The 70,512-nt window shown below is 32.8% G+C and overlaps 7 protein-coding genes and 1 long non-coding RNA gene across 24 annotated transcripts; 2 read left to right on the top strand and 6 right to left on the bottom strand.

The window, feature by feature from the left end:
• Positions 1-1,135: 1,135 nt before the first annotated feature.
• On the bottom strand, positions 1,136-5,518 carry LOC137818725 (uncharacterized). Its single transcript, XM_068622302.1, has 6 exons — positions 5,148-5,518; positions 4,731-4,875; positions 3,923-4,183; positions 2,940-3,021; positions 1,987-2,183; positions 1,136-1,495 (listed from the first exon to the last, which is right to left on the bottom strand). Exons 1-6 carry the CDS (start codon positions 5,411-5,413, stop codon positions 1,223-1,225), a joined length of 1,224 nt encoding a protein of 407 aa, XP_068478403.1. The 5' UTR covers positions 5,414-5,518; the 3' UTR covers positions 1,136-1,222.
• A 2,277-nt stretch (positions 5,519-7,795) lies between these two features.
• On the bottom strand, positions 7,796-14,492 carry LOC137812662 (YTH domain-containing protein ECT4). 6 transcript variants are annotated; one of them, XM_068614822.1, is made up of 8 exons: positions 14,195-14,492; positions 13,331-13,368; positions 12,907-13,033; positions 12,137-12,213; positions 11,535-12,050; positions 9,740-10,261; positions 9,070-9,282; positions 7,796-8,554 (listed from the first exon to the last, which is right to left on the bottom strand). In XM_068614822.1, the coding sequence occupies exons 1-8, from the start codon at positions 14,235-14,237 to the stop codon at positions 8,186-8,188; spliced, it is 1,905 nt and encodes a 634-aa protein (XP_068470923.1). In that variant the 5' UTR covers positions 14,238-14,492; the 3' UTR covers positions 7,796-8,185. The 6 variants fall into 6 exon arrangements, with proteins under 6 accessions (XP_068470923.1, XP_068470915.1, XP_068470947.1 ...); XM_068614814.1 differs by having other exon boundaries at positions 12,907-13,042; positions 14,195-14,469; XM_068614846.1 differs by having other exon boundaries at positions 13,331-13,381; positions 14,195-14,429.
• A 1,169-nt stretch (positions 14,493-15,661) lies between these two features.
• On the bottom strand, positions 15,662-19,441 carry LOC137818994 (organic cation/carnitine transporter 7). Of its 2 annotated transcripts, none has more exons than XM_068622681.1 (6): positions 19,243-19,441; positions 18,745-19,013; positions 18,172-18,409; positions 17,122-17,647; positions 16,834-17,036; positions 15,662-16,193 (listed from the first exon to the last, which is right to left on the bottom strand). In XM_068622681.1, exons 1-6 carry the CDS (start codon positions 19,243-19,245, stop codon positions 15,969-15,971), a joined length of 1,464 nt encoding a protein of 487 aa, XP_068478782.1. In that variant the 5' UTR covers positions 19,246-19,441; the 3' UTR covers positions 15,662-15,968. The 2 variants fall into 2 exon arrangements, with proteins under 2 accessions (XP_068478782.1, XP_068478783.1); XM_068622682.1 differs by having other exon boundaries at positions 18,745-18,871; positions 19,243-19,393.
• Positions 19,442-21,279: 1,838 nt separating this feature from the next.
• Positions 21,280-24,248, bottom strand: LOC137818504 (pentatricopeptide repeat-containing protein At5g21222-like). 2 transcript variants are annotated; one of them, XM_068621965.1, is made up of 3 exons: positions 23,992-24,248; positions 22,707-23,615; positions 21,280-22,324 (listed from the first exon to the last, which is right to left on the bottom strand). In XM_068621965.1, the coding sequence occupies exons 1-3, from the start codon at positions 24,052-24,054 to the stop codon at positions 21,461-21,463; spliced, it is 1,836 nt and encodes a 611-aa protein (XP_068478066.1). In that variant the 5' UTR covers positions 24,055-24,248; the 3' UTR covers positions 21,280-21,460. The 2 variants fall into 2 exon arrangements, with proteins under 2 accessions (XP_068478066.1, XP_068478067.1); XM_068621966.1 differs by having other exon boundaries at positions 23,998-24,230.
• Positions 24,249-26,251: 2,003 nt separating this feature from the next.
• Positions 26,252-29,125, top strand: LOC137819721 (protein sym-1-like). Its single transcript, XM_068623671.1, has 3 exons — positions 26,252-26,520; positions 27,044-27,135; positions 28,531-29,125. The coding sequence occupies exons 1-3, from the start codon at positions 26,371-26,373 to the stop codon at positions 28,934-28,936; spliced, it is 648 nt and encodes a 215-aa protein (XP_068479772.1). The 5' UTR covers positions 26,252-26,370; the 3' UTR covers positions 28,937-29,125.
• A 2,340-nt stretch (positions 29,126-31,465) lies between these two features.
• On the bottom strand, positions 31,466-38,446 carry LOC137819720 (protein HIGH CHLOROPHYLL FLUORESCENCE PHENOTYPE 173, chloroplastic). 3 transcript variants are annotated; one of them, XR_011082382.1, is made up of 13 exons: positions 37,687-38,317; positions 37,318-37,530; positions 36,894-37,098; positions 36,536-36,611; positions 36,270-36,405; positions 36,053-36,157; positions 35,793-35,873; positions 33,260-33,349; positions 33,090-33,155; positions 32,378-32,430; positions 31,927-32,004; positions 31,803-31,850; positions 31,466-31,720 (listed from the first exon to the last, which is right to left on the bottom strand). XR_011082382.1 is itself a non-coding variant. In XM_068623670.1 (13 exons), the coding sequence occupies exons 1-13, from the start codon at positions 38,212-38,214 to the stop codon at positions 31,649-31,651; spliced, it is 1,755 nt and encodes a 584-aa protein (XP_068479771.1). In that variant the 5' UTR covers positions 38,215-38,446; the 3' UTR covers positions 31,466-31,648. The 3 variants fall into 3 exon arrangements, 1 of the variants encoding a protein (XP_068479771.1); XR_011082383.1 differs by having other exon boundaries at positions 32,378-32,446; XM_068623670.1 differs by having other exon boundaries at positions 32,378-32,434; positions 37,687-38,446.
• Positions 38,447-40,163: 1,717 nt separating this feature from the next.
• On the bottom strand, positions 40,164-44,629 carry LOC137819647 (uncharacterized). Of its 5 annotated transcripts, XR_011082356.1 has the most exons (8): positions 44,155-44,626; positions 43,896-44,037; positions 43,190-43,258; positions 42,408-42,541; positions 41,713-41,827; positions 41,268-41,432; positions 41,038-41,167; positions 40,164-40,333 (listed from the first exon to the last, which is right to left on the bottom strand). It is a non-coding gene; the product is annotated as an uncharacterized lncRNA (long non-coding RNA). The 5 variants fall into 5 exon arrangements; XR_011082358.1 differs by lacking the exon at positions 41,713-41,827 and having other exon boundaries at positions 41,038-41,196; positions 44,155-44,629; XR_011082359.1 differs by lacking the exon at positions 41,713-41,827 and having other exon boundaries at positions 40,164-40,342; positions 44,155-44,625.
• Positions 44,630-53,958: 9,329 nt separating this feature from the next.
• Positions 53,959-67,518, top strand: LOC137819604 (histone acetyltransferase HAC1-like). Of its 4 annotated transcripts, none has more exons than XM_068623500.1 (17): positions 53,959-54,229; positions 54,648-54,916; positions 55,610-55,724; positions 55,887-56,184; positions 56,266-56,751; positions 56,972-58,776; positions 60,093-60,389; positions 60,472-60,750; positions 62,175-62,303; positions 62,387-62,587; positions 62,691-62,833; positions 62,950-63,262; positions 63,479-63,618; positions 64,951-65,029; positions 65,369-65,761; positions 66,598-66,815; positions 66,905-67,518. In XM_068623500.1, the coding sequence occupies exons 2-17, from the start codon at positions 54,720-54,722 to the stop codon at positions 67,017-67,019; spliced, it is 5,208 nt and encodes a 1,735-aa protein (XP_068479601.1). In that variant the 5' UTR covers positions 53,959-54,229; positions 54,648-54,719; the 3' UTR covers positions 67,020-67,518. The 4 variants fall into 4 exon arrangements, with proteins under 4 accessions (XP_068479601.1, XP_068479600.1, XP_068479603.1 ...); XM_068623499.1 differs by having other exon boundaries at positions 54,056-54,229; positions 56,948-58,776; XM_068623502.1 differs by having other exon boundaries at positions 54,056-54,229; positions 54,732-54,916.
• The last annotated feature ends 2,994 nt before the right edge of the window (positions 67,519-70,512 follow it).

Below are 70,512 nucleotides of genomic sequence, written 5' to 3' on the forward strand. Positions count from 1 at the left end.
TTTAACATCTTACTTAAAAATAACTGATTAATTTTAATAGTTTTTTTTATTATAAATATCTAAAAGATCTATAATTTGAACTAGGGACAAAAATTAAGGACAAAAATCAATTAGCAAATTCTTCCTAAACTCAACCTTTTTAACCACCACCCTACATATTTTTAAATTTCCAAAATTTTCTTTCATTCCATAAATAAAAATCCAGAAAAACATATCTAGAAGACATTATTGTGTTCAAAAAATAAAAATTAAAAAAATCTCATTCTAAAAAACAATTCGGTAATTACCAAATCAATTTCTATCACATGAACCAAAATCATATTTAACTCTAACTTTAAAATATAAATTTCTTAGTCCATAAATAGTGCTTCGTATGCAAATTTTAGTTTAAAAAATAATTAGATTTTTTATATAATTGTTTAGTTTACTATGAAAATATTCAAAATTGTTTATAATGAATTACATAAATACAAAATATATAATAACGAATAAGTAAAATTTCAACCATAAGAGGTTATAAATTATTCACAATGAATTAAAAACCATTATAAACACCAAGATAAAAGACACTCTAAATTTAAGTTATATTTGACACATCATTTCAATTAATTTTAAACTTGTTTGTTTCAATAGCTGAAAAACTTGTTTGATCTCCTTCATTCTATCTATAAGACAAAATATTTTAGAAAATTATTACATATTTTTAAAAACTCATCTAACTGTTTTATATTTATTTTATATTTTATCTTTAAAATATTTATTAAGTTCCTTTTAACCTAGATAAGGGCGATTTTATTTATTTTTCTTCAATCACTTATAAAATATATGATTTTATATTTTATCTTCTTTTACACAAAGTGTAATTTTCATATTTTTAATATTATACTAAATAAGAGATTGACTATATGTTTGTGTGTATATAACACTTTTTACATTTTCGAATTTAATAGATTATTTTACTAAATATTTTTAATTTAACAAACTAGCTTAGCTTCAACAGTCAGTTCCGAGCTTTCAACTAATTAATTATGGTTTTATTTGGTCAAAAAAACCCCACCATATTATTAATAAACAAATTAAGATGTAGCAAGAGATTATATACGTATGAATGTCTAAATCATATACAACATAAGGATTATTAACATTATCAAGGTTATATATAATCTTTGATTATTCAATACAAGGAGACTAATATTAAAATAAAATAAAATCAATCTTACATTCAACTTTGTTTGCTTTGGTTTGATTTAGCACCACGCTTACTAAATTTTGTTAAAACGTATGCTATGGCAACTTTAGCACCTAGGCTAGAGTGACCACGAGAAAGACATATTGCAGTAGCACCTCCTAGAAGCAGCAAACTATTGGCTATAAACTTTCTAGATGGCCTTCTCTGGATCATCCGCTTTTGAGATTCAACAGTAACTTGATCATGGAAAACAGCAGGACGTGGTGGAGATACGTTACTCGTAATAGTGTCCAAGCAAGCCGGTACCTGCACACAAGAAGGAAGGGACTACTGGTCACGAACATTTATCTACTTTGAATTCCGTAGCTTAACATAAGAACTATTAAATACAACCCAAATACACCTTAAATGACTGGATAACCATAGAAGAATCAAAAGGCCCAATATAGTTGACAATATAACCACTAATATGACCAGAATAATACGAACAATGCCATCATCCAAAAACTTAATTTAACTCCTGAAGAAACATACCTAGTCATCATCCCAAAAATAAATGTGTGATTTTATAATAGGAGCTGTTTAATAGGATAATGGTGTTATAAATAGACATCAAGAACAAATTCAAAGTCTAAAGCAAATCCACCCCAAGCAGTGTTCTGATGACTATGAAAAGGCAACAGAAATTCAACCAGACTATGAAAAGGCATTAGAAAATCAACCAGACTATGATAAAAGGCATCAGAAATCCAACCAGGAAAGAAGTAAAATGATTATATGTGAAGAGCAGCACTAACCTTCTGCATTAAATTAAGTGAAGTGGTAACTGAACTTGATAAATGATAGTTTGTAACAGAGTATCTTCGAAGTGCATTATCCATCTTGCATACATAGCTCCATATGCCCTTGCGAAAAGCCAGCTTAGCCATCTCCACATTTAAACCAGCATCTTCTTGATGAAACATTGTGATCTCGCAGGCATTGCTACCAGGTACTGTAATTATTTAAATGCCAGTCATAAAACAGTACTTTCATTGCTAGAATGTTGAGGCAATGAAATATATGCTTAAATGGAGAACATGAGTACTACTGGTTGCAAATGAAAAGAAAGATTTTTGACAGACCAAATTCTGAATAAATGTGCAGAGATAGAAATAGGTTGTCATGGCGAAAGATTTCTTGATCTTCTTTCTTGTTCTTATTAGAAGATCGTGATTGGATCCTCATATGTTTGGTAAAAAGAAAGAAAAAATCTTCTTTGAGAATAATAAAAATGAAAGTGTTCAATTGGAACATGAATACGTGAGTACATTATTCAATTGAATAGAAATTTTAGAAAGAAATCACACTAAATATTATATAATCTTTCACGACCTTGAAAGACTAAAAAAGTTCAATTATCAAGAGCCTAAGAATATGTGTAGTTAAGGATGCCAATTAAATTCTACTAACTTTTACAATTATACTCCACAGAATTTAGGAAGCAGAAAATAATTTGGGGTATTTGAGGAAATTGCTTGAGTGAAAAAATACTCAACCTAACAATTTATGTAGACAATAATTACTGATAAAATTAATATACAAAATTAGGCTAATAAATTCTAACTCTATTTCCCAAGTTACAATGAATCTAGGCAACTTAGAAAGTAGAGTGGATTTAATATACTGTACTTTTCAAAAACATTAAAGGAAAAGTTCCCATTTCCAGGTAGAACCGACGGAAAAAACTTAGAATATGTCAAGACACTACCTTCCCTTATTTGCCAGCCAGATCTAAAAAGCTCAACGCGTACATATTTTCTCTGCCGTGGTGCCAAGGGATGCTCACATTCCTAACATGGTTCATGATAAAAAATGAAAAAGTAGTCATTGCATTGAAAAAAAAATACAGTTTCTATAAAAAAAAATAAAAAACAATTATTTGTATGCCTCCTCAATTACATTAGTAATTTAGTAGCAAGAAATCTCACAATTATCACATTCTTTCATAAACAAAGGTTGTATTTTCTAACAATTTTCTATATGCCTTGTTTGTCACTGTATTTCCCTTGGAACTATCATTAAGCAAAGGGATAAGTTCGAGATAGGACCTGCATATGTCTAAATATGCACACACCATCTGTAAGATATCAACAGATACGTTAAAGGATGGAGAATAGGGATGCATCACACATGCTGAACTCTTTGCCCATAGCAACAAGGCATACGAAAGTTTCCCCTAACCAAGTATGAAGGACTTGCAATGGGTAACAACTTCTATTTAATTGTATTTAACGAGAAACCACAATTTTTTATTTTGCAATATGCAAATATACAGTGCACAAATCCCAATAAATAAATCTCCAAATTGGCAGAAGAAGAAAAAAACCCAGAGAAAATATTTATAATTACCAGGGGATAGTTTTACATGTGAACAATAGTGTCTTCAAAGTTATAATCTGGATCTCTAATTTCTTGACCAGTATATTTTCTAAGAACTTGATCATTATTTTTTCCTCATTCCTACATAGCTACATCCTCTTAAATGATAGGGGGAAAAGGTTAATAAACAGAGCAAGGGAGAGACATAGCCGCATCAACATTCATATATTAATGCAATCACAGTACACAAATATATGGGGCATTAACAGTAATCACAATTCACAAATACAATGTTGTTCATTGACACTAATCAGCAGTAAAAAGCAATTATTCACATTACTATTATATTAAAAACCATAATTGGTGCATTACCTTTATAAAACAGTAAAATGTTTTATCACTCCCCTGCCACAACTTCCAAGCTAGTACATATTCTCTAGGCGTCAAAAGAGGGAACTTTTTAATTGTTTGACCAACTTCAGTACCATCAGATTTGTCTACCTGCAGTTGAGTATGCTTAACCACTGTTTTATCCCACTGTTTTCTGTAATCATTGTCCATGTAGAAGTTTCTCAGCATCTCAGATGAAATATCTTTGAAGACAGTCTTGCTCAAATATCTCAGGGGACCATTCTGCAACATCATCAGAGAAACAACTATGTAGTTTATAGATCATTTCCAAAACCATTCTGTTTTCATATGCATATAGTTAATAAATCAGAAGTTATCTAAATTAAGATTACACACTGAAAGAACAGAACAAGAATGTAACCTCCTGACATTACTATTTATCATTTAATAAAAAATGAACAGGGCATGAAAAACTATCAACTAAAATTCTATTTTCCCTTAACTTGGACTCAATTAGTTCCAACTGAACTATAGAAGAATATGCTAATTAGAGGACAAAGTGCACCAGAGGATGGTTTGACTCTGCATTTGTGTCTGTACCTGGGCATTCCAGCACATCATGTGAGAGAGAAAAGGGAAAAATACGGAGATGCTTTATTAACTATATAACCATTAAAGCTACATGAACGTCAGATAACAGGTCCAAAAACAATTATGAAAGCAACATTTTATTATTATTAAAACAAAGAAGTTACGTGTTAACTTTCCCAGAAAATACCATAATCGATTCAAGTCAGCAATCCAGTTAAAAATGAATAAGAGCATAAACCTTAGGATTGAAGCATTTCACATTGTAGCACAAACGATCGTTTCTTCTATCCAGAACATCCTCCCATCTATCATTCTCATTGAGCTTCTCATCCAAAATCTCCATTAAAAATTTCAAATCAGCATCTGTCACAAAATTCGAGGTTCTGCAAGAGTAGACAAAAAATTCCACATCGTCAAATAATCTTATTATACACCTGACTCAACACTGAAGTAACCTAGGTTTATTTTGTTTGTAGCTTAAAAGCAGTCAAAATCAGTTAGAGGTAAATACGAAGAGCTTATGCCAAAGAATTAAAAGTGAAAAATGCAAAGATCAAATTGAAGAAGGCAAAAATAATAAAAAAGAAAAGATAATTGCAGTTGGAATTGAAATAGTGAATTTATTTAACAAAATTGACGGAGGCGGAATAGAGACCTGGGGTTTGAAATGATAGAATCGGTGATGAGAGAAGAAGCGGAGGGAGACGGAGACGGAGACGGAGATGGAGACGGAGATGGAGCGAAGAAGAATCTGTTACGCTGCCAAAGCAATAACATAAGAAGGAGCAGAGCAACAGACGAAAGGATTCCCCACGCGCCATAGGCATAGATGTTGAACACACTACTCGTCGTCGTCACCGTCGTCACCGCCATCATCACCGTCGTCACCGTAATCATCGTCGTCGTCATCGTCATCATCATTTTCCACTCTTTCACTCTTTCACTTCTCCTCTCAATTCTCTCTTACTCTCGTTCATTTGCGTCTACCCGTTTTCCTTCTCATTCCCTCTTACCTCTTATTTTCTTATTATATTTAAAATTAAATAAATAAATAAATAACAGAAAATAGTGCACCACGTTAATTAATAATCACAATTTCCTATCATCACAAAAATTCTTGAATAAAGCCTCACCTTGTTTTCAATTAATTAAATATATTTTTAGGATTTCAAAATTTTAAATTTCCTTAAATTAATTATATACAATTTTGAATATTTAGTACTATCGTTATCTTTCAATTTCTATGGATGCGTTCCATTTAAATTCAAAAATGTTTATATAATGTTTGAAATATTTATTAATATATAATAAAATACTTAAACATTTTTTAGTTTGATTCTTCAAATTTGTATCTATATTACAATTGTTTTTCATTAAATTAGTTCATCATTAATATATTAGTTTGTTTATTTTTTTTACAATAACAATACAATATATTAAACTGTTAATTCTTTTCTTGTCTTAATTTTTCAAATTTTTTAAGACTATACGGTAGTTTGATTATCATTGCTAACATTACCATTTTAAAACGTGAAGACAAAAAAAATGTATGAAAATTGATTGAACTATTTTTTATTTACAACTCTTAGGTAAATTTCCATCATATAAACTTAGGTTGAGTAATTATAAACTAATGGATCGGTACATGAGTATATAGTAAATTATTAAAACATATACATATGTTATAATTTATATATTAAATTACTAATTAAAAATTAAAAATAGTTACAAGAATTAAATTTTAAAAATACACTTTATTTTTTTTACCTTTTAGATTTTTTTAATGTTTTATTAAAGTGGTTCATTAGCCTCACATTAAGTTAGGTTGAACCTAATACAATATAATTTATTAATTTAGACTGAATCCGGTTCATATTTTTTTTTTTTTTTATACTTTGATGTGTTCAACTAAATTAGGAAGTTATTTTCTACACTTTTATATATCTTTCTTTAGAGATATTCTTTCAAATTTTTGAAATTAGAAATATTAAACGCACAATAAATAGAGTAAATCATATTTTCAAAGCAAATATTTTCTAAATATCTTTATAGCAGCGTTGAGTTTAATTACAATAAATATGAAAATCTGAACTGAGTTTGGAAATAAAATATTTAGAAGAGAAGGCATAACGGAATTTGGAACTAATCGAGATGAAAGATATTTGCTTGATAATTTAAAATAGAAAAAAAAACCTTTGATAATTGTAAAAGAATATCTCAAGATAGACTCTCATTTCCAATAAAAAAAGATTATAAAAGTAACTTTTGAGAAAGAATAAGGTATCATGTTTCAATCCGTTTTATCACGTTTGCATCAAGGTTTCATAGTTAAATAACACTTTAGACTTAATTTTATTTTTATTTTGTTTACGTCTTCCTCATGAAAAGCTAAATCTTTTAAATTGATTCTTTTGCAGTTTTCCATTCAGTTGAGATTCTGATCAATAAAAATTTCGATTCTTCAATGATCTTTACTAGTTTATTCTACTCTTTTGATCTTTTGGAAATATGATTTTTGTAAAAGGTTATTCTCAAGTGTAAGTTGAGGATTCAATTATGTTCTCTAATTTGAATTTCTTGGTTAGTTCATATTATTTTAATTAATCTCTTGGACGCATAATTCAATAATTCAAGAAGTAAAAGAAAAACATTTTATAAGTAGATGCATGAATATAAGGAGATATTGAATAGATGCACTTGAATTGCATTAACACATATTTTACATTGGATTAACACATATTTTATAAAGTTTAAGTGGAAAAATTTGAAAGTCACTACTTTTATACTACATCTTCTTGGTACTAATCAGTATAATACTATTATCAGAGTGCTCTTCACTAAAATTGAATTTTTATAAACTTTAAGTGGGAAAATTTGAAAGTCACTACTTTTATACTACATCTTCTTGGTACTAATCAGTATAATTCTATTATCAGAGTGCCTCTTCGCTAAAATTGAATTTTCTTTTAATTTGATCCCAAAATGAGAACTATCAATCATACTAGGACATGTATATAAGATTAATTGACGATTGGGTGGGTGTCAGCAATGGCATAAAAGAAAGAGAACCAAGAGGAAAAATTGTCTCCTGCATTTTTCAGGAAATCTAGTTGGGAAAGTGAAAAGAAAAACAAAGATATTTATCAAATCTGAAGATAGTCTACCACAGCATGCAAATAACATTTTTAAGAAATCAAACACGAAAAACAAAAAGACAAGTTTTCCAATTTCTCTTTCTCTTGCATGAAATGAAGATTATCATGTGGATTGCATTATATACAAAAATAATAATAATAACAATAATTTCAAGGGGATTTGCTGCCTTTATTAAAATGCTTGTAAAGACTGGGAAATTTTACAAATGAAACACGCCTAAAACAATCTTAACACGAAATTATTAAACAAAAGTGGTGATTAAAATCTAACCTATACTCCAATAAACAGAAGTTATTATTATTTGTTTTGAGGGGGAGAGGGGTGGGGATAACTAAAGCAAAACGACACTTCTACATGAAATGAAACCCATTCTCTTAAGTGGACACCTCATTTAGAAACCCCATAGACTCCATGGACTTGAATAACAACAGCATCGCTACCTTGTTTGGAAAAAAAGAAATGAGATAAAGCAAGGATGATTCCAACTTTCAATCACCAAATGTGAAGCAACATTTCTGGCACAACTGCTACGTCTTCCTAACTGGTTTGAGTTGGAGAGGCCGTCACTGACTGACCATCATCAGACTTAACTACGTTTCCAATAGGGCCATGAGAGACTAAACTATCTCTGTCTGCAGCAACTTCATTGTTATTCTCATCTAAGCGGACAACTAGAGCAAAACTCTTCGACATCTGCTTCATAAAATCACCAGTAGTGTTAGCAGAACTCCTATGTTCATTTTCTCCAACTAACCCAGTTGTCATCATGCTGCTTTGCTGCCTTGCTTTCCGTTCTTGCATAGCCTTCTGTCGGTCTTCGTAGAAATCAAAATCATCCAGGATGGAAACATCAGTTTCATAGTTTTTAAAAATGGTCAACATTTCAATACCCTGTGGCAACTTCACCTGTCAAGTTTAAAATCATAAAGGAGCAACAAATCAGTAGCATGCAATCATGCAATTTTTAATAGCACATAATAAACTGATTTTTACAATTAGTTTGGAAGTTTATAGAATAAAGTAATACCTAGGATCTAAGGTTAAATTGACCTAACTGGTCTATCACCACTTTAATTAGAAACAATAATTATGAGAAAAACTAATTAAAGACAAAACAAGTGGCAAAAAGTAAACTTGGTAGATGACCCAAGCAAAGCTATAACAAATGTAATTCCAAACACCAAGGTGAACATACAAATCAGGACAAAAAATAACTTTTAGGTTGCCTACAAGTATGAGAAAGTTTCTCAAGGTAATATGTAACTCGACATTCAATTGTCAGAAGTTTTTTCATTGACACCCTGCAGTAATCATTTCAGTCTTCCTCTCAAATCTGACATGGTATGAAATTAGAGTAAAAACAGTAAAACGTTTAAAGAATGCTCATAAATTCGTAGATAGTGAAAGACCCCTGATTCTACCTCCTGAGTATCTCGACTGTTAGTCACAGGCTTGTTATCATTATTTTCAAGAACAATGTGACGAAACTGACTGTTTGGAACGTCTTTAATTATGTGCCACTTCACGGGAAACTGCCCACTCCACTTATCTTGTTGCCAGAAGTCCACACTCTTATCAAAATTGACAGGTCCAACCATTTCAGCTACCCCACAGAACTGAGCACTAGCATTTACCTGGAAATAGATGAGGCAAAAAAATTTCATGGCAGCCATCTTATATTAGAGAAACACTAGCAAAAACACAAAATTAATTTTAGTACTTCAGTAGTAATTTTAAACCTAATATCAGTCAAGAGATGTCAAATGCCTTACTCCATAACATTATAGCTAAAACAATATAATGCCATGAATACAAGATCAAGAACTAAACCCATTGAATCATTGTTTGGAGATCCTTTTCATGGGAAATAACCACATATTTTTGCAAAAGCTATCTTAGGAAACTGTGAAACAAGGCAGTTATTTCTCAAATACACAATCATATGTTTTTATAACAGAAATTAAGACAATTACAGAAAACTCTGAACCCAGGTTTGCTGCAACACAGGACAAGAAATATATAGTTACAATAGGTTGAAAATGGTAGCACTGATATCTGGACTTAAAATAGTTACAAATACCAGATAATTACCGAGAAAAAGAGAAATATAGGGCAGGCCTCTTGCTTCTCCATTGCTTGGCGATATGCAGCATCTAACTTCCTGTTTCCGTTTGGTGTACTAGCCCAGACACCATATTTAATGCTCTTGTGAACATTATCTTCACTGTAAGATTTGATGACAAAAAATTTGGCATCCTTGTAATCAATGGAAAAATCTGACCGATTGAGTGATTCATTTTGAAACTTGGCAATAGATGCACTATTTTTACTATTATCCACAGAATTTTTTTCAGCCAAAATTTGATTTTTCAGCTTTGAGGCCCTTGGTCCTCGGTTCTGCTCACTAAGGATATCAAGAGTACCATTACAATTGCAAAGAGATGCAGATGGCCGCCCTTGCCTCCTGCTATTTTCAAGAGAAGCACAATTCCTGTCATTAAGATTGGAAATAGAAGTATCTCCAAAGCTGGAGCCCTGGTTAGGCAGGTAGCCTCTACCATAAGAGTTTGAACCAGATCCAAACCCATACAATGTTTGTTGTTGATGAGAGGCCTACACAGAACAGAGTAGTCATCAGTATTTGATAAAATTGACAATGTATAAATGTGTTGTGCTCTGGCAACTTCTACTGTTTCACATTGTTGCCGTGCATAGTAATACTTCATCATGCATGGATGATAAACAAGCAATGGTTAATTTAAGACCAAAATTCAGAATTTATTGGAATACATTAATACCAGCCACTTTTCATTACTTCTATAATATTTGTTGGAGATCCCACATTGACTAGAGTTAAAACCAATTTACAATATGTAAATGGAGGACAACCCTCACCTAATAAACCAATTTTGTGAGGTTGAATTAAGCTTAAACCCACTTCCTAATATGGTATCAGAACCTATCTTAGAGAGGTTTAGGGTGAAAAATTGGTGACGAAAATCATCTACCTCACAATTACAATATCTGATCTTTTTTGTTGTTGTTGTTGATAGCCAATCCATGCAAGATCCTCGCATTGATCACTAAGGAATTGTTATATGCATTATAAGGTATACCAAAAAGCTCCTAGACAAGAATTTTTGTACGAGGATAAGGGAAATAGTCAAGTTTTTTACTGTATGCTAATTGGACATGATATCCTATAGACAAACACTTTACTATTGGTATTATGTATCCATTGGTGGAATTCTTATTTCTTGGAGAAGCAAGAAAAAAAAATGTTGTTGTTCGATAAAGTGCAAAAGCAGAATATCAAGCTATAGTTTTAGTTACATGTGAACTTAGTGGATCAAACAACTTCAATAGTTGAAATTTTGTAAAGTCTAACACATTTAGTTATATTCTGATAATCAAGCAGCCCGTCACATTGCTTCCAATCTAGTGTTTTTGTGAAAAAAATAAACATATTGAAATTGATTATCACTTTATTCAAGAAAAAATCCTATCCAAGGATATTAGTAGTGAGTTCATTAACTTTAGTGATCAACATGCAAATATTTGAACTAAATCCTTCAGAGGAACTAGAATTTAGTTTATATGTTCCAAGCTCGATGCATACAATTTATATTTTTTAGCTTGAGGAAAGGTGAAAATAATGATCATCTTATGTTGTATAGCTTTTATAAAGTTGCTTTTGTAGCATATAGTATGTCCTAGGTTGTAGCCCTTATCTCTAATTTATCAAAGTTGTACCCTTATTATTCAAATTTGCATATATAAATATAAATTAGTGAAGAGCAAGATTAATCACTGATTATCCAAAATCTCAACTAGTTAGTAGAATATGTAATATCTTGCACAATTATGCTTAAGTTATTGAACAAACCATTCCAACACTTGGCCCAAATGAGCCAAGTGAACCCATTGGCCGTGGAGAAACAGATGGCGATAAAGGCATCAAAGATCTTTGTCTTTCTGAGGGTTTTGAGCAATCTGACCATATACCACCAGATCTTGATCCCTCAAATCCTTGTTGGGATTCATGAAAGCCAAAGGAACCAGGTGCTACAGGAAAGCTGCCTCTACCAAAAGATCCCACTGATGGATAGCCCGCTCTTGGTCCAAAAAACATGTTATCAACTTGTTGATCAATACCTACCAGGTTGGTGAGCTCTGGCTGTGAAACTGGAGTAGGTGAATTGAGATATGATAAGCTAGGAGGAATCAGCTGAGGATAATAAGGTGGCCCAGTGTATGGAAATTGCTGCGAGGAGTATAACTGTGTGTCTCCACCTACAGAAGGCAAAGGTGTGGTAACTGGGGAATATGGTCCATAAGGCATTTGTGGGTTGAAGCCATACCCAGAATGGAAAATAAGTGATGGATTTTCATTGTAGACACCCTAAAAAATGTTTAAAAGAACATATATTGTGTTAAGCATTGCAAACAAACACTATGCACAAATAAAAAGAGATGAGAAATTCTCACAGGAGATCCAATTTCTAATCCTTCAGTATTGACATATGAAGAATATTCATCCCATTCACCGTTGCCATTGTCAAAACCTGGAAGTAGAATCACTAAAAATTAGAAAACAGCGATAGCAACAACAGTTACCAAATAAACTTTTCACAATAAAGCACACTGAGCACTATAAGACAACTGGGATAGTCAATGTCCACTTTGCAATTTGAAAATTATCTGGTAGTTACATGTGGTGTATGAAAAAAAAAAATGGACAGAAGTGTCGTTACTAAATTATGTACATTAGAACAAAGTCACTCCATTTACTTCCAAGGCAATAAAATTGATCTTAAATCTCACACTTTTGCAAACTCAAACTGATTATAAAAATAATTAAAATTTAATGCATCAATAGATTTTTTACATTTGTGTGCCATGAAATGCTCACAAAATAGATAACACTGAAAGAATGTGAAGGTGAAAGTGAGTAACCTATGCAGTAGACCGGTAATGCAAGAAGAATGTTGAATAGGATGCAAAAGGATAAAAAACTCAGGCGAGTGTTGCATTACTATATTGTGTTTCGAAAGGATAGTACCATTTCAGTACTTTATTTCAAAATGTCAAGGACAGTAACACATAAACATGAGGAAGTTACAATAGCTTTGCCCACATATATGAAAAACTTAAAAGCCATGTAAATAAAACTGAAATTCCTAGATGGTTGGTCAAATTAATAGTATAGTGATAATTCTTTCAAAAAATGGAAAGGACTTGCAGAAATGAAGATTAACCTCTATAGTAGAAAGCCTGGGCTTGGGGAGCATACACGTTAGGAGGATACAGAGGAACATCTCCACCCGAACCTAAAGATCCTGATTGACTTGTGGTCTCCCTCGAATGACCTATAGTCACTGTACCCTGAGAAGACTTAGAAGATATTGAACTTTCAGGTATTGATGAATGAAGTTAAAAAAATAGGACATATATGTGTGTGTGTGTGTGTGTGTGTGTGAAGAAGGATCAAGTTATAGAGCAACTTTAGGAGACTTACTCACTCCTCATCTTCACCTTTTATTTTTTCTTAATCTTATTAGAATCAATTAGATTAAAATAAAAGATCAGAATGAGGAGTGACTTGATCCCTTCCCTATATGTATTGATCAGGGGCATATCTAGTGAAAGGAATACTTTTTGTACGAGTTAGAGAACCACTACCTGCTCCTTCATGTTATCTGGTTCGGCTGGTATCTCTTCTGCATGCATGATCTATATGCTCAGTGACAGTATGAACTTAGAAACACAAGTAGTAGCAGTACAGATAATTGACCAACCAAAGCTAAATTTGGAGATAGCAAAACCTGAATTAATAACTACATGCACACAGATCCACACATGCAAACCAAAGAGTGTGAATATACTTTAGAATGGACAGCAGGCAAGTGAATTAGGGCGCAGTAAAACAGAATTGCTGGAAAGAAATGGAACCATAAAATGAAGTGTAATAGATCTCATACAAAAATAAATTAATTATCCTTCAGACTGTAGTCTCTCAGTGCCGTTGATAATTGAAACCATAATTACGAAATTTGCAACACAGAGATGTCTGACTTAAAGCGGGACAATTCATCTCCTGAACCCCCCAGCCCCCCAACAAAATCCACCCCAACACATGAGTTGTTTACTAAGACCACGATGATCCCATCAGGGATTACAGCGAGAGTCCACAATTCTTTGTTTTGTTGATAACACCAGGGACGGTGTCATTCATTACACAGAAAATTAAGATACCCAGATCAACATCACTAACGATTGTCTTACCCAGATGCAAGGTTTAAGGCGGAACAGAAAAGAAAGTAATGGGCATCGAACATCAAACATCAATTACAACCAAAACAATATTTTTTTTATTGAATTCATAAACATTTATGAAAAAAAAATCTCAATTTATCATTTACTTCGTCTCAAAAGAAAAATTCAGGAAGGTCAAAATTGGATGAAAATATAATAATGATGATGATGATGATGATGATAAGAATAAGAAGAATAAGAAGAATAAAGGAGTTGATCGCGTTCACATACCGGTTGTACGATCCGGAGCCTGCGGTGGTTGGATTGCCGCCATGAATCTGAAGAGGAAAGATCTTCAAAAGCCGCAGAAGAATCTCACCAAAATGCAAATTATGAACAGTACCTGTCTATTCATCTAGTGGTGTGGTGGAGTACCTCCTACTAATAAATCTAAATTATTTTAGTGTGTTCAATAAAATTGCTTGTAATTAGGGTGGGTTTGCGGATTCTATTGCATAAAGGAAACAACCTTAGTTTCTTAATTAATCTCATTTTTATCCATTTTCATAAACCTAGATCTATTCCAATTAAAAATAAATTCGATCCCATCCTTATCAATTAATTCAATTACTAAAGTTGGAGATTCTAATTACAAAATATATTATAAAGTCTATCCTTAACATAATTGAATTTCATTAAAAATTAGTTAGATTTAGTATATTCCAATAATTATAGCGACATATACACATAATTAGATTTTAAACGGATTCAACTAAATTATAAATTCTTTATTTTTATTTTTAAGTGTTTGTGCATAAATAATATTATTAATTTTAAAATATTTTAAAATATATTAAAATAGAAGAAGATGTTAAGACATACCTCTAATTGGACATGTAATACCTATTTAACATGTATAAATTAAACCACATATAATAAGTAGGAAAATATATAAATATTAAATTTGAGTTTTGTAGTGAGTATTTTGTTAATTGTAAATTATCACTACTACTAATATTTTTTAATTTCTTATTTCATTACAAACTATATCTTCTAAGTTATCATTCTATAATTTCTAAAGAAGGATTTTTATGTTTCAAAATGTATACGTCCAGCATACTTTGCACGTTAAAAATACAATTACAAAATAAAAAACAGTTTTTATTAAAAATTGCATAATAAACAATTACAAAAATTGTATTCTTATATTATATATATATATATATATATAATGATCAAATTACATCGTATAATTTTTATCCAATGTTATTGTAATTGGAAAATTACTTTCACAAAACTTAAATATATAAAACTTTATACTAATATAAATTTATTTGATACTTTGTGTTATATATATTAAAATATATTAAATATGAATTATTTTATTATTACGAGTTAATTTTAACAAAAATTTAACTTCAACAATTATAATTATATAAAATTAATATTTAACTGTTAAATTAATAAAATTCACTTTTTATATAGAATTATTGATAATGTTAGTATTTCTATTTTAGGACCTCTTTCAATTGTTCCATATGCATACCTTATATTACATTATATATTTTGTGGTTGTCACATTTTATGTTGTGCTCTTTCAATGTTAGGGCACACTTATAGGTTTCATCATACTATTTGTCATGTCAACAATGAATAATTTCTCATCAGTTGTTAATCCCCTAACATATATTACAAGTATTTTGTTCTATTGCAAGTTATCATAACAAATATTATCTAACACGTACTAGTTTAGAGTCATTTTATTAAAAAAGTAATATGGTATTTTATTTTACTCTCATCAGTAACAATCCACTTTCCAGTTTACAGAATAATATGCATTTGCATATTGAAAAAGAATAAAAATGCGTGGAAAAGAATAATTAAAATGGTTCAAATATAATGAAATAAAAAGTACTTAGAATGACAGGAGTTTTCAGAAAGCAGAACAGTTTCCCTATAGTTGCTTCTTCTCCTATTTTCTACTGCTGTTCTGCTCCTCTTCTTCAAGTTTGCTTGTATGTTTTCATGATTTAAAAGTTCATGATTTAAAAGCTATTGGTCTGCTTTAGACTTGCACACTATCTCGCAGTTCTTGGCCCATGGTCTCAATCGGTAAGAACATGACACATATTCCTGAAAGAAGAGCTATTACCTCAAACAGAAGGACAGCTGCAGTTTGATGACATCCATGTACTAAACCCACAGCAACCAGAGGGCATATCATTCCACCAATTCTGCCCACCGCACTTGCAATTCCCACACCAGTTGTTCTAACTGATGTTGGGTACATCTGCAGTTCATATAAATCTTCCAAATATTAAATTACAGTAATGTATCAAGAAGTATTCCACCAAAAAATGCTGTTAAACTATCTTTAACTATCTGTCAAACCACATCCAGCGTTTATCTTTGATGATAATAAATATTATACTTAATACAAATGATTTTAATTGGTGGCAGGGAAATTTCTGTCACAGAGAATAATTTTATTTAAGATGCACTCCATATAAAATGTTTTATACAGTTGAAAGAATGAAATTGTTATCATTTGAAAAATGAAGAAGTAATCAAATGATAAACATACAATGCATATCAATCATTTGTTAGAGGAAACTTAAGAAAAATAAACTACAATCCACTCCATATCATTTGTAATTGTATAACTTTCAGTTTCATATTAAGAAGCCAAATTGGTTTAGCAAAGAAATTAGAAGATTAATCTTAAAGTATAGTTTCGTGAACTATAACTAGAAACTGCTGAACTAGTAATTAGCTTTTATAGTCTTTGGTAGTGCTTCCGTGTTGCAAGCATAAAACTTACTAAGGTTCAGTTTGAGGAAGAATATTAAAATGGTAGCATGTAGTTTTCTATTTCATTTAATCTTTGTTTCAACAAGATAATTCAAAATTATTTTGCAGTAATAAATTACCTCTGGTGCATATATATACACAATTGTGAAGGTTGCTGTGATGCAAATGCGAGCTAGAAATAAAAGGCCCGTTGTTAAGCCTTCAGGCAGATAGAATACTAACGGGAGAAGAAAAATACTGCACATGAAGAACATGGATGACATTGATAGTTTACGACCGAGTTTGTCGACTGCCACAGCTGACAAGAGGAGTCCAGGTAGCTCTATGCAAAAAATTAAGTTATGTATCAGTCAAGCCTTTTCCTGCATCGGTCGAGTAAGAAAGCTCGGAAACCACTAGGAAAATACCTGCAAAACTAGCAATAAAAACACTCTTGTAGCTAACATCCTGGGACTTCTCTGTCTGCAATTTATGTGACATGCATTTACTATGTCCGTTCAGCTCAGTTGTCAACAAAACAAGGCCATAATACGAAAAGGCATTACCAAAGAACACAGCCCATAATAGAACTGTTGACCTTGCCAACTTTGGTGAGAGAAGCATCATCAATGATGAGATACCACCTAAATTGGAATCCATTCCTGAAGGATGCTCAATTTCATTTGTTGTCGTTGATAGCAAGTGTGCGTCTTCTGAAGGGTTATCAATTTGTTGTAGCTCAATTTCATGGTCAGAAACAAGGTTACCCGAAGGAAGTTCTCTTCCATTTAGTCTTGCTATTTTTTCCAAAACTTCAATTGCATCAGCTGTTCTTCCTTTCAAGCATAGGTATCTTGGTGATTCAGGAGTCAGTTTGTAGAACAGAAGAAGGAAAGAAGTGGGAAGAGAAGACAGCCCAAGAAGCCATCTCCAACCTAGATTTGGCATCACAATCTGCAAGGAATGTTTTGCTTCAGGTGAAACCGTCTGCTGTATAATTTGCCAAATCATACAACAGGAATAGAAACTACATATCCAACTTAGGAAATTTATCATAACATTAGCAATATTAATCCAAGTTAAGATACATTCATTAAGAATAGGAGGTGAAGTGTTAGCACTTTCCTAGGTGAAATGAAGAAAGTACACATCTCTGGGGTAGTTGTATCTCAGAGAGAACAAAAACTGAGTTCTTGAATCCTGGGTAAATTAAAAAATAGACTTGAAACAAATTGGAATTTTTTGGAGCTCGCAAAGCAAATAAAGAAGTGATAGCAAAATGTTCGAGATGTGATTCATTTAATGTCAATTAAAAGAATATGACATACATATCTAAACCCAAGGACCAATCAGAGGGTGAAATAGATGATCCATGTTCGTGGTTAACTGGAAAGGTCGGGAAGAAAGAGGGAAGAGGCTGATGTATATATTAAGAATTCAAATTTTGTAAACTGTAATTGAAATTAATGAAAAGTTACCCATGCAAGTGAGGCCTCAAAAATGGTACCAACAGTCCAAAATGCTGAAAAGATAACCATCCAGGTACCTCTGTTGGGAGCAGGAACAAACTCTAGAAACCAAGATGATAATACAGGGCCACCTCCCAAACCAACACCGACCAGAGAACGAAGGGCAATTAATAATATATAGTTAGGAGCAAATGCACTAAGAAAACCAGCTATGGCTGTAACTGTCGCTGTGATAAGGAATCCTTTCCTGAGTTTTTGAAGTAAGCCAAAGAAAAAAGATAATAAATGAACCAACAATGCTGAGTGCACTTGAAACAGAAGCACTTAAAATTGAAAGAGAGATTTTATTTATGACAAACAGGAGCACAAAATAACTTAATATTATGGTCGGCATAGTTAAATCTGTTCTAAGCAAATAAGATTATTTTATATGTAAAAAAGCATTGGAAGAATTTAACAGAGGCATGGCTAATCCTAGATTTGGTAAGCATGCCACTACCCTCCCCAGTGAAATAAAATACTTAAAATATGCCAGAAAAACTGACAAATGCAAATATAATGAACTAGTGAAGAGAAACCTGCCTCCTTCCATGTTTATCAGAAACAATGCCCCATGAGTATGCCCCTATTAGCATGCCTGCAAAAACCACACTGGTTATCAAACTTTCTTCATGAGCGGAAAGATTCCATTGAGCTTGAACTGCAGGGCCTACAAAAGAGAGTAGCATCATTTCCATTGCTTCTGAAATCCAACCAACACCAGCATAAACAAGCACCAGAATTTGGAAATTTCCAAAACCCAAAGCCACTAGAGCATCATCTACTGTGTAGCTTGGGCCTTCAGCACCCGTCTATAATGTCAAAATGATTCAAGTTAAGAGCATATTTAGAAATAACCGAACATTGTTTAATAATCAAATAGAAAATAAGAGCAAACAAACAAAGAGACAAATATACAGGTAATACGGTTGCAATCAATATACATGTGATTGTGTATTCAGGTAATAGGGTTGCAATCAATATATGCCAAATCGAAAGCGAGATAAGATAAAATGATAAATGAACACATTTCATTCGTACCATTTTTTGAAAGGAAGGTGTGTTGGAGATGTTCGATCTTGCCTTTTTCCTAACAGATCTTCTCAACGTAATCAAAATTCATATCATTGACGCATACATACTTGGAGCATTTGAAGAAACAGAGCGTTGAATTTGAAACTCGTTCAATTTTGATTATTTTCTAATTCCACTTTCCACCTTCATTCCGTTGACAAAGACTAACATACTGTTCACACCCCATTCTTCCTTTTAACACCCCCAACATTTTTAGTCTTTTGAAGTTCCCACTTTACCCATATGGAAATATACTCTTAACTTTGATGCTAACAAACAGTTTAAATAAAACTAACCCATCAAATCATCTTTTGTCATATTGCTTCTGATTTAGAAAGGACAAAGAGTATTACAAATTGAAGGTAATGGAAATAGGAACAAGATTTTGTCCATGACCAAACATAAGCATGTTAAGGATTATATGGAGAGTTTGGTTAAACACTCTTTTACAAGCACATTATCATAATTGGAAAAGGGCATCTTGTTTGTTTTTGTTAGGTGATGACATAATGACACTTTTTCCTTCCACTTACTTTATGCTTTTAATACAAACTCTCTTTAGGTTTTTAGGAACTACTTTTGATTTTTATCTTTAAATTTCATAATTCAATGTGGTTAATCTTTCTAAATTTATCAATCTAATTGTTGATGAGGTCCTCCCTAAGACCAAGATTTAAAACAAAACCATTTTTATGTTTTGTATATATTTGGTGTACACATTTTCTTACAATTTTACCTCTTTTATGTTTTGTTCATGATCATTTTATAACCACTTGTATTTTCGTAGATTAGTTGTATTAATTGTTTTAACAATTTATGGTATTGATATAGACATGTCATACACTTTGTACGTCGTGTTGATACATGTAGAAGGTGGTAAATGGAACACCAAAATCCATAATCTAAATTCTAAACCCTAAACGCTAAACCTTAATATACTTGGAAGAGTATGAAGGATTACCAAAGAAAAAAAAATACACTTTTGGATTCATCAATTCAAAAGTAAAAAAACTTATATTTAATTATATTAAAGTATTGCATAATTAATTTTATTAAGACTTTAAAAAAACTAAAAAAAATATATTTAATTTTTAATTATATATAATAAAAAAACATTTTCTCGGCCATTCATTAATCATATATAATAATAAAATATTTTTTATTATATATAATAGAAAAAGTGATGCAATCCTAGCTTTCATCTTTATTTGTATACATTGTTTTAATTTGAATATCTTTTATAGATGATGAACACTATCGCGGAAGCAGCATAAAGAATTATACGGTATGCCAACACTTAGTTTTTAGAGTGAGGTTAGGCCAACACTTAGTTTTTAGAGTGAGGTTAGGTCAACACTTAGTTTTTAGAGTGAGGTTAGACTAACACTACTAGGAGGAATCTAGAAATTTGTCTAGCAAGAAGACAACTCTAGAGAGAACTTTAAACAAATAAAAATGTCTCAATTGGATATAATTCAATTACTCAAATCAAAGTTAAAAATCATGTACAAGAAGAGAAAGTCTATGAAAACCTCTCAAATGAGAGTGTGACAAATGTCGTCACCTTATTGATGCAAATCCTCTTTATTGAGAAGATATGTGGAGTTTCATGTCTTCTTTGCCTACATCTCTATTTGCATCCCTCTTTTAGTATTTTAAACTCTATACTTTCTTTTTTATTTACCTTCTTCTCTACTTTGACCCAAAATACACATTTCTCATTTTTTTATTTTTTTTAATTATTCAGATTCTACTTTTTTTAATTAAAAATATATTGCTTAAATACGATTTTATTTGGCGATTTCCCTATAATTAAGTCATATACATTTTCAGAATTTCCTTTTAAAATTACACAACACTGAGATAAAAATCGAGTTTATCTCGTGCGTTTTGACTTGATTGATATGATTCTGTTTCTATAGTTTTCATTGTCTTCCTGAGAACTTACAAGTAATATATTTATATAAAAAAAGATTTCTCAGCAATGTTTAGTGCACACAACAATACAACTAACCAATTTTGTAGCCATATAGCTTACACATTTCATTGGCAGCAGTTCAACAGATGGAAATTACAGCAGCATTTTGTCAAAAGTGAAAGTTTATGCTCTCATTTCTCAACTCCATTAATGATATCTACAGTTTCATCATCAATCACTTTGTGGTCATCACAGAGAAAAGTCACCTCAACAAAGTATTGACACTACTCTGCAATAGTCAAGGAATGGCCTAACAACCTGATTTTGAATCTGCTGTTTACTTACACTATGTGCTTGTACTCCATATGAATTTGTTGTACGAACCAAAAACATGGAAGTGGTAATATGTCGCATGTTGTCAGATACTTTGACAACCCTTTGGCTTCTTATGTTGCCATTAGTTGTTCTTTCTGGATGAGGTACCACTACATCAGGTATTTGAAGCATATTAGAGTGAGATGCACTGAATTTCTGTCTCGTATAAATATTGTCACTATCAAATTTTTTATCTAACTCACTTTCCTCTTCTTCTGAATCATTTAGAATTCTGTTGGCTTCTTTGAGTAAACCAATGGAACGCCAAGCATCAGCAACCAGTTGCACAGTGGATGTTTCAGGGGCAACACCCCTCTCTTCCATAGTTGTAAGTAACTCTTCTGCTTTCCATGGTAGTTTTGCTTCTCCATATCCCCATATTAAGGTTTCATAAGTTTTTAAATTTGGGGGAATTCCCACATCGTGCATTTTCTCATAAAGTCTAATGGCACGATCCATTTTTCCTTCTGCACACCATCCACTGATGATGGTAGTGAGGATCACCACATTTGGTTGTACACCATATTTGGTCATGGAAGTGAGAAGAGCCTCAGCTTTTTGTGACTGTCCAGCACGTGCATATCCTTTTGCAAGGATGCTATATGCGTGGATGTCAGGTTCTATATCGGCCTTCACCATGTTATTGAATATCTCCTCACAATTATCCATAAGCCCTGCAGAACTCCATGCATTCATGATTGTGCTAAATGTCACCACATCTGGTTTGATCCCAAATTCTTCCATCAATGCCAGTGCCTGAACAACTTTCATTTGTAAGTTACTATGATACTATCCTTATCACAATACTCGATACTATTATAAGTGGATTTTAAACCTAACAAACAATCATTAAGCTCGAAATGACTCTAATATTAAAAGAAGAAGTTGATTTTAAATCTAACTCAACCTCAGCTTATAAGGTGAGGTTTGTACTCATTTATAAAAAATGAAATGTCTCAATCTCTAGTTAATGTTCACCAACAAAATATATGCACAAAATAAACAAGCAACAAACAGTTCTTATGTTGGAGTATTAATTTTGCTATTGTGTTAATGCTCCTTCAGTGTCAAAAAAGTGGAGGGAAATGCATGCAAGAAAATATTGATCTCATGAAAAGTATTAGATATCAGAACTCACCTCATCTACTCCATCTGTGTCTTTAATGTCTAGATATCCTTTGATAAGGGAGTTGAAAACTACTGGATTTGGATGCACACCAAGCTCCTTCATTTTTATGTATAGAAACCTCAAGGCTTCTGTCATATTGCCTTCCTTGCAGTAACCACTTATTATGATACCACAAGTTCGTTCATTGGGTTTTACTTTGTTGTACTGCATTTTCAATATTAATCTTTCAGCTTTCTCTGTTTCACCAATCTGAGCATATGCCCTTGCCATCGTGTTATATGTGACCACATCTGGCTGAATACCAGAAGCCACCATTTTATGCATAACATTCCATGCTTCTTCCAGTTTGTTCTTGGTACACCAGGCTTGAATGAGAATGTTATATGTTCTATCATTGGGTTTCACATTTTGATCCTGACCCATAATCTCTGACAATTTCATAGCCTCATAAGGCCTTCCAGCAATGCCAAACCCTTTAATGAGGGTATTATAAGTACTGGTTGTTGGTTTACATCCATACTCCTTCATTTTCTTAAATATTTTCATGGCTTCATCTACCTTGCCAGAATCAGAAAACGCATTGATCATGGCATTGATAAGTATTGAATCAGGCTTCATCCCATTGTCTGCAACTTTAGCAAGAACTGCAGGAATTGACTTCAAACGCTTTTGGCGGGTTAGAGCAGCCACAAGAGTTGTGTATGTTATGAGAGTAGGCTTATGCCCTTCTTCAGTCAAATTGTTGAAGACTGTCTGAGCTTCGTGTGGTTTCCCTTTTCCAATCAAAGTATTCATCAGTTTTGTTCTTGAAAGAACTGTTTGGCAACTGTTTCCCCCCCTACAGATAACACAATGGGATTGATTATGTGTCTCCTCTGGCTTAGGTTGCTTCTTCTTGTACTGCTGCTGTTTCAGAACCTGATGTAAATCTTTATCAATCTTACGGACATTTGTGGTAATGAATTTGAATGGAGGTCACACAAAACACTCATTCAGATCATTAATATGATTCGGTTTACCTCCCTATAAGTTTGGAAAGCCACATAGCATTGTGCATCATAGCTTAAACAGCCATAATATTCAAGCAACTAAAAGAGTGATCATTTCAAGAAAGTGCACAAACTGATTTACCAGAAGAACATAAATATCATCTTAGTCTAACATACAAAATCAGGTTGCTACCAAGGGGACTGAACCATTATGCTGTAATTGCAGTTCATAGCTAATGTTATTATTCACCCATACAAGATTTTCTGGCATCTAATGAGAAAAAAATTGAAGTAATTCACAATACCATAACTGATAAATCTTGAGTGCTTTCATTGGTCATGAGGGCTCCCTTCTGGCTTGTATCCATGAGAGATGGCTAGATTAGATCCATTAACCACCCAAGAGTTAGGAAACAGTTTTGATTTGAAGAAAAGGAGATGATAGTAGCTTAATAGAGCATTTGGGAAGCTTATGGTGGAAGGTAGAGGCAATTGAAGTTGTTGCATAGTTAGAAGAAGATGCAGTTGGAGTGTAGTGGCTTTTGTGTGTGTGACATACACTGGAGATTCTTATCCACAAATATTTATCGTAATAAGATTTCGGGCCACTTTTTTGAGGCTTACACAGCAAAAAGACAAACCATACATGAGAAGTGGATTACGCCACGCCAGCACCACTCTATTGGCTGGATCAAAATTTACCACTTATTATTCTATTGCAAAAAAATTCAGTTTTCTTTCTAAAACGCATAAACATGGTTCATATTTTTTATGTTATGAGTTAAAGAACATAGGAAGAAAATATAGGAACTTCGTTTTTTTTTCTTTCTATTTCTTTATCTACGATCTATCAACGTTTTCCCATTTCTAAAAACAAACACTCTCCATACTGCTTCAAGCGAAATTCTAAGAAATATTTAAATTTGTACAAAAATATTATTTATTTATTTTAAAATACGTTTTGCAGATAAAAGTATTAGTTTTATTCTAAAAGGATATACACGTTTAAAAAAGTATATTTTAAAAAGACTAAAAATAATTATTACAAATTTTATACGGATCAAACTTAAAACCTATTAATTTTATAAGAATTAAAAGTATATTCAAAAGCATTGTGTAATATTTCCCCCTTCGCATGCATTCTCTTCAATTTTTTAAATTAGGTATACAAAAATTCAAAAATATTTTCAAAAGAAGAAATTAAAGAAATGAAAAAATGTATCTATAAATCAATTTAAATTTGTACATTAATCAATTTTATTTTATGAAGATTTTGTTTTTGTTTTTTTTGGTTCTCGTGGAACACTTGTGATAAAAAAATTCTGACAAATAAATATCCTTACGATGTTTTATTTTGGCATGTTATTATCAACGGCTCTTTCGAAGCAAATTACTTTAAAATGTTGGTTTTAACACAAAAATCTATTGGTCAAGTAAAAGTAAGGTCATACATATTTTAGTTTTTAACTTTTAATAGTTATTAGTTAATTTAGCCCTGAAATATTAAAAAAAGGAATAAATATAGCGTTGCTAGACTAACCATTAAATTCATTTTTTATAAGTTAAATAAATTGACTTATAGTTAAATTATGATAACTAAATTAATACTGATATAAGAGTAATAGTGATTAGCATCCCTTGATCAAATAATTTAAATTTAAATATAAGTGTCACTTTCAGCTATAAATATTTCATGCAAAAATCAAGATTAAAAAAATATTAGGATTTGTTAATATTTTTCATATGACGTCAGAAAAACAATGTTCAAAATTCTGTTTTAATATTTTACACCATATTTCATAAAGGTACACAACCCAATATTAATAGCATTCCCTTAAAAAAAATAAAAAAAGAATGTTTGTCCTCGATAAAGTGTAAATTTCTAAACAAACTTTAAGACCTTTTTTGAAAAATAAAAAATGGGTTTATGAAAAAATTAAAAATTTATATCTCAATCAACGCATCTTTAAATTCAAAACTTTGTTTAGTCATAAAAAGTCTAAATAATAGTCTTGGTAAAATCTATGTTTTTATTTGTATATCCAGCAACTTATTTTATGTATTTTTATTGTTTATTTTTTATTAATAAAATAAAATAAAATTGATGCCATAAATTCAGCTTTCTATCAATCTTTTGATATATATTTTTTTTACTTGGATTTGGATTTTGAGAGGTGTAATACCTTTAATTTTTGGAAAAGATTTATTTGACAGTAAAAAATATACTTGGTACCATATTATAATATATTGTAATATTAAAATTAAAATTAAAAATAAAAATAAATTAAATATAATTAAAATATTATTTTAACATATCACCATCCTTAATTTGTCCTTAATTTTTTTAACCCATTTTTATAAGTATGAAATTATATAAAAATGTTTAGCATTCAACATATTCTTAATTTAATTTTGTGGCTAAAATATTGTACTAAAGTCTTTATTAGATTAAGAAAATAGAGTGTGGAAGGGTATATAACAATAAAACAATATTTTTATAATAATTTGAATATAAAAATAAGGAAAAAAAATATATATTTTAGTAGGAAGACGCTTCGTATGACTACCCTAGTTTTCTTATTATCCCAATAACAAAAGTGGTTTGATTTGGTGGTACCACCTCGTATGTCCCATTTTGGTCTTTTGGTTTGGAGGAAAAAACAGGAACATAAAGAAGAAAAAGGATGTTGAAGGTGTGGAACTGGTACCAGAATTGCCTTTCTGTTCATCCCGTGAAGACCCAAGTCGTGAGTTCTACCATCCTCTGGGGTGTTGGAGACCTCACTGCTCAGTTCATCACTCATTCAGCTACAAAAAAGCGACTCCAACTTTCTGTAACAATCCATTTGCCTTTCTCATTTATATCTCTTCTTATCACTGCAATTTTTTAATCAATCTCGCATCTCTCTCTTTTACTTTATACTTCATATGAATTTTCTGTTCAAGCAGTGCGTTCTGACTCTAGGATTGTTATGTTAACATATACTAAAATCAGCAATGTTGAAGTGCAAACACGGTTTGGATTCCCAAATCCTTCTGTTTTAACTAACATGGCTTGCATTTCTCAATGTAACTATTGTTTATGGCATTTTTTATGGAAAATGAAAGCTGATTTTAATGAAACTATATATACCATTAATCCTAAAGAATCTTTCGGATTAAGTGGAAAACGTTTCCATTTCGATTTCGAGCTTTGTTGATTTTGAATTTTGATATATCACTTGGTGGTTTCATGAATTCTCCTTGTTGGGAGGTTAAGTTGGCTTGTGCATTTTTTTTATTGTACTTGGATGATTTTAATTTATTAACTAATGATAAGGTTTCTTGACTATCAAAAATTATATGTTGATTTGGTAGGACTCCGATGCTAAGTTTATGGTCAACTGGAAGCGCTTGGCTGTTACAAGTATGTTTGGATTTGGTTTTGTTGGACCAGTTGGACACTTCTGGTATGTGAATCCTATTTTGTGCAGTTTATTTAGCAGCTTTCCAGTCATGTCTTTATATGGTATTTTTTTTGCTTATAAGTGATTGTTATTGTATGAACCGAGAAGGGCTCTCGTTTGCCTTGCCTAGTAGTTTTTGTGTTTTTTGAGATGTTCTTCTCATAATGTTGATGGTCTCCTTCGGTACGAGATGGGGTGTGTACATACAAAATGTGTTCCGACACTCAAACTGTGTGACGTGCCCTTTGTGGAGGTTTCTTGGTTGGATTTATCTTCAGGACTTTGGGGTACATGAGTCCCTTCTGCTAGCTTTCTTTTCATGACCTCGTTCTCTTGTCTTGGGATGGCTACCTCCTCCGCATTCTGCTTCTTGAGCTTGACAACTCCCTTTGTAGTTCAACCAACAAGGTCATTTGGCCTACTTTGATCACTCGGGTGTCAGCTGATTTCTGCCGGTTGTTTATCATGTTACTTGTTGCTATTAAAATATCTTTCTCACACCTTTGTAGTTCAACCAACAAGGTCATTTGGCCTACTTTGATCATTCGGGTGTCAACTGATTTCTGCCGGTTGTTTATCATGTTACTTGTTGCTATTATAATATCTTTCTCACATCCTTCTCGAGCCAATTATTCTCGTATGAATCAAGAAGGTCTCCTCGTCCCTTGCCTAATAGTTTATGTTTCTTCCGAGACGTCTTCCTTGCGATGTTGATGTTATACTTTGGTACGAGATAGGAATGTACTTGCAAAAGGTGTTTTAAAGCTCAAGTCAATCCTCTTGGGTAGTTGAGTTGAGAGTGATAAATGCTATTGTATTTCTACCTGATCCTTGTCAACCTATTTATAGAGTTATGTTGGACCTTTCTGTGGATGAGTCTGGATTAGTATGGATGGGATGGTTAACCTCATATTAGTCTAACCAAGTACGTTTTAATTAGATTAATCTTGTTTTTAAGCAATCGTTATATCAGGTTCCCAAGACATGTTCAGCGATATTTCCAAGATCGTTATGTAATCTTTTTGGTATTTTATGATGAAGGTGATTCCGGTTCCGGCCATATATAGTATAGTGATAATGTAATTCACCTTTAAAGAAATTCTCAGGTATCATATATGAGAGGTAGATTTGAATTTGTGAAGTAATGGGACAAGTATGATCTTTTATGTCGGACTGGGGACTTTGTAAATTAGTTTGTTACAACATGATCCAATTTTTTAGACATGGCGCCATGGACTCTTCGCGTGTGATTTTTGTGCAATAAGTGCTTTAGATTTAGGAGGTCTCTCTGTCTGTATTACTGTGTGTTTGGATCCCCATCAGTTGATCTCTCTAACGTTATAGTTCTTGCTGCTAAAGGAGTTGTAGTTACAAGGAACCAACTTTCATGTCTTGTAGGTATGAGGGCTTGGACAAGTTTATAAGGTTTAAGCTTCAACTAATGCCAAAGTCTGTGAGATTTGTGGCCACTAAAGTGGCTATGGATAGCATGATTTTTGGTCCGTTCCATTTGTTTGTCTTCTTTAGTTACATGGGATTATGTGCTGGAAAGAATCTTCCTAAAGTGAAGGAAGACTTGAAGAGGAATTATGTCCCAGCCCTGGTTTTAGAAGGTGGCGTGTGGTCAGTTGTGCAGGTTTTTAATTTTTGGTATCTTCCTGTGAAGTACCAGCTTCTCTATGTAAACTTGTTTTGTTTGCTGGATAGTGCTTTTCTCTCATGGTTGGAGCAACAGAAGGATGCATCTTGGAAAAAATGTTTTCAAGTGTTTCATTCTAAGAATGAAAAGGGAGGTCAATGCTGATGAATAGATTGATCACAGATTTTAAATATTTTGCTCTTTTGACATTTTTAAGTTGTAATAGATGAATTTGGAGATAGATAGTTAGTTTACTTTGCTTATTGTTGTTGAGCCGGCCTCTAATATTTGCCTCACCTTAATGATGTTCAAATTTTGATTATGTTTAGTTAAGACCATTGTTAAAGAGGTTCATTTTTGTTTGGGGCTTGGGACTTAGGGCTTAGAATTTGAAATTTAGGGTTTAGGATTTAGGATTTAGAAGTTTAAGGTTTAGGATATAATTTGATAAATGAACAAGGGATAACTTTCCTTGTTGCCTGCTTAGTTAAAACATAACCATACAAGTTTTAAATTAATTTTAGTTAATAATGTAAAAAATTATAATTTCTAATATTATATTACAACGTCAACCAATCAAAGTACTCTAAAATATGTATTTTTTTGGAAAAAAAAAACGACAACTTTTTGAACGTAAAAAAAAGTCAATATGATGTTATGACGCCACATCTACTTGTATAGTAAATCCTTATTTTATTATATATAATAAATAACAGTATAGTACTAAACAATAATGCAGCTAATTTTTCTTTGTTGAATATAAGGCTTACAAGTAACACCCACCAAATAAAAAAACACTCACTTGAAATCTATAAATAATAATATCTTAATAATATTTGTTTTACTTTTAAATTAAAATTTTAATATACATTACTAATATACAATGTGGGCAGCATATATTCATTCATCTGAATTTTCAAAAGTCAAACACTTCATTTATAGTTGAAATAGTTGAAGGGTCGACCAAGGATTACAAAGAAATGAGTGGAAAAATTTGAAATTAAAACATTCAAAAGTGGCACTTATTTCAAGTCGCATGGCAAGTGTGAAGGTGTGTGTTTTATGTGACTAATCTAGGTGTAATTATCTGTCTATGGTTTAATATGGGTTGTAATTGAGCTCAATTATACCCTATGTAGGTTTAGAAACCCTAACCCTACTCCTAATTTACTTAAGATCAAATACAAGTCAAAAATCTATATTGTTTTTAAACAAAAAAAATTTAAATCCTCTCCTAGGTTATGCCTCCTTCAAACATGAATAAGAGGATTTGTATACTTGGAATAGTTAAGTTTCACTATGAACTAGTCATTGTCTTAGTGGTTGATCCTTTGCTGAAGGTTTTGCCTTCAGTTAATAACTACAGTTAATAACTAAAACCTTGATAACTAATGTTAAATATAAAAATTACTTTAAATATTAATAATTCTAACCTAGTCTATTTAATTACTTTCTCATAGTAATTAGTGTTATTTAATTATTTTCTTGTATATATATAGTTTTAGTTTTCTTGAGATATTATAAGTTATTCTTGTTAAATATTATTTTAAATTCTTTAAAAAATCATCAAATAGATAATTCAAAATTAAACTTTTACAAAAAAAATCAAAACTTACGTTTGGATAAATTAATTTTTGAATTCATCATACAAAAACTATTTATAAATGATATTATCTATATAACTTTTTACATTTTATCTATATCAATTATTTAAACAAAACTAGTAATAATAATAATTCTAGTTAATCTACCTAAGAAAACTCTATATTACTTTACACAATAAATGAAAATAAAACTTTCACATTTTGATTAATATTAAAATTAATTATTATAAATTAACTTGTTATGATTATCGTAAAAATCACTTGAAGAATGTGTGAATCATAAGAACTTGACTATCTCTAACATTTTTAAGTTAAAAAATATAGATCGTCAGTAAAAACCATTTTGAATCCTCTTCCTATTGTCATTGGGAGAAGTATATAACTGATTCAACAATACCAAACAAAGGAACAACGTTGACAAGTCAGAAAATATTTCACAAGTTTTCCTTAGTTCAAAAATAATAAACGTTTTTAAATAATAAAGATCCTATGAGAAGAACTTTGAATGATGAGAGGAGAGTGTAGACAAAAATAAATTCTGGAATTTTTTTTAGAACCCGTCTTCGGATTTAGATTTTCAAAACACTTTTCTTTTCAAATTTCCAAAATCTCTTTTCTGGAATAAATTTTTGGATTTTGTTTTTCAGAATGATATTTTGATTTTTTTAATTTTATTCTAGAATTTATTTGTTCAGAGTGTATTTTTTTTTTTAATTTTGGATTCTCAATTTCAAAATGAAGGAAAATTTTCGACAATTTTAAGTGGATCGAGAACATAGTAAGGTGCAGGAAGAATTTGCCTGTCATAATTTCAGCTAATCATGTTTTCCATGCATGAAAATTTTATTTTCTACTACTAACCATCCCCTTTTAATGTATCCTGGCAAAAAACCAAAAGTGCTCACTTTTAAAATAAACAAACAAATTAAAATCCAATTTAAAGAGTCTGAAAATGAAATCAATATATTTATTGCGACAAAGATTATACTTTAGCTATTGTTTATTATATAAGGTAAGGTGTACATATCCATATCACTGATTGACATGATGCATTTTAATCATTGAAATCCATATTTTCATATAGTTTCAATTTTCAAAGATGAATTTATAAATATATTTAATTTCTCAACTCGTTGTTTGGGGTTATACAAGAATATATACAGAGGAAAAATAATTACATGAATAACTCTAGGAAGTCACGTAGAGGCAGAACACAGGTAGCAAATTTATGAAATCTTACTTCTGCAAAGTATTTTCTCTCAACAAGGGATGATCAGGTATTCTTCTCTAAGACCGAGAGTGCTGGTGTCAAGTAGTTATTTGCTTTGTCGGGCAAGTGTGCAACCTAAGCAGACACAAAAATAACCAGTTTATATTCATCATACTTTTTCTATTTAGAAAAATGCGATCAATCATCTTTCGCATACCAGCTCATAAAGCTCCCTTCCATCTTCAGCGATATACTCGTAACATACCTACAGGATAGGGTTGAAGAGGTTTAGTTTCATTTGGGATCAAAGTTCAATCTTAAAACCAACAAGGTTTACTCACATCAAAACTTTTGTTTCTTGCAGTTGTATCATGCAGTGCCTTCACACATATATCAGCTACATCAGCACAGCTGATGCCCTGAAAAACAAGTTTAGCAACTGGCATTACACAGATAGTTATTTAATGCAAAACAGTTTTTGAGTATATGAAATACAATAAGCAAAACAAATAAAGATCGAAAGAAAAAACTTCAAAAAATGGCATGTGTATCCGATTGCAACTGGGAGAGAGGGCAACACTACCACAAAGATAGTATAAAAGAGAAATGCTAGCAACTCTGAGACTTCCCTTTTCATGCACTCTCTCTTTATTGGGTGAAGTTCATAGGGTAAACATGTGCCTCATTTCCTAATTTCAAACTAGGGAGACCACATGAATTTCAATCAATAAAAAAGAGAATGTAGAAAAGAGTGTTGCTACTCTCCTTTAGCACAGAATAAAATAGACTAACCTGAGATATTCTGTTTCCTTGATCAAATATTAGCGCACGCTGCCCTCCAGGTTCTTCCTGTCAGAAAAACTACAAGTTAGTTGACAAGAGAAAGAACAATAAATTTTATTTCTTCAAACTTTTTTAATTTATTATTAAATGTAGGAATTGTATTATCAAATTATATTGCTTTTTTAGTCACAGGTCTGATTTTATATCAAAATAATGCAACTTGAAAATTATTTTAATCTGATCGAGAGAAGATTTTATTCAATTGATTAATTTGAAACAATACATTAGTCTCCATATATAGATAATTCTACCTCTAGAATCTTCTAACAATTTCTAGTAGAACACTTAATATCCTACTAACAACACTCCCCCACAAGTTGGTGAATGGATATCCATCATTCACAGCTTGCACGTGAGATCATGAAATCGTTCAGTGGAAAGACTTTTGGTAAACATATTTGCTAACTGAAGCCCAAATGGGACATAAGAAGTAGTGATAAGTATTAAGGTCACTATTCAGTTTCTCTTTAATGAAGTGGTGTCGATCTATCTCTATGTGTAGATCTCTATGTGTTTGGTTATGATGAATTGGATTGGAAATGTTGAAGATCCCACATCAATTAGAGATAAAGACATTTCATAGTATCATCTAGTGTCACTGCCTATTTCTGCAACTAAATCAATCACATTTTTTATCTTTGAGCAATAGTGGAAACTTTACCTGCAATGGACCAGGACGAACTATTGTGTATCCGAGGCCAGATCTTCTCAGGGAGTCCTCACCGGCCTGGAGAATTCAACATTAACATGATCAGAGATGACCAAAAAAATAAAAAAGAAGTAATAAATTTCTACTAAGTAAAAGAAACAAAACAAATAAATCAAACCAACCCTCTTGGCTTTAAGAACTTGTTCCCGTCTGGAAGGCTCAATTCCTAGTCCAGAACATGAAACTAAGACAAAATCAGTTTCTTGTCCAGTCTGCAGTACAATCACACGGAGATTTACCATTAGTGTGCTTATACCAGTAACATTATAACAAAACATAAATCATCTAGATGCCTTGTTAGGTAGAGTCTTTTATAGTGATGTAATAGCATTCTTTCTTTCTGATTTAAAAAAAAAAACTAATCTTTAATGTTTTCTTTTTTCACATTGTTGGCAACAAGTAGAACATGATCTGCAAAAAAATAACGAAAAATTGTATGCCTACAAGTACTGAGTGCAGTAACAGTATACCACTTCACGACTAGCTCTACAATGTCAATATACCTAAAATCACATATGAAAAGGATGCATAATATAATAAGTGATATTTTTGGGGAAGGGAAAAAGTCCATCTTAACATAAACTAGCCCAAGTTGTTAATTCTTAAACAACTAAAAAGGTTGCAGGACCATGTGAGTGAATAATTCCTTTAGTTGTAATATGTTAGTTTGGTACTGTCATTCTCTGTTTTATATTTGATAGTTACAACTGGTACTGTCAGGTTCTTTGTTAGACAATTATAGCTCTCATTGGGCGTTAGGCAATTGTTGTAATTGTTTTCTTTATTTAGATGAGCTTTTGTTGTCTAGATATAGTTGTTGTAAACAAAAGCTCACCACTTGTAAAAACTCTATTAAATCAGTTTTCTTCTCTCTATTCATTCTTTTCTCTTAATATGGTATCAAGAACTACGTGATCCATAGTAATGGCTACTACGACCATCCTCCTCCACCACAACCACAACCTAAAACATCACAAGCTTTGTTAGATGCTATGATTCCTATCTCAGCTCCTACTACTTTTTCACATCAGATTACTGAAAAATTAGATGACAAAAACATTTATCTAGTCAGCAAATTGAGTCTGCCATCAAGGCACATCACTATGTTGTTTCTCCTTGAATCCCTCCAAGTTTTCTTGTAGAGGAAGATCGCCATCTTAAAAGTATTAATTCAGAATATATTGCTCAACTTCAAGTTTGATTTTATTTTCCCTCCTCAAATGCATGCATGCATAGGAACTATGGTATAAAATCCATTCATATTTCCTCCTTCAGACTCGCAACAAGGCTTGTCAATAATTCATCAATGGAAAATCGACCTATTGCTGAATTTTTGCTTCAAATTAAAAGCACTCTAGTTGACTATTTATCTTCTATTGGTGATCCTATCACACCATGTGAGCACATGGATGTTATTCTAGAAGGATTACCTCAAGATTTTGATTTTTTTATTGCTCTCATTGAGAGTTGTATTGAAGATATCACTATTGAGGAAGTTAAAGGTCTCATCCTTGCTTAGGAGTTGTATTTGCAAAAGTATCGAAAGAAGGTGTCTTCAGATTCAGTGTTCACCTTTTGTTAATCTCGCTTAGTCTGCTTCTCAACTTGTGCAAAATGATGTTGAAGAAACATAGTTTGCTTATGATCAGAATTCTAGTTCAAATAACTTAAATTTCAATGATTTTGTGGCTCTGATCACAGTTGCAGTGGATGATATGGTCATGTTAGTGATCATGGTGGCAGTATCTCGAATCAATGACAAGTTTGCATTAAAATTAGTCATACCACCTTTACATGCTATCATCATTTAATGAGCCCCTAGCTCCCATTACTATACAATATTCTCCATGGTTCCAATCTTTAGGGCCAACTTCGAATCAATATATTTCACCACAATAGACCTTTTAAAATAAAAGAGAGGCATAGGCTAAATCCCTATTGTATGAGCACATAGGGTCATGCACTTACAAATAAGAAAATACAAAGAGATGGGCCTAAGCCCGTAACACTCCCCTCCTGTTGGTGAATATAAATCGTATGTACCAAACTTATTACAAATATAATTAATTCTAAGTTCTTGTAATTATTTAGTAAAAATATATGCTAGTTGATCATTAGAATTAACAAACTCAATCTTGATATCTCCATATACAATCTTTTCTTGAATTCATTAACCCACCTCAAGTTAGTTAAGGGAGGACAATTACTTTGGCCATATATCTAGCCAAGGTGGGATCCTAACACTCACACTTATGGCCAAAATTGGACTTCTAGAATGTGAAGTTTTTGTGAATGGACTTTTGTGTGTAGCTTAACCAAAAGATTTCTCCTAAAATAGTCATAATTTGTAAAATATTTTCACTTGTGGAACAATAACTATGCCTTACAAAATAGAAAAATAAAGATTATAATAAAATAAACTAATGTCACTCTTTATACTCCATAATCCACAATATTGATAGAATCCTTGTAATTTAATATCTCAAGTAGAAAAGGAAAGGGAAAAACTAAATTATCCTCATACATCTAACAAGTCCAATTGTAATTTTCAATTGAACTATTGCTTTACAAAACATATATAATGAACATTAGACAAGTATATGACAACATTGTAGCTTATGCCACAATAAAAAGAAATTGCATTGAAGCACTTACAGGCAAGGCTTTAATATATTCCAATATAAGCTTAAAGCTTCTTAAATCCTGTTGCATTGTTGCATTTACTTCAACAGGCTTCTGAAACAAAAATGAAAAAAGCATCAGCACACTGCAATTATACACTATTTAAAAATAAAAATACAAATTGTTGGGGAATTATATTGCAAAAATGGAATTTATATTAAAAATACAAATACAAGGTCCTAAAATACAAGCTAAGTTTAAGAAAGTGATTTAAAAGCCGTAAGGAATTGAACCTGTCTTCTAGGCTCAAAGCGTATCGTCAAAGTATGTACAAGAAAAGGATCTAACACTGGATCATCTGGTTTCACTGGACGGAACGATGAAAATGGTACTCTAACCTGTCATAGTAATACAGACAGGAGATATGAAAGCTTCTAAAAATGATGAAATTTCAAAGCAGGATAGTGAGAAAGGAGAATTATAATTTGTTAAAAGGAAAATGATTCTTACCCTACAAAATCCCACTTTTGTACTAATTCTTGAAAAATACAATCTACTCTGACTTGGATCTGCTGAAGGACCAGCTTCTAGAATTAATACATAAGATCTTCCATTGCCACCAACAGAGAGAACCAGACCCTCATACCTATCATTATAGATAAACTCATTATGCTTGAATGCATTATAGAATTTCCAAATTTTAGCAAACTAGAATTATACAGAACATTTTGGAAGGTTATTTTATCCACAAAAGTCATCTATCTAATATTTCATACCTGTCAAGAGTATAACCCAATGGTAGGGAAAGCTTTTTTGATAGTTCCACGTAGCCTCCTCTATTGAAAACATACCCTGAAATCAATATGGAAATATTTGAGTGGGTAAAAGTTGTTGGTTATTAAAAAAAATATAAGGAGTCAAAATAAGAACAACAGAGCGTGTATATTTTGTGAACTGATATTCTTCTACATTGATACAGGAAAAAAAAATCAAATATGCAGAAACTAACTAAAACTTGATAAGCATAATTTAAGGAACAACTGCCTAAACATGTCATATGTAGAGAACATAACAAAATCCTAAAAAATATTATAAAACCTGTTGGTGTGGCTCATTAATATCCACCAAATATACCTGAGAAAACAGCATCTCCATTCTCGGTGAACTCAAATTTAGCATCCATCCCTCCATCATATTTTGTGGCAAGTACATCTTGGAAGTAAGTTCCTTGACGAACTTCCCATCCATGCAATGAAGATTCAGATTTGAATTTGGAAATCAAGAGCTTACTTTTGCTGCTTTTCCCAGCCCGTGATTGTGCCAATTTGTTATTGTGATCCTGAAATTATGTCCAATTTAAGTTTTACCAGGCAGCATTGGATCTGTGTTAATATGTAAAAGGCATTTCTATATATGCAAATGGGGGTGGGATTTGTCTGGATTCTAACTTTCTAATTTTCCTTTCATGAAGGCAGGAATGTAAAGTGGCACTGTTTTTTCCTTTTCTTCTTGTGTATTTGTGTCTGTAGAGGAGGGGTATCAAAGTGTGGAGACAGACCTGAAATGCTTTAGTTAGATTATAAACTCCTCGATGATCAACCCGGAAGAGATCCCCAGTGATAGCAGAGCGTGCAGTGGCACAATATATTATTTTATTGCAACCTTCTACGGCAGCCTTGACAGTGGTGGGATCACCAACATCCCCAACCACTATCTCTACCGACCTTGGAAGCAAGTCTACCACCTCCTGATCCGCCCTCCTAACCAAAGCCTTTATTACAGAAAAAAAAAAATCAATATCATAGACCATTTTATGTTGATCGCTGTTGAATCATGAAAGCCACGTATTATTTAATTTAATTAATAAGGAGTGCGATAATAATAATAAAGTGAACACAAAATAGAGCAGTGTGTAAAGGCTGGGGACCTTTACGGAGTAACCCCTGAGCATGAGCTTGCGAACAACGATGCGACCGATGCGGCTAGTGGCACCAACAACGAGCACAGTTGTATTCTGAGCGCCAGGAATTGCGAACTCGCACATGGGACCTTCGCGGACGAGAAGGGCATCGAGAGCCTCCTGATCATCAGAGCGGATGGTTCTAGAAATCTGACCCAATCCCGAGAACTTTCTCCAAACCTCATCGAATAACTGCCGCGATCTTCGACCCAGTCCCACGGGGTTCACGTCATCCAGGCTAAGCGACACCGGTGGTTGTTGCATCACACGCTGCTGCTTTTCTACCTCATCGCCGCCCTCATTGCTGTCCTTGCCATCAGCAGCCCTGGGCACTAGCACCAGCCCAGACTTCCGTGGATGAACGTCGTTGAGGAATAGGAAACGTTTCACTTTAGAGAATGGAATCGAACCTCGAAGATCCGAGGATAATCTGCACTGTGTCTGTGAGTAAAAACTGCTATTAGCTACTGTTGCTGAAGCTGCTGCAGCATTCATGATTCAACCCAAATTCAGGTGAATGTGCTTCCACAAAAGCTTTTCAGCTAGTTTTGTTTCGGCTTTCTTACGCTTGTACATTGTAACCAGAAAATGTGATGAGTGGCCCGTGTTCATACGTTAAAAAACAGACACGTAGACCTGTCAAGGAATAATTTTGACCACATAATTTTGGATTGGATAATAGCCGGGACAATTCAGAACTCAATGCTTCCACGTCTACCACTTCACTAACTCCAACACTTCGGTGTTATGTCCTTCTCAAATACACACCTCTATCCATATCAACTTCAAAAAAAAATATTTATTAAATTTATAATTATAGTAACATTCTAACATATTTTTTAAAAACTTAAATTTATTGTATAAATTTTGATTATGATTATAAAAAATAAGTAACAAAATAACGAGTTAGGAAAACATCTTTTTGCTAAAAAAAAATTTAAAACATATTTTTACACATAAAATCTTTATTGTCAATTTATATAATTTATAATTATATAATACATAAATTTGTGTTCGCGTATTTTATATTTTAGAGATTATACGTATTTTTTATCCGTGTGAATGTTTGTGCTAGACATTACTGTTTTTTTAATTAAATATTATGAATATATTCGTCATAGTTTTTGTTTACTATTTTTAATTAATATTTTTAGGATAATTAAAAAAAATTAAAACTTACGTTAAACAAATACATTATAAAGAAATTTACTTAAACAATTTATTAGTTATATATCTATATTTGTATTACCATTTTCTGTAAATATCATAAAATTTCATTAAAATGCAATGATCGTGTAAATATTTTACACAAAATACTTAATTCCAACTTTTAAGTCAATTTTTTCAAATATGTATTTTTTTCAAATATTAGATCTCTATTAAACGTGGCAATCTGAGTTAAACTAACAGGATCATTTTGTTTTTCAAAAACGGCTAGAGTTTTTTAAAATTCTATTAATATTTTTATGTTATGTACATATATTACTAATGTTTATTTAATTTTTCTGAGTAAATTAATCCTAATAAAATTTATTATTTAATATTTTATGCTAATAAAATTAGTTAAATATTAAAATAAATGTTTGTGATTGACCAAGAATAAAACTTCTACTCACTTTAATCATATGAATGACTTAAACTTTTTGTTCTTATGTGATCTTTGAAGTAAATAACTATTTTTCCTCTCCTCCTCACGACTTTCCGGTATCTCGCTGACTGCTTTGAGTTTCCGGTCACTAGATTGGTTGTGTTGGACTTTTGCTAGATGAACTTGGACTCTCTCAACTTAGTGGACTTTGGCTCATTCACTACAAAAAAAAGTGTATATTGTGGCGGTTATTTTCGTATAAATTGGCGTTTATAACCGCCGCAATATACGCTTGTGGCGGTTTCCCAAACCGCCATAGAACTGGCCGCCACAAAGTTTTATGTGGCGGTTTTATGCTACCCGCCGCAACACCCGCCACTTTAAACATAGTGTAAGTAGTGACAGTTTTTATATGTAAGTACTGTCAGTTATAACCGTCGTAATTTACATTCATTGAAGAAGATTCTGACACTATAATATACATAAGTAGTGGCGATTTTAACTGACGTAATTCTAATTATGAATAAATAAAATTTAACCACAACTTTTTTATAATCTATTTTATACAATTATAAAATTTAACCACCACTTTTTTATAATCTGTTTTATACAATTATAAAATTTAACCACCACTTTTTCATAATAAAATAAAATAATGTATGAAGTTATAATCATCCATTCATTTCATTGAAAATTAAAGCACACATAATAATGTTCAAAATTTATATGTAATTGAAAATTAAAACACATAAACCCAAATTTAACCACCACTATTTTATAATATTTTTTTTATAATTTGTTTTATACAATTATAAAATTTAACCACCACTTTTTCATAATAAAATAAAACAATGTATAAAGTTATAATCATCCATTCATTTCATTGAAAATTAAAACACAAAAAGTTCATGCATCCCTAATAAAGTTTAAAATAACACATAATTGTTCAAAAGTACAAGGCAGTCCTGTATATCATCATGATCAATACATCATCATCAATTAAGCACCACTTCCAACATCCGGTACCTGAAATAACTTAAAATATGTTCACAATTAATCGACAATTTTTAAAAAATAAATGAAAACAGTATTAGAATAAAATTTTACAACCATGGGATAGATTCATCATTCAAATACCTGAAATTGTACTTAAGCTCAAGAAGAAATGCGGCACAACTAGTACAAGCTTGGCACAACTTAATAACATTGTAGCATAGTAAGAATCCTAATAATTCAACTACAGAAATCTAGGACAACAGACCTGATTTGCTAGCATAATAGGCTTACAAATTAGACATTATTTGGACATCTCCTTTGACTAAAAAAATAATGTAATTTCTATAGCATGTTGAAGCATTCTTGAAGATTCTAAATTACAGCAAAATGAATATATGTTTTAATTTATTTCAAGAATACTAATTATATTTCAAAACTGAAAAGAAAAACTTAATATTTGCACCTCTAAAACAAATTTCTGTGAAATAAAACTTAAAACTTATATTACATCCATAAATCATTATAATTTATATCCATAAATCATTATAATTTATTTCAGTCCCTTGTATATTACAACCTCAAATAGTGCTAAAGATAGGTCCCAATTGAAAGAGAAGTGTAGAATGCACGTGGCATAGACAATAAATTAACACTTTTGAAAATGAAAATGTTTCAATTATTGAAACTTTTGAATAATACATTACTAAAATTACACCATAAACAGAGGAATTTACCAGCTTTAGAGAGCCTACGAGCTTCTGACTTTGCCCATGCAGTAAATTCTTCTTCTTGACCAACAAGAGACAGTTGAAGTCGGTCTTTCAGAATTGCTGAAAGCTTCTGCACCCTTTCCTTCTGCCATGCCTACGGTTACATCAAAGAAACAGTTCCAGCTACTAAAATATGAGGGGCAGCAGTACAAAGGATTTGGGAAAACCATCATAAAGAACTAGAAAAAAAAAACCTTCATCTTTTCTTGAATTTTTTGCCTCTGAACTTCAGGATCCTGTATGTCTTCATCAATCTCTATAATGTTAAAGAAGCCAGTGCAAGTTGTCCAATATATTCTTCAAAAACTTCACTTCCGAAAATCATTCCAAATACAGTTGTAGGGTCCATCATGGAATCTCTGAAAAAATATCAGTGTATTTAGCAGGTTTCTCAATCCATGAAAACATTCTGTTACATTAGATTCATCTTGAAACATCTAAAATAATTATTTTAGTGGATTCCTCATAAATAAAAAAAAAGCCTTAATTGGTTGATATAGATTAATACTAATTTTGGGAGTTACGTTATAAACTAATTTTAGGACTTTATTTTACTGTTTGGTATTATTGCAAATTAGCTAGAATTGTTTGTCTTTCCTTTTAGATAATATAGAATCAATCTAGATTTTATGGTATCACATTTCAGTCTTGAAACATGATCATTCATCTCTTGTTCTGAGGGATGGTAAACAGGTAATTGGATCACGTCCATATAATTCACAAACTGACACAGGAGAAATATCACATGCCGCACCTGCCAATGTAAATGTACACTTAAATAAAAGAATAAAAACAAATGTTACTAAGAAAGATGACAATTTATACAATAGAAATTACCAAAAGATTTCAAAGAATTAAATTTTATTAGAGTTTCTTATAGAAAATGAGCAGATAAAATTAAAATAAGAATAGTAATAGCAGAAACAAATCGTTTCTCCTAGATGGTTAACACAACATCCTTTGAAGGACAAAAGCTGGTCTCTGTTCTAAAACGCACTACAACTTTTTACGCTTTACACATGCAGAAAGAATGTTTTTGAGCTACTCACGCAAAAGAAAAAATAAAAAGAAATTGCACTATCAACTAGCAAGTATGAAGCCAAGTGAGAATAAAGAGTTCCACTACCTTTCTCACAATTTCAGACATGGCATCATACTTTCAGAAGAACATTCTAGAAAAAGTAACTATATAGAATTCAAACCTTAGGTACACCTCTAGATTCAAAATATAACAGTTATCGAAATAGAACAATTTATATATTGGGTATAAGATTGGCTTTTATAATCAGAATCCAGCAAAAAACGTGTCATTTCATTACTATTTAAGTATTTACCCCAGATATGGTATCCTAGGCAGGGATAAATCTCTGGTAATGATATCTTAAAATCACAGGAAGTACTGGTGCCTTTGCTAAAAAACCACCAGTCTTGAATGGAAGGAGGAACTCTCCATCTGTGGTTGTACCTTCTGTAGAATACCCATATCATTAAATTAAGTGATTGTAAATGATAAATAGAAATGAGTGAAAGAAACTGATAAACTTCGACTACTGTAACCATATGCAACAATTAATAGCAGCAGAATAAATTAATAAACATGAAGAACTTAAAGCTACAGAATTATATTTTAAGATACAGAAATGAGAGGTGTGGCCACTAAGAAGTGAACATAACTAATGAATCTTTAGGTTGAAAATGGATTTTATAGAGAAAAGAGTGAACTAAAAACATAAACTTCTGCCTGTGGATGAGAACATGGATTTAGTATTAACAAATAGGATAAAAGGTCAAGAAATACAACAACTATAATCATAAAAAATTAATTTCATTATAAATACAAGTTGAAATAAAAGTAGAAAAATCCACATCAATAATTTTATGCGCCAGTATATACAAAATCAATACCTTCCTCTTAATATAATAGAGAACAAAGAGGTGGGTAGGGGTAAAAAAAATTTAATAACTTATAAAAACTGCCAACTACTGTGGCTTCATCTTCTTAAGATTATATAATTTTTTTATATATTGGACACAACAGGATACCAAACACTACCAAATATTGAAAGAATAAATTTGATCAATCCCTCTCCAAAAAAAGAGCAAAGAGGATGATAACCTGGAAATAACATCATTAATGGAGCATACTCATTTCGATGAGCTTCTCGAATTCTATCAGTGACAACAGCTGCAGAATGAAAATTCACATGTTAGCTTCATTAGAGATGTTATCGATGATTATGTCCCAAAAAAAGATTGCACGAGATTAAATTTAGCCACCAGTTATAACATTCAATATAACTAATATTCATAACAGGACAACTGCCCTCTAGACAGTGATAAATAGCTTGAGTGTATTTAGATGCCAAAAAGGAAATTCAAATTCAACAAATAAAATTAATTCAGACAAAGGAAAACGAAGATTAATTGTTGTTAGTTCATATTTATGTAGAGACTTTGGAATTCTAATCAGACGAGTGATGCCACCAAACACACTGAATGAGAACTTCTAAGATAAGTCAACTTCCTCAACTACCAACAATGATTAGGCAGTCTTCTAACAAATGGTACATAAAGGTTTATATCGGATCTTCCAATGTATGCCTTACAATTAAACGATTGGGAGGTATGCATATTGTGTAGAAAAATTAAAAAATCAAGACACAAAAAAACTAATGCAGTGCCATCAAAAATATGAAAAGAAAAAACATAAAGCACAAAATAAGGAATACAACAAGGGATTTTACATTCTTTTACTTTGTTCGAATTGTACAGTGTTATAATTATTATAAAGTGCATGCTCATACAAAGATACATATGCGCACCTGAAACACCCTTGAAGTCTGATGACTTTGATTCCCGCTAAACATAGACACAACCAAGGCACTTACTGTCACAAGAAGTCTGAGGAAACTCTTTCTCCCCTGCCGCCTCTGTGATAACTTGCTTCAATTGCTCTTTAGCTACCTAGTAAAAAGATGAAACACATAATGAAATACACAAATAGAATCACATGACAAATCCTAAACATCAAACAAAACCGATGGTCGACATTGATAAGAGAACGCGCGAGCATTTAATTACCTTCAAATCGGTTCCGTGTAGAGGCAGAGAGAGTAGGGTTTTGTGAGGCAGAGAGCGGTAGGGTTCATATGGAGGCAAAGAGCGTTAGGGTTCGTGTGAGGCAGATAACGCTAGGTTCGTGTGAGGCAGCGAGCGCTAGGGTTTGTGTGAGGCATACATCACTAGGGTTCGTGTGAGGCATACATCACTAGGGTTCGTGTGAGGCAGAGAGCGCTCGATTCGTGTGGAAGCAGCAAGCGCTAAGGTTCGTGTGATGTGAGGTAGAGAGAAGGACGAGAGTGAAAGCGTTAAAGTTAGGGTTCACTCTGGTTTTCAAAATGAAATTCAAAAAAAAGTTATTTTCTTAAGTTTTTAAAAAAAATTCATTTTTCAAGTGAAAAATTGAAGCGCTAGGGTTTGTGTGAGGCAGAGAGCGCTCGATTCGTGTGGAAGCAGCCAGCGCTAAGGTTCGTGTGATGTGAGGTAGAGAGAAGGACGAGAGTGAAAGCGTTAAAGTTAGGGTTCACTCTGGTTTTCAAAATGAAATTCAAAAAAAAGTTATTTTCTTAAGTTTTAAAAAAAAATTCATTTTTCAAGTGAAAAATTGAAGGATTTTTAAATCAAGTTAAAAATGTGAATATAGGAATAAAGGAATAAAGCAAGTTTTCAATTCTGAAGGAAAATTATGACAATTAAAAATGACATAATTTGAAAGATAATTATGGCGGTTAATGAAATGACGTATTATACTGAAATTTGTGGCGGTTATCAATAACTGCCATATTAAAACCGCCACTTTTTACACATTTTTTTGTAGTGATTATCGACTATGTGTACTTGAGCTCACTCCCGGTTGAGTGGATATACCTGCAATGTACTCCGATGATAAAGTCATAATCAGTTTGATTAAGTTTTAATTTCATAAAAACATTTTACAACAAAGTTGATTATTATATCCATTGAAGCTGATGGGTAAGATATTGTTTTCTTTGAGAAGTAAAACTTTAAATGTTGCAATTTGTTGTTGTTTAACCACCTTTGATTTCTTTGCAACAACTTCCAAATGAAGTGTACCTTATTTGACAATTATGTTGTTGACTAAATACATTTATATACTAAGTTAGTATTGATATCCTCAAACCTTTCAAGTTATTAACAAAAGTTTGTCTCTTTCTCAAGACATGACTTGTGACAATGAATTGAACATCATGGATTAAAGTACACAATCATTGTCAAGTATTGAAACAATGGATAATGCACAACGTTTGTTAACTCACCAAGTTCATGGTTAGTTATTAACGCATCAATTGAACATTTTTCTTACATTTTTTACTCATAGTACAAATTTAATTGTATATGCATATGAATTTATTCATGTATCACTATTTGTAGCACATGTCATTCCCAATAGGATATTGTTATCTGAAATAAACAATGGTGAGGTTTATTTTATAATTTGTTTTTGTCGAAACTATGTTTTGTTTTTTGTATATATAGTGTTTGTTTTCTAATTCTTTGGCTTCATTTATTCATTCAGATGATAAAAAAAATGCAAGAGGGAAAAGAAAAATTATACTGGTTGCTTTTCATAAGAAAAATCACAAAGGAAGAGGTACTACAACTTAATAAAGTGTTAATATTTTTGTAAGATGGAATTTAGTGTTGAACTCGATTACAATACTTTGCTCTAATTGACACTTTGATGCCTTACTTCAATTTTGTTTATTTAATAATATGAAGTGCTCAAACATATGTTTTCAATTTTCATTTTTATATATAGGTTTACATATTTTCTATTACAACTTACTTTATTATTAAGAATGTGTTCACTTTTTTCCACGTGGTTAACATTCAAAACAAGCCTGTTATACCAAAATATTATTCTTAACTTTTGATTCTTCACTGCTATACCATGTTCATATGTTGTCTAAAGATGCAATGTCTTATATTTTTGCAGTTATCATTGAACTTAACTAGACTCGTATATTAAAATAAATAAAATTCCATTGAGAGTGATAATTTCGGTATAAAAAACTAATAAATAAAAGGGTATATGTTATTAATATGCCGTTTTGTTTGTTTATTTAATACATATTATTTAATTATTCATTTAATCACACACAACTTCCAAACCGTTCACTCTTCAAATAAGGAACTCTTCAACCATCCCCTCTTGAAATCGTGCAGTTAATTTAATGCTACCTTTACTACAGTTGGAATACAAATATGACATTTATTACACCACATTAATCATTAAACAATCATTACCCTTCTATGATCTGTTAACATCTCTTACCCGATTGTCTATTCCTTATTTCTCTATGCATTCTTTGCATTTCTACTCTCTTTGTATTATTCAATTAAGGACAAATGATGAGCACACAAACAATGATCGAGACAATAAAGACTTCTTTGGGTGCATGAGTTTCCAACATTAGGTATGTTTTTTGCTTTTATCAGTCATTATCTTTTTCGCTCTTAACAAGTTTAGATAATTTTGTACATGTATACAATAATTTACAAGTAATTTGGCAATGTGGATTATGTATTTATTGTCCAGTTTAAAGGGGAGCTTAATCACGAATGGTTATTAGAAGACCATAAAGAGAATGTATATATAGTTAGTTATAATATGAACATTCTTAAACCACAAATTACTTATGGATGTTTTGACTTACAAACATTGTATGGTTTTAAAGGAAACCATCGTATTCTTTTTCGATATGTGGCAAACTCTTATTTTTATATTATTTTTTTAAAAGTTAGTATTCACCATTTATAGTCGCAAGATGCATAAGTCGTCTAAAGAGGAATGAATTTGTTCTCGATGGTCCATACCATCCTTTTGAAGTAACTCTAACTCCTTTCAACTTTCAATCAACTCATTTGATTATTTTTCCTTTACTATTTTTATTTAAGATTTTTTTAAAATTTACATGCGATCTAAATTACATTAATATTACCTAACAAAATTTGCATCTTCCATTTGCGACTTATATACGTAATTCGAATATGAAATCTGTACTGGTAGGCACCGGACGAACGCACGTGGCCGACCGGCCTTATACACTAAATGGAAACGAACGCACGTGGCCGACCGGCCTTATACACTAAATGGAAACGAACGCACGTGGCCGACCAACCTTATACACTAAATGGAAACGAACGCACGTGGCCGACCGGCCGTATACACACTAAATGTAAGGGCATTTATGTGACAAGCTAAGGTGGTTAAGATACACCTCCGAAGAATAAGGAATATGCGTTTAGAGAAGATATGTTCCCCGGGTATTCCGGAGCACGACTGACAAGACATATCCATAACCACCCTGAGCCCAAGGGATAGAAAGCCCATTAGGCAATCCTATAAATACTGTGCTCAAGCCAGAGAAAGGTACGTTTTCATTCACTTACGAAACTGCGCTTAGAATCTCATACTTACTTGAGCGTCGGAGTGCCTTCGCAGGTACCCTCCCCCGCCCGACCGAAGTTGATAGCACGAAGGGACGACCGACCAAAGGGGACAGCAAGAAAGAACAATCGACCAGAGGAGAAGAAGATCAACACGTTAGCAATTACACCACGTCAACCGACCGTGCCTGGGCCCCATCTCTCCACTCAGGTACAATTGGCGCCCACCGTGGGGCCGAGGCAAATCTTCAATTTTTGAAGCTATAATGGTTGCGACAAGAAACAACAACGACGCTATGGCAGAACAGATGACTATGATTCAAATCCTCCAAGCTCAGATGGAGGAACTGCGACAAAAGGGGATGGAAGACCATCGTCAACATGAAGAAGATAGACGCCTCCAAGAAGAAGATAGACGCCGCCAAGAAGAAGAAATCGCCTTATTAAGAGAGCGGAATGCACGACTCCAACAACAGGTCGATAATCCCGAACGAGAAGGCCAATCCCATATGGCCGACCGAACCGCCTCTCGCATACCTACACCTGCCAATACCAATCCTGCTTCCAGAGCTGAAACAGTCGAAAGAAAGTCAAGGAAAAGGGGTCATCCTTTTACAGACGAAATTATCACCACTCCACTTCCTGACAAATGGAGAGGCCTCGTCATTAAACTCTGTGACGGCTCGACCGACCCGGACGAACACTTAAATGTCTACAAGACGCAAATGACTTTGTATACCACAGATAACAATGTGTGGTGTAAAGTATTTCCCACGTCGCTCCAGGGAGAACCTCTTACCTGGTTCACAGAGCTGCCTCCAAACTCCATTAACGATTTTGACACCCTAGCCGCAAAATTCTCCACTCAATATGCCACTAGCCGACCGCATCACATGTCCTCCATGTCTCTCCTAGCGGTACAACAAGAAAAAGGTGAATCTCTTAGAACCTTTCTAGATAGGTTCAACAAAGCATGCATGAACATCCGAGGGCTCAAACAAGAGGTTGCATTGCACCATTTGGTCTCGGCCATCCGACCGAGCCGTTTCACTGAAAGTCTCATCAAGAAACCACCTCAAGACATGGAGGACCTTCGAACTCGAGCAACCAAATTCATGCAAATCGAAGAACACATTGATTACCATCAACGGTTCAAAGCTGTCGGATTCGGAGCCCTTAAAGACCAAACCCAAAGTAAAGAAAGAGAAGTCGAAACCGAACGAACCGTCTGAACCACTCCCAGGTTTAACAGTTACACCCCTTTAACTGTGCCGAGGGGACGAGCCCTAGATGAAGCACTACAAACGGACCTAATCCCGACATTGAAGCAGTATCAAACACCACCGAATGCAGATACTGCTAAGCGTTGTCAATACCATCAGAATTTCGGTCACACGACCGAAGGATGTCAAACTTTGAAGGATAAAATTGAAGAACTCATCCAAGCTGGCCATTTACGGCAGTTCGTCAAGAGGACAAGGAGTTCAAGATCCCCACCACGGAATACTGACCGTCCTTCCCGTGGTGTCGACCGGTCGTACCGTAACGATTACAAACGCCACACTGACCGTAGCCAAACTTCGCGAAAACGCAGCGAAAGCCCCGTTCGGCGTACACGCCCCCGTAGCACACCCGGACAAGTGTGCGTTCGGCGTCGAAGGGGGGAAGTTCTTAGGTTTTATGCTAACTCATAGAGGCATAGAAGCTAACCCGAGAAGTGCAAAGCTATCTCCGAAATGCGAAGTTCCAACTCCATTCAGGAAATTCAGAGACTTATCGGCCGACTCACCGCACTATCCAGATTTGTTCCTAAACTCGCCGAACGAACGAGGCCAATCGTCCGACTACTGAAAAAAGCATTCCGCTTCGAGTGGTCGACCGAATGTGAAGAAATTTTCCACGATTTGAAAACCTTTTTATCAACCCCGCCGGTCATCCAGAAACCGGACGCACGGGAACCCATCATAGTCTACCTCGCCGTGTCACACGAAGCCGTCAGCTCAGTCTTAGTGCAAGAAATTAATTTTGAAGAACGGCCGGTTTACTTCGTCAGTCGCGCCCTTCATGGCGCCGAAATCCGATACCAAACGATTATTTATGCCTCGTTCGGCATCAGAATTATTCACTTATTTATGCCTCGTTCGGCATCAGAATTATATTATTACCTCAAAGTAATCATAATTATTATGCCACGTTCGGCATCCGAATTATTTACTCAATCTTATGCCTCGTTCGGCATCTGAATTATTACCTTAACGTAATCAGACTTTTTTATGCCACGTTCGGCATCAGAATTATTCACTTTTTTATGCCACGTTCGGCATCAGAATTATTCACTTATTTATGCCTCGTTCGGCATCAGAATTATATTATTACCTCAAAGTAATCATAATTATTATGCCACGTTCGGCATCCGAATTATTTACTCAATCTTATGCCTCGTTCGGCATCTGAATTATTACCTTAACGTAATCAGACTTTTTTATGCCACGTTCGGCATCAGAATTATTCACTTTTTTATGCCACGTTCGGCATCAGAATTATTCACTTATTTATGCCTCGTTCGGCATCAGAATTATTCACTTATTTATGCCTCGTCCGGCATCAGAATTATATTATTACCTCAAAGTAATCATTATGCCACGTTCGGCATCCGAATTATTTACTCAATCTTATGCCTCGTTCGGCATCTGAATTATTACCTTAACGTAATCAGACTTTTTTATGCCACGTTCGGCATCAGAATTATTCACTTATTTATGCCTCGTTCGGCATCAGAATTATTCACTTATTTATGCCTCGTTCGGCATCAGAATTATATTATTACCTCAAAGTAATCATAATTATTATGCCACGTTCGGCATCCGAATTATTTACTCAATCTTATGCCTCGTTCGGCATCTGAATTATTACCTTAACGTAATCAGACTTTTTTATGCCACGTTCGGCATCAGAATTATTCACTTTTTTATGCCACGTTCGGCATCAGAATTATTCACTTATTTATGCCTCGTTCGGCATCAGAATTATTCACTTTTTTATGCCACGTTCGGCATCAGAATTATTCACTTATTTATGCCTCGTTCGGCATCAGAATTATTCACTTATTTATACCTCGTTCGGCATCAGAATTATCTTATTACTTTAATGTAATCAGAATTATTTATGCAAGTGTGCATTGCCCACATGTCGGGTCCAGCAATTTTCTATGCCACATTGTTCATTAACTCTTCAAAAGAGGCATCAGGCTGCGGGCCAGGGGTCTCCCCCTCGGCCTCCTCATTTACATTATCATCGGGGTTGATCGACACCAGCTTTCCATCAACTATTATTTTTTCTGTCGTACTGGTCGTCCTCCAGGGGTGCTCCATGCAGGCAGGCCGCTTGTCCGATGCCTAACCGAAAATATTCTTCGCTAATGCGAACGTCCCGTCATTCCGTTAAATTTAATGTCTGACAACTCGAAAGGCACAACAATTATTACGACTCTTCGGCTTTTATTCACCTCGAGCCTGGGGGGCAAGTGTACTGGTAGGCACCGGACGAACGCACGTGGCCGACCGGCCTTATACACTAAATGGAAACGAACGCACGTGGCCGACCGGCCTTATACACTAAATGGAAACGAACGCACGTGGCCGACCAACCTTATACACTAAATGGAAACGAACGCACGTGGCCGACCGGCCGTATACACACTAAATGTAAGGGCATTTATGTGACAAGCTAAGGTGGTTAAGATACACCTCCGAAGAATAAGGAATATGCGTTTAGAGAAGATATGTTCCCCGGGTATTCCGGAGCACGACTGACAAGACATATCCATAACCACCCTGAGCCCAAGGGATAGAAAGCCCATTAGGCAATCCTATAAATACTGTGCTCAAGCCAGAGAAAGGTACGTTTTCATTCACTTACGAAACTGCGCTTAGAATCTCATACTTACTTGAGCGTCGGAGTGCCTTCGCAGGTACCCTCCCCCGCCCGACCGAAGTTGATAGCACGAAGGGACGACCGACCAAAGGGGACAGCAAGAAAGAACAATCGACCAGAGGAGAAGAAGATCAACACGTTAGCAATTACACCACGTCAACCGACCGTGCCTGGGCCCCATCTCTCCACTCAGGTACAAAATCTATTAACTTCATGGCCATCTCAAATTTGAAAAGTGTAAAATAATGAAAAAAATGGGACAAATAAATCAACAAAAATTGGAGGTGGATGAAATAATTTCTATAGGTTAAACGTCTTCAAAGAAAGTGACAAAATTGTCTTTGAAACACATGTAAACGAATTAACTAACGAAATTCGAGTTATTCTTCTTTTATGAGGAATGATTATTTTATATTATTGTTTATTATTTCTTACTTTCCTTAATTTCTATCTCACTTTGTTCAAACTTAAACAACAATTTTCTTAAATTCCTCTCTCACTTTGTTGAGATTTGAACAATTTATGGTTATGATTTATTCATCTTATTTATATCATATTTAGTTTATTTTATTCAAATATAATTAATGTTTATTCTTCTAAAATTCATAGTTCTTTACTTTTTGTAAATTTATTTTTTAAAATTGTGTCAACTTCATAATTATTAATTTCAGTTATTGTTCTTCAATGTAATTTTTACTTCTTTTAAGCATTTTAAATTATTAATGATTGTAGAACTTATATTGTGTTTTATATATTTACTATAATATCAAATTATATTTTTTTATAATATTATAATTTAAAATTTAGATTGTTTTAAAACATGGCTCACGCACTTTTCTCTATATATATATATATAAGAAAAAAAAAAGAAATAAAGAATGAGAATTGTAGTGACTTACAACCTATGTAGCACACATACGGATACAAACACTGACACGACACAGATATAAACACGAAGATATGTATAATCTTTAAAATGTAGGACACGGTGACACGGATCTATATATTATATAATTTTGAATTATATAAATTGAAAATAAATATTTATGTGCAAAAGTATGTTTCAGATTCTTTTGGGAGCATAAAGATATTTTTCATGACTGGTTCAAAAGAATTTGTTCTTTATTTTTATAATCATAATAAAAATTTATACAATAAATTAGAGCTTTTAGAAAATTATTGTATTTATACCTTTTAAAATTGTGTCAGGACCGTGTTAGAATTTTAAAAAATCCAACAAATATTTTTTGAATTAAATGCTTCACCGATAAGTGTCCTACGAGTGTCGACACTGATACGTGTGTCCGACACGGATACGCCCATTTAACAGAAGTGTCTGAGGCTCATACCTTACAACATTCTCTCCCATTCTTTTAAATTAATTGATATTTTAAAATAATTCTATAAATATAATTTGTCACTCCTCCACCATCCTTATTCATTTATCTTCTCTTTCTTTATGATCTCTCTCTTTATATTGTTAATTTTTGTATACATGTCATCATCCTAATTTTTTTTATATAATTTTAAAACATTTTAATTGTATTGCATGTAATACATATACTTAAATTTATTGTTTTTTTAATAAAAAGATAAAAATTACTTTATAAAATCACAATTATTGCATTAAGAAACTTTGGGAAAAACAAAATATTTTTATTTTTTATGATGTAAATATTATTTAATTAACTATTACATATTCGTTTATATTTTAAATGTTTCATATGTAATTTTTCTGTCATTTTGAAAATTTTAAAAACCCAAAAAATGATGTGTTTTATGAAAAATATAGAAGAACCATTCATGGATAAATACATTAATAAAAAAATACACTTTTTAAAACTGAAATATTTCTTAGTTTGAGTTTGTTTCAACGGACAGATATTACTGTTACAAAATCTTATTTATTTTAATATATATATATATATATATAAATATATATAAATATATATAAATATATTATAATATAATACTTTTGTTTTATTTCAATATTTAATATTTTTAGTACAATACTTAATAAATAATTTATTTATTTTATTTCTATATAATAAAGAAAATTATATAAAATAAATTTGTTTATTTAATGTATATTTAAAACTAAAATTAATATAATGTATTTTTGTAGTATAAATAAAAATAATCAGATTTTAAAAAATTAATATGTAAATCAACCCATAATGAGATTAAAAGAACAATAAAGATAAACAAATTTATTAAAAACTACTTAATAAAGATTAGATAGAAATAAAGCATCCTTATAACGGAGACACGCAAACTTTTTGTTATATTATCTTATTAAAATTTGATATTTATATACATTTTAATTTTATATTTATTTAAATAAATATTCTGTTATTATTCTCTCTCTTTATTTTGCAATTTGTAATTTGAACGAGAAAATATCGAAGAAATAATATAGAATATATTTGAAAAAAACGAAATTGTATATTAAAATAATCACTCATAAAACTCATTTTAGTTATGGTAAACCAACATTGGTCGATTCCGTCTTTCTTAATAGTTTCTTATCTTTCTCTTTGTGAATTTTGATTTATTTATTTATTTATCGATTCTTCTTGTTCTGTTATTATAGTTCATTCGTGGCAAATTTGCGCACGTGCCTTTGGTTGGAGAGGGTGTCACCGACCTTTCTCTTTCTCCACGGCAAAAGCATCGTGAATCGCCGTTGGCGTGGTCGTAGATAGTTTGGGGTCCTTTCCAATTCCATATTGCGAGACGGAATTCGTGCTTGGTATGTACTGGATTGTTCACTGTTTTAGGTTCGTTGTAACCCAGCAATCTATTAGGGTTTCCGTGTTCCTTAACATATATTTATTGATTCGAATCGGTACTTAGGGTTTCTTGCAGTAGTAATGTTTGATTGAATTTGTATAATACAAATTAAATCTTAAGGTTATCAATTTCAAGCAGAAGGGGATCCGCGTAGCGTGATTTTGTAGACCCCTTTTTTTGAGAATTTAGGAAAATTAATAAAAGTTGCTTGCATTCAACATCTGTTTCCTTTTCTTGCTTTTTGTAATATGGGCTTCTTCCTATTTCATTTTCTTCATGCCACTAATTAAATTGTTATCCGTTGATTTGCATTCAAATGGTTGTGACATTGAATTTGTTAAAATCATCAGTGTGTTTGGTTTGTACCCTGATTACAGGGGTCTGTTACGGATGAAGTGCTAGCTGATGAAGGAATCCTGTAAGATATTTGAGTTATGTGAAAACTAAAGATGAAACTGCAGGCACATATTCCGGGGGAGATGTCTGGACAGGTACCTAATCAACCAGGGTCTCAGTTGTCTGGACTGACTCAGCTGAATGGGAATGCACTCGCTCATCAGATGCCAACTTTAGGGGGCGTACCCCGGTCAACAATTAATATGGATCCTGAATTTCTTAGAGCTCGCACTTTTATTCAAGAGAAGATGTAAGCATTTTTTTTTCATTTGTTTAATTGAACTCTTAAGCGGGTAACCTGACTTTGTTGATTCTTCTTGGGAATTTTGTCCATATATAACAAGTGCAGATGATTTTTTTTAAGGTTGACTACCAAGAAGATAGCATAAACTCCACAATACAAGCCAATTTATTATTAGGTTCATAAAAAAATTGATAGTTGGAGTTATCTGAAAACAGAAGTGAAAGGAAACTAATATTTTTGACACTTGATCATTATGATTGATTTCCTTTTATGTGCCAGTATATGCTTTGTGGCTCTGTTGCATGGCCTAGTTGAATATTTATGCTTAACTAAAACAATTTAATTTAATGTTTTCATATTTTTATTGAGAATTTAAGTATCCTCGGTGTGTGAAACAGTATTTGCAACTTGCTTGACAACATTGAGTCACACACTAATGCTTCTTCATAATTTATGGCTTAACTTTGTCATATGGCTAGATCATTCTAAAAAGTGGTTGCTGTGGGATCCCTGCAGTGCAGATGCCATTAAGTGAATTAGATTACTGCCTTTCTGTCTACTATGTTCCAATTTCTTCTCCTGTTTGACCTTTTGACTTAAAAATAATAATAATAATAATGTGTGCAAAAGGTAAACTACAATAATTTTTTTCTTTATTTTTCATTCTCATCAGTAGATGATTTGTGTTTTACCTTTCAGATTTGATATGTTGTTGCAACGACAACAGCAGCCCGTTACAGATGTACAGAGAAAGAAGCTTAAGGATCTTGCGAAGCGCTTGGAGGAGGGCATGTTAAAAGCTGCTCGGTCTAAGGTTTCTTCTGGTCTTCTAGTTATTTTTCTTTTCCAGTTTCCACTATTTGGAAGGATCTTAATTGTAAACACATTTCTGATTCTGGAAATAATAACAGGGAACCTTTAAACTTCTTCCTTAATTTGAATACTGTATTGACAACGGTTTGGACATATCTTTTAGGAGGATTACATGAACTTGGATACCTTGGAGAGTCGTTTATCAAATTTCCTCCGACGAGCATCTATGAGTAATCAAAACCAACACTATCCACAGCTTGTTAACTCTTCTCCAATCAGTACAATGATACCAACCCCTGGTATGTCACATGCTCCAAATTCAAGCATGATGGTAGCATCCTCCGTGGATACGTCAATGATTTATGCCAGCGGGTGTAATAGCATAGCATCAACATCTTTCAATAGTGTAAACATGTTACCAGCTGGTGGCATGCTTGGCAGTACCTTAAATAGATTTGATGGTAATATTAGGTATTATCATTCTTCACCAATCCTTACACTTTTATTTTCTTGTCCTTCATTATAGAGTCTATGTATTGCAGGTTTGTCTAATGGTTATCAGCAGTCTTCTACCAGCTTTTCTGTTGCCTCAGGGGGGAACATTTCGTCAATGGGGGTGCAGAGAATTTCTAGCCAGATGATTCCCACTCCTGGATTCTCAGTCAGCAGTAGTCACTCACACATGAACATAGATTCTAATACTAATGGAGGTGCCTTTTCTGGTGTAGAGTCTACTATGGTACCACTGTCACAACTTCAGCAGCAGAAGCAGCATGTCGGTGGCCAAAATAGTCATGTATTGCAGAGTCTTAACAGTCAAATGGGTATTGGAATGAGATCTGGTTTACTACAGAAGCCATTTTCAAACTCAAATGGTGCTATAAATAGTGGATCAGGCTTGATTGGAAACAATATACAGCTTGCAAACGAACCTGGCACTTCTTCTGACAGCTATGCCTCCACTTATGCCAATTCACCTAAACACTTGCACCAGCACTTTGATCAAAATCAGAAACCAGCAGTGCAAGGTAATATTTTTCTCACTCCTTTTAGTTTTATTTTATCAAGGAATGAGCCTAAGACCTTTACCTGCAACCCAACACCTGTATTAAGCTTCATAACCTTTTATGACTAAGTTGTTTTTTTTGTGAGTATACACATCTTTGTCTTTGTATACATATTGCATGTTCTGTATTTTTTACCTTTGAAATTGACATGTTTCAGAAAGGATAACAATATTATTATCAGGTGATGGATATGGATTAAATAATGTTGACAATTTTCCTTCTGGAAACTGTTATACGTCTGCGACATCCTCTGGGCCCATGATGAACAATCAGAACACTAGTTCAGTTAAATTACCATCAATGCCCAAAACTAGCACATTGTTAAGTGGTCACTCGAACTTGCATGGTATGCAGCAGGCTGCTCATATAAAGTCTCAACAAATTAACCAGTTAGAAAAGTTGAATTTTCAGTCTTCATTGACTTCAAGAGATGGCTTTCTGCATTCTCAACAGCAATATCAGCAAAGGTCTCAACACTTGCAACAGCCAGATCAGTATGCACAGCAGCAATTTCAATCTATTCAAAGTCAGCAGCCTCAGCATGTGGTTAACAGTGACTCATTCAGTCAGTCTCAGCTTTCTCCCAATGTAGAAAACCGAGTGAAGCCTGAACCTGGAATTGAACACCGTAAAGAGGTGCTAAACTCTCGTGTCTCTGAACAGTTTCATATATCTGAGACGCAGAGTCTGTTCCAGCAGAACTCATCTGAAGATTGCTCTAGGGGTGCTCAACATCCTCCATTTCCATGTGGTCACCATGATTTATCATCATCAACACCTCAAAATTCACAACAAATGTTGCACCCACATCAATTGGCTGCAGAGCCTCAAAATAATTTTAGCGGTCCTACAGTTGGGGTGCAATCCAAATCTGTGATTCTAAACCAATGGCCTCAATCTCAAGATTGTAACCACATGCCTGACAGTAATTCACATGATCAACATCTCCATGTTGATTTTCATCAAAGAATATCTGGACAAGATGGAGCTCAATGCAATAATTTATCATCAGATGGATCTATTATTGTTCGAAATGTTCTTTCTAGAGGCTTGGCTGAGGAACTGGAATCTGGAATTGCTACAAATAAGGCGCACAGGAATCAACAGAGGTGGCTTTTATTTCTACTTCATGCTAAGCGATGTTCTGCCCCTGAAGGACGATGCAAAGAACGGTTTTGTTCTATTGCACAGAAGCTATGCAAGCACATAGATGTATGCAAAGTGCGCCATTGTCCATATCCTCGGTGCCATCATACGAGGGAGTTACTTCATCATTACGTAAACTGCAAGGATCCAGGTTGCCCTGTTTGTGTTTTTGTGAGAAAGTGTCGACGTGCTTTTCAATTGAAGCCTCAGATTCGGCCAGAACCTGAATCAAGCTTGCCAACTGCAGTGACTGGATCCTGTAAGCCTTACAATATTGTAGGCACATCACCAAGATTGATTTCAAAGCCTCCATTAGTTGTTGAAACTTCTGAGGACCTGCATCCATCTATAAAACGTATAAAGATTGAGCATTGCGCCCAGGCCATTAATCCTGAAAATAACCATTCTGCTTCATCTTTTACTGCAAATAGTGAATCTCTTGTTTCCAGGGATGCACAGTCTCAGCCCCAGCCCTATCCCAATGCTGAGAAATCTATCTCAATTAAACCCGAGTTTACAGAAGTTAAGGCTGAGGCTCCTGCACATGTGATACATGAAAAGCTCAGTGAGATGCAAATGGATAACAATAACGCTGATGATAAAATGCCTAGTGCTGAGCCTGTCAAATATGAAGAACCTGCTAATTTAGCTAGGCATGAAAATATAAAAACTGAGAAAGAAACTGGACAAGACCGGCAAGAAAATTTTGTGCAGACATCTGAAAATGCAGCTGGAACTAAGTCTGGTAAGCCAAAAATAAAGGGAGTCTCATTAACTGAGTTATTTACTCCAGAGCAAGTCAGGGAACATATCAGTGGACTAAGGCAATGGGTTGGTCAGGTAAGTCTTTGTATTCTTGTGCCATGTGTAATTTAATTCATTATTTGCAATGCTACTTTATCTGTACTACTGTACTGTAAACCTGTTCCATTGTACTTTTAAACCTATTTATGTTTCTTTGTTATAATGGTTTACATATCTATTGTTTCTGTCAATACACTAACTTCCTATTTGTTAGTTGAAATATGATTTGGACTTTATGAAAGTATTTGTTAAAAGACATGTAATTCTTCAGGGACTTCAGGTTTAATTGTGTTCTTTACTTAAAAGTACAGCAATAACTGTTGATGTCACTAATTTAAAGAAACTTTAGTTGCAGTCTTAACACTCTAAATCAAATGAGACAGAACGAGAATATATTTTTGGCATTACAACACTGGAACTTTTGTATTTTAAGAATCTGTACATGAAAAATTTATTAGAATGAGTACAGGAAAGGAAGCATGTGCTAAAACATGAAGAGACTAATAAAAATTATATACCAAGGTGGGTCTAGCTACCAAAAAACAATATAAAAAACATATTTTCCAACAATATGCCCTATTTTATCTAACCAAAGTCTTTGAATTTAGCAATGCTGTTAAATGGCAGCGATATGCTGGACTGGCGTGGCAGGCTTTTTGGCAACTGCCATAAGCAATAATTGAAGGGATGCCTAATATAGCATTACCATGGGCTGCAATGGTGGAGTCCAGTCCAGATGTATCAGCTGGACATAATTTGAACTATGCTTATTATGCGAGAGAACAATATATTCCTAATTAACTTATGTTGCACACTATTAAATACCCTTTTCTATCTGTCTCTTAAATAGTTTTCTTTTATGGTCTACTGATTTTTGTGCATGAAACATCTATCATATATTCCATTAATTGAATCTTTTGATGTGTATGAGATGCCTATCATCTGTTCCATTACTTGAATCTTTTATCCATCTCATCTGGTCATTTTTGTGGTAATCTGATTTCTTACATTTTGTGTGGCCCAGAATCTTGATTTATACAATTCATTCAACTTAGTAAAATGTTATTTTCATAATATTGTGGAACAATAAACCTTAAAGACTAATTTAACCATTATATTTTTTTATCTAAGTATTCAGCTGAAGTGCTTGGTCCATATATATGGTCATTTGTGACTGCAGACTTTAAATCTTTTTTGTGTTCTCACTTTTTAACATCCTAGGTTGCGTTGTTTTCTTTAGCCTTATATAAATATTTACTAGTTTTTAATTGTTCATATGGTATATTTCACACAGTATCTTCTTACTACCTCTAGTATCCACATGTTACCATAACATCATTTTCTTGTGACAGAGCAAGTCAAAAGCAGAGAAGAATCAAGCAATGGAGCATTCAATGAGTGAGAATTCGTGTCAATTGTGTGCTGTAGAGAAGCTTACCTTTGAACCACCACCTATTTATTGCACAACATGCGGGGTTCGCATCAAACGAAATAATATGTATTATACCACAGGCACTGGGGACACACGACATTATTTTTGTATTCCATGCTATAATGATGCTCGTACAGAGAACATAGTTGTTGATGGGACTCCCATTGCCAAGTCAAGACTGGAAAAGAAGAAGAATGATGAGGAAACTGAGGAATGGGTGTGTTATGTTTGCCAAATGTCATTTTGTTGTTCAGTTAACAATTTTTTTGTTTTATTAACCGTCTATGCTTTGTGTGCAGTGGGTTCAATGTGATAAATGTGAAGCATGGCAACATCAAATTTGTGCCCTATTTAATGGTAGACGAAATGATGGTGGACAAGCTGAGTATACTTGCCCTAACTGCTATATTCAAGAGGTAGAAAGAGGAGAGCGCAAGCCCTTACCCCAAAGTGCTGTTCTTGGCGCCAAGGATTTACCAAGAACTATTCTTAGCGATCACATAGAACAACGATTATTTAGACGGCTAAAGCAAGAAAGACTAGAAAGGGCAAGGGTTCAAGGAAAAAGTTATGATGAGGTGATTCTTGTAGTGGTTGGCACAGACATGTTTCATTCAATTTTTATTTCATAACTAAATACCTTTAGTACTGAAGGATTAAATGGAAGGGTTGACCCTTGGATCTATTTTTGTGCTATCCAATTGCCAGTGCTAGATGCGTACTTTATTCAAGTTATACAATCCTACTTGGAGAGTGTAGAGAGGAAATCAATCACTGAAAGTTAGGATGTGGAAACAAGCCTTGCAAGTACAAGGCTTTCATTTCAGTAGAAGTAATACAGAATATATGAATATTAGTTTAGCAGAAGTATCAATCCTACCATTCTAAATGTCTTGGATCCGTACCTTATCCCAAGTTAGACAGTTTAAATGTCTTGGATCCATTGTACAATATAATGGAGAAATAGATGGTGATGTAAATTGTTAAATACAGGGTAGTTGGATGAATGCTCTGCTGGGTTTTATTTATGACAAGAAGCTAAAGTGAAATTTTTACTGCATATTAGAGTTAAGAGAGAGAGAGAAGATAGAGAAAGAGAAACTGAACAGGTAACTTTTGTATTGATAAAATGTACAAAGGAAAACGAGGATTCTCTTTACATAGAGAATGGAAAGAAACAGGGCTGTAAAGAACAGCTGATAAAAATAAAACACCTATAACAAAAACTATATCAAACTGAAAACAACAATATCTGCCCCCCTCCCTCCTCCAACAAACTTAAGTTTTATGTTACCCAAGAAACATGTGTTTTATTTATGTTTGGAATTGTAAGGTTTTAATTTTGGAATTTGTAACTTTGTATTATGCATGACTTTTTATTTACCATTTATAAGTTTATTTAAATGTTAATAGTAATTTGACAGTTATATATCTTATTTATCCCATATGAATTTATATATAATTTTATAGTCAGACTTAGTAAACCATATTCTATTGTGCAATTTGCATGTTTTCTTACACTTTCCATCCAATGTAAGATCTCAGTTTTGACTACCTTAGCTATAATGCTTGTTTGTGATGTTATATGAAACTGAGTTTTTGGTAGTAAAAAGCCAACAACAGATGAATGGAGCAGAGATGTGAATGTTGAGTGGGATAGTGGATGTAGACAAGAAGGGATGCATTATAAAGAAAGTTGGGGTAGCACCTTAGATAAAAAATGACTATCTTGCCATACTAAGGAGTGAATCAGGCGAGAGATAACTCTATTGCTATGGGGGGACCAAACAAAAAAGGGCGAAACCACTAGGAAGGATTTATAGGTCTATGGCTTGTTTCCATAGTAGAACATTATTGCTTGATCAATGTGACTGACCTCTTTTAGGTGTTTGTGTATTTTATTCTTTGTTCTTTTAATGTTTCTTGGTTACCAATGATTTCACTCTTCTCTAGCATATACTGGTTTTCTGTGACTGATTTCTATCTACTTCGATATTATCAGATTCCAGGAGCTGATGCTCTTGTTATAAGAGTTGTGTCATCTGTTGACAAAAAGTTAGAAGTGAAACCACGGTTTCTGGAGATTTTTCAGGAAGAGAATTACCCAACAGAATTTCCATATAAATCAAAGGTGATGAGAAAGTTGATTTTGTCAATCTGGTTGTAATCAAATCACTAATCGTGAGTATTGATACCCTTAGCTTTCTATTCCAGGTAGTTTTGTTGTTTCAGAAGATAGAAGGTGTGGAAGTTTGCCTATTTGGCATGTATGTTCAAGAATTTGGATCTGAATCTCAATTCCCAAATCAGCGACGAGTGTATCTTTCGTATTTGGATTCTGTGAAGTATTTTAGGCCTGAGGTTAAAGCAGTGACAGGAGAGGCTCTTCGGACTTTTGTTTACCATGAAATTCTGGTAAATTTGGACACTAAAATGTTGCTTGAAATCCTTCCCTGTAAATATTCTATTTTCAGGTTATTCTTGTAAATTATATTTGATACAAATTATTTCGTTTTAGATTGGATACCTTGAATATTGCAAGAAACGTGGTTTTACAAGCTGCTATATATGGGCTTGTCCTCCATTGAAGGGTGAAGATTATATTTTGTATTGCCATCCAGAAATTCAGAAAACACCAAAATCTGATAAGCTACGTGAATGGTGAGCCCAATAGCTTCAGTATAGGCAAAATGAGAAGTTATCTGTTTATTTTCCCTGTACAATGTGATTAGGTATATTCATCTCTAACTTGGGCATTTCTAAACATGTTTCTTCAGGTATCTATCCATGTTAAGAAAAGCTTCAAAGGAGAATATTGTGGTCGATCTCACCAACTTATACGATCATTTTTTCGTATCAACTGGTGAATGTCGGGCCAAAGTCACTGCTGCAAGACTCCCATATTTTGATGGCGACTACTGGCCTGGGGCTGCAGAGGATTTAATTTATCAGCTTCGCCAAGAGGAAGATGGAAGAAAACAAAATAAAAAGGGAACAACTAAAAAGACTATAACAAAAAGGGCTTTAAAAGCATCTGGTCAGTCAGATCTTTCAGGAAATGCTTCGAAGGACCTGCTCCTCATGCACAAAGTAATTTACTATTATACATGTATAATACTAATAATTTCTTTTTCACTTGGGTAAACGAGATCTCTTCCAAGTTGTTTTTAAATTAATTGGGTATGTCACATTATATAACTAAATTTTCAAACATTAATAGTATTTCCTTACTTTCCTGCTTTCAATATTTATTGATTAAGTTCCTTATGTTTGCTAATTTCTTATAAATTCATGATCATTCTCCAGCTTGGTGAAACCATTTGCCCGATGAAGGAAGATTTTATTATGGTCCATTTGCAGCATGCATGTACCAGCTGTTGTATTTTAATGGTGTCTGGTAACCGTTGGGTCTGCAACCAGTGCAAGAATTATCAGATTTGTGATAAGTAAGTATTCTTCAATCTTATCTCCATGGTTTCGTCATGTGAAGTGCCAATTGTTGTAGATAATGTCAAAATTGTGTATTCTTCAAAGAATCTAGTAGTCCTAAACATTTAACATGATCACGTAGTCCGTATAATTTTAGTAAATGACCATGAACCCATGCCAATGTCATATTTGTGCTTGCTAGACTACTTTGTTGGTAAGCTGAGTGTCTTTTAGTCGTTTTTTTTGTGTAGTCTTCAGTATGGCCTTCTAAGAAGCATTGCAACTTGTAAATTAACATTCCTTATATGGAAAGACATAAGAAAGTGGATGTGTGAAGAAAGTTAGGGGTCTATTTGGTTCGAGAAAGTGTGTATTATATTTTCATTTTCAGTTTTCACAAATAATTACAAAAATGTTACCTTGTTTTTACTCTGTTTCTTTCCTTCAAAGATTTGTGCAAGAAACAGGGAAGATCAGGTTTTGTTGTTTTCAATTTTTTCCTGGGCAAATCTTTTGAGAATTAAAGTGGATACAAGGTGACCTCTTTGTAATTATTTATATAATTATCTATACCACTGTATAATAACTACCTTTGGTGTCATTTTTTATTTAGACAATTTTATCCTCTAGTAAATAAAAATAAGTGTTTTATGTAATAAAATACGTAACTGCACAACCTCTCCCCTCAAAGGTAAACTACATAACTTCTCCACTTAAAAATAACTATCACATACATTTTTTTAAAAAATCATTCTTTCTAAGTTATATATTTTCTTAAAACTGTATTATTTTAATGTAATAAAAATGTGGATACACAAGTGCGCAGGAGCACCTGTTTTCACTAATTTATATTATAGCTCTCCATTTGTCTGTGTTTTTGCTATCTTTATACCACACTTTTCATGATATTTTCAGTAAGTTTGTTATACTAGAAATGTTTAAATCATGTATAATTTTTGTAATTTTTGTGTAAGTTATTAGACTTTTATTATTTGTTATGCTGGTCTTAGAATTTTTTTTATCATAGCATCTCCTATTGATAGCTGCTACACTATCCTCCGTAATGACTCAGTTGATTTTTTGCTACCATCCGTCATCCTTTGTAAGACTTGCACTATAAAAGTTTTACTGCAGAGCTGGACAAAATATTAAAATTGGCAGACTGGTGTGGATATTGTCTCAATATAGGACTTTTTAGTATCTTAAAATCATATCTTGTGATCTTGTTGATATTTTTTGTTAACATACCTTTTTATGACTCTTCTCCCTTTCAATCCTTGTTAGCTGAACCATTTTCTAACTCTCCAATCAATTTTGCTTGTCAAACATTCTGTCTTACCTGTTCTTAGGTGTTATGAAGTAGAACTAAAGCGTGAAGAGAGAGAAAGACATCCTATTAATCAGAGGGAGAAGCATACTCTTTATCCAGTAAGTAGCTCTAATTTTAAAATGTAATTTGAGTGCTTCTGTACTAGTTCATTACTTCTGCTCTGCTGTGAGATTTTATTAAGACTTTAAAGTTAATTATCTTAGTATGCTTTGAGGAACTAAGTTAGTCAAATTATGAAGTTCTAAATTTGTTCTGGTATATTGAATGTTTGATTTTAGTTATTTGATACTCTCAAAAAGGGACATTCTAGTGAAAACTCTAAAGTATTTTTATTTTTCCCTTTTCTGAAAGCAAAATAAGCTATTCAAAACACAATCATGCAGTAGCTCAGTCAGAGTATAAGTGAATTTGAATTTTATATTTGCGTCATAATGCAGGTTGAAATTACTGATGTTCCATCTGATACCAAGGACAAAGATGATATTCTTGAGAGCGAATTCTTTGACACTAGACAGGCATTTCTGAGTCTCTGCCAGGGAAATCATTACCAGTATGATACACTAAGGCGGGCCAAGCATTCATCAATGATGGTCCTCTATCATCTTCACAATCCAACAGCTCCAGCATTTGTAACAACTTGTAATATATGTTATCTTGACATAGAAACTGGTCAAGGATGGCGCTGTGAGGTTTGCCCTGAGTATGATGTATGCAATGCTTGTTATGAAAAGGATGGACGTATTGATCATCCTCATAAGTTGACAAATCATCCATCCATGGTGGATCGTGATGCTCAGAACAAAGAAGCAAGGCAGCATCGGGTGTTGCAGGTGTTGTATAAAGTTTTATCTTTAGCTCCTCTGGACTTTCTTATGAAAATGGGTCCCCTTCTCATGTCAAATTTTAGCATGATGACAGTAATGTTTAGATCCTATGTCTATCTCTTTCTTGATATGCCATTAAATTTCGTTGAGAGATAGGCACCAATATTTGAGTACGTTTTGCCTTGTATGAGAGGATTCATTCCTTTGTCTACATAGCATCAAAGCTGCTAATATCTCAGTTGTTTTATATTCTATACCAAAAGTATATATTTACAAGTAATTAAATTTGAGCATGGATAGGATTTTAACCAGTTATACAAGTTAAAATTGAGTTTAAGCATTCAAAAAAGCCTTGTCTCCACCGAGTAAGGTTGCCTCAGATAGAACTATGTCATTGACGAGAAAATTAAAACTTTTGTTGAGTTTCATGTTTGATAATTTTGAAAAGTATTGGTAAACGGAAGGATCTTCAAATGGTATGATAACTCTAATACATCATGCATTTTATAGAGTTAGGTCCCGTATTTTATTCCCTTTATGTAGCTGATTAATGTGGGGTTACTAAAATAGTTATTAATTTTTTAATTATTTATAGTCTATATAAAAAGTGTGAAGATTTATCAGCTATTCAAATATGTTGTAGAAGTACATAGTCATTTTATTGTTTTCATTATACCATGATTTTATCTTTTTTCTTTTCAACAATTGCTTGCTTCTGTCCATATTATCTGTAATCTATAATTATTATAAATCTTGCCGCTTAACCTTTCCAGCTTTTGTTCCTTTCCCCACCTTTTTGCATACATATAGGATCTCTGATATAACTGAATACTGTATAACAGCTACGGAAAATGCTTGATCTCCTTGTTCATGCGTCCCAATGTCGTTCTCCACATTGTCAATATCCTAATTGTCGCAAGGTGAAGGGGCTTTTCCGCCATGGGATGCACTGCAAAATACGGGCTTCTGGAGGTTGTGTTCTTTGCAAGAAAATGTGGTATTTGCTTCAACTTCATGCTCGTGCTTGCAAAGAATCTGAATGCCACGTACCACGATGCAGGTTTGTGGATCAGGCATTGTCACTATTCTCTAGTTAACTTTTCTTATAGATCTTGTATGTGTTAACTATGTTCTTTTGGGTTAAATCAGAGATTTAAAAGAACATTTAAGGAGGTTGCAGCAACAGTCTGATTCACGGCGTAGAGCTGCTGTAATGGAAATGATGAGGCAGAGAGCTGCAGAAGTTGCTAACAATGCTGGTTGAGCAGTTCATACTTGTAAATATGTGGCACTTTTGAAGAAATGCTCCAGACAGAGGTATACCTTAGTTTCACCAATGCTCCGATAGCAGTGATTGTTTTTGTGAATGGAATACACAAGGCGCATCTGTGTAGCCTTGGACGCATGTCCATTTCAACATGTTTGTCCTGGTGAAGATCTGAGTTCAGCCAATTAGTGCTTCTGTCCTCTTCTACAAAGGACTAACCAGGTCCGGTGGGATATTTGGCGGTGCTTCTGTTTTTGTTAGCCGATTTGGTAATTCTTTGATTTTGTCAAATTACTTGTTTTATGTTGGATGCCATCCCTCGGTGGCGGGTGTACTATAGTCTAAATAGGTCTCAAATTTCTTACAAATGTTTGTGGGTGGGGGATGGCATTAAGTCGTTTTTAGTTATAAGCGTTTTAAAGATTCAATGCATTTTGTAGAATCTCTTATTTAAAGATGAAAGTAAATAATTAGTATATTTGCATTGTTCTGCTTCCTTATGAGACTACCTCATTTGCGTACATTTTATATTTTAGTATTTTATCTGATCTATTGCTATGAAAGCTCTTCTGTGAATTTTTTAACGCTATCACTATTTGAGATGAATATGATATGTGAAGAATGGAGCATTGATGGTGAAAGCTTTAATCGGTCTAAAGTATATTGTAGAATAGAAATTATTGAATCAATCTGAGTTGCAAAGAGTAAAATTGTATAACTCTTTCTGCATGTAGAATTGTTCTTATTCTTTTCTTGAGTTTTGCGGGATATTTTTGTATTTGATTAATAAGGGATTGATTTTTCGAGGTCATATAGTTTTCTTATTTGGTCGCACCCAGATGTTGAAATTGAATTTCGGGTTGCATGTTATAACAATGATTTTTTTCCTACTCGAATCAGTGAAGTAGAAAATTACATTCGACTCAGGAGAGTCTTTGCATCTGCAAGAGTTTTATATTTTTGTTCTGTGCAAATATTATTCTTTTTGAGATATTTGAGTGACACAGGCTGAGAATTTAATTAGTTTTTGTCCTTATTTATTTCTGACACCCTATTATCTCGACGTATTTTCTTTATTCAAGTTAATGTTTCAAATTAATTTATCTGAATGTCTTCTTTTGTTTTATTTATCTGCTTAATATAATCTTTTTAAATAATGTTTTAAGCTAAAGTTTCTTCTTTTAGTGCGATGAAGCAGGAGAAAGAGTGAGCTATGTGAAATCATATATACTTAGGCAGTACATTTTCTTTGAGGACTAAACTTTGAGGAAGACCGACAAATAATTGTTTATTTACTGATCATCCAACGAGATATGGGAATTCAGAATGATTTAAATATATAAGTTATTATATATTTAAGGCAGTATTATTTTAAAAAAAATATTAAATAAAAATTAATTAAAGATAATAATTAGTTGTTATATTGATTAAATTATATATTATTTTAAAAATTAATACATAATTTTTAAATTAATATTTTAATTCGTTATTATGCACAAATTCAATAACAATGTCATCTCATGAAATCGGACATCGAAAGCATAAAGTTGTTTAAACATTTACATATACTAAGCAAAATCGGACAAAAATAGGCATAAAGATGTTTAAACATTTACATATAATGCATCAAAATGTGATGTTACATTAATATATACACAATTTTCTAACATTTTCATAGAGTAATTTTCAATTATTACATTATAAATATAATATATATAAATATTGTTACATTTTATAAACAAATGTGAGAATAAATAAATTAAAATGAACATATAATGGGTAAATTCCCTATCTAGTACCATAAAGAATGGCAAAAAAATAATAACTAAAAACATAAAAAAATATAAAATAAAGGCAAAACAAAATAAGATAAAGATAAAAGAATTAAAAAAAATCAAATAAGATAAATATAAGAGATCAAAGACGATACAAAATAAGTATATGTTGATCATAAAATAATAAATAAATGAAAAATGATCATTCATTTAATATTTTCTCCAATGTTACATTAAATAGTTTGTGCGAAATGAAACACAATTAACGACGAGAAGTGTACAATCCAGTAATGTTGGAACAAGTTCTTTATGTGTGTCCTAGTTTTTAACAATATGAACATTTTTTTTGCTCTATCATGTTGTTTTCTTATTTTCATATCAGTCCTTATTCAAATTGTTTTTTTTATAATTATGTCTTGTATTTTTTACTTGAAATTAACATGATTGCATCATCAATAATAATAAATATAAATACTAATTTATGTTTCAACTTTTATGTTGTTGTAGAGTTTAATTTTTTATTTTCTTCATTATTAAAATAAATAATTTTTAAACTAAACATTTTAAATTTATTACTTTTTTTTTATTTTGTAAAAAATTATTTCTTTATTCATTAATTATAAATCTAACTATTTTAAACATTCAAAATATTTAATTTTTAATGCATTCAAAATTAAAATTATCATTTTTTTTTAATTATTTATTTATTTATTTATTTTTGAAATGGTGCTAGATAGGGAAATAAAAAATAAAAGAGTGTTAGAAAGAGAAATAAAAACAAAAGGGTGCTAGATAGGAAAATCAAAACAAAAGTGTGCTAGATGGGGAAATAAAAGTGTAAATGGTTCTAGATAGAGAATTTACCCGAGTAGTAACCTAGGAAAAAAATCAAATAGTTTCATACACAAACGAACCTTCCTTTCAACCCTGACAGTGATGAATAAAAACATTATTGAAAATCTTGTGGGACGAATCGGGAACTCAAATCTCAACCAAATCACAATACACACAATGACTAATGTCTGATAAAATTTTCAGGCTAAAAGACCCAAGGAATAGGGCGTAGTAAGACCCAGGCCGAGAGTGAACAAAACCGTTTTCCGAAAACAAAATGTCCTGGCTTTTCTTCCCTATATATTCTTTTTGTGATTTGTTTATGAATGTGCCTTCTTAGCAGGGTGAAAACAACACATGAAAGTATTTGTGTAAATTTTTTCGTAATTTTTCAACGCAATATGGACCAAGAATAAAATTGCAGAAAGTAGGGCGGAATTTCACAAATTTTGCTAAAATATAGCCTTGGTTTTTCACAAAATTTCCGAAAAATTGTCTCAAAGTAAATTTTTCCTGAAATTCCACATAAGAATCTGGATTGAATTGGGGACAAAACGCGACAAATTTCACATCAAACGGATGAGTATTCACCTAGAAAAATAATCAAACAGTTTCACACACAAACAAACAGTTCTTTCAACCCTAGCAGCGATGAATAAAAAATATATTGAAAATCTTGTGGGACGAATCTGAGACTCAAATCTCATCCAAAAATTAATACACACAATGAAAAATGTCAGGTAAAATTTCCAGAAAAACCCCAAGGAATAGGGCATAGTAAGACCTAGACCGAGAGTGAACAAAATCGGTTTTCCGAACAAAAAATGTCATGGATTTTCATACCTATATCTTCTTTTTCTGATTTGTTTATGGACGTGCCT

Source organism: Phaseolus vulgaris, chromosome 10 (genome assembly GCF_000499845.2).
Source record: "Phaseolus vulgaris cultivar G19833 chromosome 10, P. vulgaris v2.0, whole genome shotgun sequence".
NCBI lineage: Eukaryota > Viridiplantae > Streptophyta > Magnoliopsida > Fabales > Fabaceae > Phaseolus > Phaseolus vulgaris.

Coding starts and splice junctions, on each gene's coding strand:
- LOC137818725 (XM_068622302.1), bottom strand. CDS start 5,413: ATGATGATGACGATGACGACGACGATGATTACGGTGACGACGGTGATG. Junction 4,184..4,730: donor TGAAATGCTTCAATCCTAAG/GTTTATGCTCTT, acceptor ATGATGTTGCAG/AATGGTCCCCTGAGATATTT. Junction 3,022..3,922: donor CATTTTACTGTTTTATAAAG/GTAATGCACCAA, acceptor GAACCATGTTAG/GAATGTGAGCATCCCTTGGC.
- LOC137812662 (XM_068614814.1), bottom strand. CDS start 14,237: ATGGCGGCAATCCAACCACCGCAGGCTCCGGATCGTACAACCG. Junction 12,214..12,906: donor CCAGGCTTTCTACTATAGAG/GTTAATCTTCAT, acceptor TTCTACTTCCAG/GTTTTGACAATGGCAACGGT. Junction 10,262..11,534: donor TTGGGCCAAGTGTTGGAATG/GTTTGTTCAATA, acceptor TGTTCTGTGTAG/GCCTCTCATCAACAACAAAC.
- LOC137818994 (XM_068622681.1), bottom strand. Junction 17,648..18,171: donor TTGAGGCCTCACTTGCATGG/GTAACTTTTCAT, acceptor CATTCCTTGCAG/ATTGTGATGCCAAATCTAGG. Junction 16,194..16,833: donor TGTATATATATGCACCAGAG/GTAATTTATTAC, acceptor TATGAACTGCAG/ATGTACCCAACATCAGTTAG.
- LOC137818504 (XM_068621965.1), bottom strand. CDS start 24,054: ATGGATACAAGCCAGAAGGGAGCCCTCATGACCAATGAAAGCACTCAA. Junction 23,616..23,991: donor CTCAAGATTTATCAGTTATG/GTATTGTGAATT, acceptor GATTTACATCAG/GTTCTGAAACAGCAGCAGTA. Junction 22,325..22,706: donor ACACAGATGGAGTAGATGAG/GTGAGTTCTGAT, acceptor AAAGTTGTTCAG/GCACTGGCATTGATGGAAGA.
- LOC137819721 (XM_068623671.1), top strand. CDS start 26,371: ATGTTGAAGGTGTGGAACTGGTACCAGAATTGCCTTTCTGTTCATCCC. Junction 26,521..27,043: donor AAAAGCGACTCCAACTTTCT/GTAACAATCCAT, acceptor TTGATTTGGTAG/GACTCCGATGCTAAGTTTAT. Junction 27,136..28,530: donor GGACCAGTTGGACACTTCTG/GTATGTGAATCC, acceptor CATGTCTTGTAG/GTATGAGGGCTTGGACAAGT.
- LOC137819720 (XM_068623670.1), bottom strand. CDS start 38,214: ATGAATGCTGCAGCAGCTTCAGCAACAGTAGCTAATAGCAGTTTTTAC. Junction 35,874..36,052: donor GCTTTGAGCCTAGAAGACAG/GTTCAATTCCTT, acceptor TTTTTGTTTCAG/AAGCCTGTTGAAGTAAATGC. Junction 33,156..33,259: donor AAGTTCTTAAAGCCAAGAGG/GTTGGTTTGATT, acceptor TGAATTCTCCAG/GCCGGTGAGGACTCCCTGAG.
- LOC137819604 (XM_068623499.1), top strand. CDS start 54,720: ATGAAACTGCAGGCACATATTCCGGGGGAGATGTCTGGACAGGTACCT. Junction 56,752..56,947: donor TCAGAAACCAGCAGTGCAAG/GTAATATTTTTC, acceptor GACATGTTTCAG/AAAGGATAACAATATTATTA. Junction 60,390..60,471: donor ATGAGGAAACTGAGGAATGG/GTGTGTTATGTT, acceptor CTTTGTGTGCAG/TGGGTTCAATGTGATAAATG.